Raw genomic sequence first — 71145 nt, 5'->3', positions numbered from 1 at the left:
AATTTTGTTCCGGGACCCTGGGCTCCCGAAAAACCGTGTATTATACACTTCAATTTGAGCCGTTCAGGGGGTCGTATCGGACCCGGTTTCTTTTTCTCCCGGTTTTTCAATCACGCGTCCGAGGTCATTTCAGGAGTTAATCTATTCGATTCAGCCTCAAATAACGAGCATTAAACGAGCATTAATCCATTTTCCACAATTATCCGAGGTTCGACGAATGCTGGTTTATGGCATACCGGCACCCTTAAATGTCTTTCGTTGCTACTCAAATTTTGCGTGGCCGCTTTATATGACCCGAGGAACTTTCTATCTGATTTCCGGAGAATTTTGTTCCGGGACCCTAGGCTCCCGAAAAACTGTGTATTATACACTTTAATTTGAGCCGTTCGGGAGGTCGTACTGGACACGGTTTCTTTTTGTCCCGGTTTTTCAATCACGCGTCCGAGGTCATTTCAGGAGTTAGCCTATTCGATTCAGCCTCAAATAACGAGCATTAATCCATTTTTAACGATTATCCGAGTTTCGACGAATGCTAGTTTTGTGAGAAATATCGGTATAATTCATCAAGAAAATTCGGATTATAACGAAATTATGAAATATGAAATTACGAGTCATAAACGAAATTGCATAAACAAAAGAATATATATTAGAATTAACCTCCGGTCCTAGCAATTTGGCCTAAGAACAAATATCGAGATCGATATTCTCCTAATCGTTGCACCCAAGATGCTCCGAGAAATGCCTCTTTTCTTGCTAGAAAGAGAACCCTAATTTCTAAATTATTTTTAGGGTTTTTGTGATGAGAGTTTTAGGTCAAAAATCAAGTAAGAAAATGATTCTCTTCTCTCCTCTTTTAACCGTCCAAATGGGAGAAATGAGGGGAAGATATTTTTCTCCTTTTTTTCCAAACCGTGTAACCCAAAAATAAGGAGAAAAATCTTCTTATTTTTGGTAGTTATCATATTGTATAAAATGTGTAAAATTATCAATTGTCATTTATGTCGTCATGTATTAATAAGTCCACCCACAACAGTTTGTAGTCGGTTTATTAATACCGGCCTGTCAACATTTATTATGACAATTTCGTATAATATTTTCATTAACTATAAATATCGCATATTTATAATTTGCTAATTAAATATAACCGTTTAAGTTTAATTACGAATTAACATCTTAATTTGTTTAAGCTAACATTATATACATTAATTAAATATAACAGTTTATATTCAATTTACGAATTAACAATTAATTCGTCTCAGCTAATATTATTTAATTGTATTAAATAATCGTCTCATCATCACATTGACTAACTTTTTAGTCAAATACATGGACTAACCTTTTAGTCATATAAGGCATCAATGTGATTATATTTTCATACAATCACATCTCTCAAACACATCCTTTAGGTGTGACTTTTAGGGACCAGTTGATCACCGCCATCAGTATGATAATAACGTCAAACTTCTAGCAAGCCAACCGTTATTAGTAAACGTTAATCAACTAATTAAATACTAAGTATACCATGTGAACCTATAAGAGATTTATACATGTTATCACACTAACTGTGGAGGACACTAGCTCCAACAATCTCCCACTTGTCCTCACAAGTGTATGTGCGATAACCGATTCTCATATCCTTAATTTCTCCCACTCAATGTAAAACAATTTGCAAAATCCGTATTCACAAAGGTCGTATTTTACAAGTGATCAATATCAAGAGTGGTTTTCCCGACTAGAGAGTAACTTAACTGATAAACGAATCATCATTCGAGCATGGCCATGCATTTCAGTTACAACTCCTCGAGTGGCCCTGAGAAATAACTAAACCTGATAAAGGTTGGATATTTTCTTCAACTCGAATCCTGCAGATATAAAAGCACAGTATCAAATGACCCAGTAAAAATATGCTTAGCCTCCTGTTACGGTCGACCATGAGAAAGAAACCAAAGTCACCCAAAAACTGCCTTAATCTCTAGAGACAGTCGATAGTCAAAAGAATCGACTCTAGGAACACAATGGACGTCCAATCCACGACCTGGCACCGAATGTTTTTAAACATTTAGGACTCCATTTCGTTGTCACAATGTCCTACGAGTTATCGTTATAACTCGCATCTGTGATCGATCAGTCAACCGTTTGACTTATGGCTTGTTGAACCCACCATCAATCAACTTCACAATATAATAGCCAGAGTTATCAGCTCATGTAGGCGATTACGGACCAAAACAAATATAATGTAATTCAGTTCACTTTGTGGCGTTCAATGTTGTCGTACAATCCACATGAGAAACAAAATATGAAATAATACGATGAAGTTATAAATAGCTTATGAAAAAAGAAAATGTATCGAATCCATAAGCAACTAGTACAACTCAGGAACACGTTTAATTCCCATGGAAATAACGTGCCCTTCATGCTTATCATATTTCAAGGGTTTAGTGAGAGGATCCGCGATGTTGTCCTCCGAAGCAATCTTGTCAATCACTATCTCCTCTTGCTCCACGTAATCACGGATCAGGTGAGCCTTCCGATGTACATGTCTAGACTTATTGCTAGACTTAGGCTCCTTGGCCTGGAAGATGGCACCTCTATTGTCACAATAGATGGAGATTGGGTCATTTGAACTAGGAACTATGGTTAGTCCTTGTAAGAATTGACGCATCCATATAGCTTCCTTTGCTGCTTCTGAATCGGCATAGTACTCGGATTCAGTAGTAGAATCGGCTACAACTTCCTGTTTGGAACTTTTCCAGCTGACCGCAGCACCATTAAGAGTAAAAACGAATCCAGACTGAGATTTCGAATCATCTCGATCCGTTTGGAAGCTAGCATCTGCGTAACCGATTGCACATAGCTTAGTATCTCCTCCATAAGTCAATGCCCAATCCTTAGTTCTCCGTAGGTACTTAAGGATGTTTTTAACAGCTATGCAGTGTGTTTCACCTGGATTGTTTTGGTACCGACTCGTCATACTCAATGCATATGCCACGTCTGGACGGGTGCATATCATGACATACATGATTGATCCTATGGCTGATGCATAAGGAACACGACTCATGCGTTCAACCCCTTCCGGTGTCTTGGGTGACTGAGACTTGCTCAAATGCATCCCAAAAGTTATTGGAAGTTTCCCCTTCTTGGAGTTGGTCATGCTGAACCTTTCAAGAATCTTATCTAAATAAGACTCCTGACTCAGTGATAACATCCGTCGTGATCTATCTCGGTAGATACGGATTCCTAATATGCGTTGTGCCTCACCCAGATCTTTCAACTGGAAATGGTTCTTCAACCATCCTTTTACCGAAGATAAGAGAGGAATGTCATTCCCAATCAAGAGTATGTCATCGACATACAATATCAAGAAAACAATCTTGCTCCCACTCGACTTGACATATAAGCATGGTTCCTCGACCAATCGAGTGAAACAATACTCTTTTATCACCTGGTCGAAACGATGATTCCAACTCCGAGAAGCTTGCTTAAGTCCATAAATGGAACGTTTAAGCTTGCACACTTTCTTAGGATTTTTAGGATCTATGAAACCTTCGGGTTGTACCATGTACAATTCCTCCTCCAAATAACCGTTTAAGAAGGCGGTTTTCACATCCATCTGCCAAATTTCATAGTCATGAAAAGCAAAGAATCGCTAAGATTATCCGAATGGAACGCAAAGATAACTACGGGTGCAAAGATTTTATCATAATGCAATCCGTGCACTTGAGTGAAACCTTTTGCCACTAGTCGTGCCTTATAGGTATCCGGTTGCCCTTCTGAATGCTTTATTTTGTAAAGCCATTTGCCTCAAGAGGTCGTACCTTGTTAGGTAAATCAACAAGATCCCATACGTCATTCTCATACATGGAGTCCATCTCGGATCGCATGGCTTCAAGCCATAGCTTAGAGTCGGAACAGGTCATGGCACCTTTATAGGTAGCGGGTTCATTACTCTCTAGGAGCAAAACGTCATTTTCCTCGACCATACCAATGTATCTGTCTGGAGGATTAGAGACTCTACCCGACCTCCTAGGTTCCTGAGGAATGTTAACCATATCATTAGTTGAAGGAACATCTTCCTCCATCTGTTCCTCGGTTATTGGTTCTTGAATCTCCGACAGCTCGAAGGTTCTATTACTTGACTTTTTCTCGAGAAATTCTTTCTCTAAGAACTTTGCACTCGCCGCAACAAAAACTCGATGTTCGAGAAATTCCGTTGCTACTCAAATTTTGCGTGGCCGCTTTATCTGACTCGAGGAACTTTCTATGTGATTTCCGGAGAATTTTGTTCTGGGACCTTAGGTTCCCGAAAAACCGTGTATTATACACTTCAATTTGAGCCGTTCGGGGGGTCGTATCGGACCCGGTTTCTTTTTCTCCCGGATTTTCAATCACGCGTCCGAGGTCATTTCAGGAGTTAACCTATTCGATTTAGCCTCAAATAACGAGAATTAAACGAGCGTTAATCTGTTTTTCACGATTTCCGAGATTCGACGAATGCTGGTTTATGGCATATCGGCATCCCCAAATGTATTCCATTGCTACTCAAATTTTGCGTGGCCACTCTATCTGACCCGATGAACTTTCTATGTGATTTCCGGAGAATTTTGTTCCGGGACCCTGGGCTCCCGAAAAACGATGTATTTTACATTTCAATTTGAGCCGTTCGGGAGGTCGTACCGAACCCGGTTTCTTTTTCTCCCGGTTTTTCAATCACGCGTCCGAGGTCATTTAAGGAGTTAACCTATTCGATTCAGCCTCAAATAACGAGCATTAATCCATTTTTTGCGATTATCAGAGTTTCGACGAATGCTGGTTTATGGCATACCGGCACCCCCAAATGTCTTCCGTTGCTACTCTAATTTTGCATGGCCGCTTTATCTAGCCTGAGGAACTTTATATGTGTCTTCTAGAGAATTTTGTTCCGAGACCCTGGGTTCCCGAAAAACCGTGTATTATACACTTCAATTTGAGCCGTTCGGGAGGTCGTACCGGACCCGGTTTCTTTTTCTCCTGGTTTTTCAATCACGCGTCTGAGGTCATTTCTGGAGTTAAACTATTCGATTCAGCCTCAAATAATGAGCATTAATCCATTTTTCACGATTAACCGTGGTTCGACGAATGATGGTTTATGGCATACCGGCACCCCCAAATGTCTTCCGTTGCTACTCAAATTTTGCGTGGCCGCTTTATCTAACCCGAGTAACTTTTTATGTGATTTCCGGATAATTTTGTTCCGGGTCCCTGGGCTCCCGAAAAACCGTGTATTATACACTTCAATTTGAGCCGATCGGGAGGTCGTACCGGACCTGGTTACTTTTTTTCCCGGTTTTTAAATCACGCGTCCGAGGTCATTTCAGAAGTTAACCTATTCGATTCAGCCTGAAATAACGAGCATTAAACAAGCATTAATCCATTTTCACGATTATCCGAGGTTTGACGAATGCTGGTTTATGGCATACCGGCACCCCTAAATGTCTTTCGTTGCTACTCAAATTTTGCGTGGCGGCTTTATCTGGGAACTTTTTATGTGATTTCCGGAGAATTTTGTTCCGGGGCCCTCGGATCCCGAAAAAACATGTATTATAACTCAATTTCAGCTGTTCGGGTGGTCGTACTGGACCCGGTTTTTCAATCACGCGTCCGAGGTCATTCAGAAGTTAACCTATTCGATTCAGCCTCAAATAACGAGTATTAATCCGATTTTCACGATTATCCGAGGTTCGACGAATGCTGGTTTATGGCATACCGGCACCCCTAAATGTCTTCCGTTGCTACTCAGATTTTACGTGGCCGCTTTATCTGCCGGAGAAGTTTCTATGTGATTTCCGGAGAATTTTGTTCCGGGTCCCCGGAATCCCGAAAAACCGTGTATTATACACTTCAATTTCAGCCGTTCGGAATGTCGTACCGGACCCTATTTATTTTTCTCCTTGTTTTTCAATCACGCGTTCGAGCTCATTTCAGGAATCAACCTGTTCGATTTCAGCCTCAAATAACGAGCTTTAACACATTTTTCACGAAAATCCGAGTTTCGGCGAATACTGGTTTGTGGCACACCGACACCCCTAAATGTCATCCGTTGGTGATCAAACTTTGCGTGGCCGCTTTATCTGACCCGAGGAACTTTCTATGTGATTTCCGGAGAATTTTGTTCCGGGGCCCCGGAATCACGAAAAACCGTGTATTTATATACAGTTCAATTTCAACCGTTCGGAAAGTCGTACCGGACCCTGTTTATTTTTCTCCATGTTTTTCAAACACGCGTACGAGCTCATTTCCGCAATCAACCTGTTCGATTTGTGCCTCAAATAACGAGATTTAACACATTTTTCACGATAATCCGAGTTTCGGCGAATGCTGGTTTGTGGCACACCGACACCTCCAAATGTCTTCCGTTGGTGCTCAAACTTTGCGTGGCCGCTTTATCTGACCCGAGGAACTTTCTATGTGATTTCCGGAGAATTTTGTTCCGGGACCCCGGAATTCCGAAAAACCGAATGTTATACACTTCAATTTCAGCCGTTCGGAAAGTCGTACCGGACCCTGTTTCTTTTTCTCCCTGTTTTTCAATCACGCATCCGAGCTCATTTCAGGAATCAACCTGTTCGATTTCAGCCTCAAATAACGAGCTTTAACACATTTTTCACGATAATCCGAGTTTCGGCGAATGCTGGTTTCTGGCACACCGGCACCTCCAAATGTCATTCGTTGGTGCTCAAACTTTGCATGGCCGCTTTATCTGACCCGAGGAACTTTCTATGTGATTTCCAGAGAATTTTGTTCCTGGACCACAGAATCCCAAAAAACCGTGTATTATACACTTCAATTTCAACCGTTCGGAATGTCGTACCGGATCCTGTTTCTTTTTCTCCCTGTTTTTCACCCACGCGTCCGAGCTCAATTCAGGAATCAACCTGTTCGATTTCAGCCTCAAATAACGAGCTTTAACACATTTTTCACGATAATCCGAGTTTCGGCAAATGCTGGTTTGTGGCACACCGGCACCCCCAAATCTCTTCCGTTGGTGCTCAAACTTTGCGTGGCCGCTTTATCTGACCTGAGGAACTTTCTATGTAATTTCCGGAGAATTTTGTTCCGGGACCCCGGAATTCCGAAAAACCGTGTATTATACACTTCAATTTCAGCCGTTCGGAAGGTCGTACCGGACCCTGTTTCTTTTTCTCCCTGTTTTTCAATCACGCGTCCGAGCTCATTTCAGAAATCAACCTGCTCGATTTCAGCCTCAAATAACGAGCTTTAACACATTTTTCAAAATAATCCGAGTTTCGGCGAATGATGGTTTCTGGCAAACCGGCACCTCCAAATGTCTTCCGTTGGTGCTCAAACTTTGCGTGGCCGGTTTATCTGACTCGAGTAACTTTCTATGTGATTTCCGGAGAATTTTGTTCTGGGACACCGGAATCCCGAAAAACCGTGTATTATACACTTCAATTTCAGCTATTCGGAAGGTCGTACCGGACCCTATTTCTTTTTCTTCCTATTTTTCACTCACGCATCCGAGCTCATTTCAGAAATCAACTTATTCGATTTCAGCCTCAAATAACGAGCTTTAAAACATTTTTCACGATAATCCGAGTTTCGGCGAATGCTGGTTCCTGGCACACCGGCACCCCCCAAATGTCTTCCGTTGGTGCTCAAACTTTGCGTGGCCGCTTTATTTGACCCGAGGAACTTTCTATGTGATTTCCGGAGAATTTTTTTCCGGGACCCCGGAATCCCGAAAAACCGTGTATTATACACTTCAATTTCAGCCGTTCGGAAGGTCGTACCGGACCCTGTTTCTTTTTCTCCCTGTTTTTCAATCACGCGTCCGAACTCATTTCAGAAATCAACCTGTTCGATTTCAGCCTCAAATAACGAGCTTTAACACATTTTTCACGATAATCCGAGTTTCGGCGAATGCTGGTTTCTAGCACACCGGCACCTCCAAATTTCTTCCGTTGGTGCACAAACTTTGCGTGGCCGCTTTATCTGACCCTAGGAACTTTCTATGTGATTTCCGGAGAATTTTGTTCCGGAATCCCGAAAAACCGTGTATTATACACTTCAATTTCAGCCGTTCGGAAGGTCGTACCGGACCCTGTTTTTTTTCACCCTTTTTTCAATCACGCGTCCGAGCTCATTTCAGGAATCAACCTGTTCGATTTCAGCCTCAAATAACGAGCTTTAACACATTTTTCACGATAATCCGAGTTTTGGCGAATCTTTCGGTTTTCGCACACACCTAAGCACCTCCAAATTTCTTCCGTTGGTGCACAAACTTTGCGTGGCCGCTTTATCTGACCAGAGGAACTTTCTATGTGATTTCCGGAGAATTTGTTCCAGGACACCGGAATCCCGAAAAACCGTGTATTATATACACTTCAATTTCAGCCGTTCGGAAGGTCGTACCGGACCCTGTTTCTTTTTCACCCTGTTTTTCAATCACGCGCCCGAGCTCATTTCAGGAATCAACCTGTTCGATTTCAGCCTCAAATAACGAGCATTAACACATTTTTCACGATAATCCGAGTTTCGGCGAATGCTGGTTTGTGGCACACCGGCATCCCCCAAATGTCTTCCGTTGGTGCTCAAACTTTGCGTGGCCGCTTTATTTAACCCGAGAACTTTCTATGTGATTTCCGGAGAATTTTGTTCCGGACCCCTAATCCCGAAAACCGTCTATTATACACTTCAATTTCAGCCGTTCGGAAGGTCGTACCGGACCCTATTTCTTTTTCTCCCTGTTTTTCACTCACGCATCCGAGCTCATTTCAAGAATCAACCTATTCGATTTCAGCATCAAATAACGAGCTTTAAAACATTTTTCACGATAATCCGAGTTTCGGCGAATGCTGGTTCCTGGCACACCGGCACCCCTCAAATGTCTTCCGTCGGTGCTCAAACTTTGCGTGGCCGCTTTATTTGACCCGAGGAACTTTAATTGTGATTTCCGGAGAATTTTGTTCCTGGACCCCGGAATCCAGAAAAACCGTGTATTATACACTTCAATTTCAGCCGTTCGGAAGGTCGTAAATGGACCACCTGTTTCTTTTTCACCCTGTTTTTCAATCACGCGTCCGAGCTCATTTCAGGAATCAACCTGTTCGATGTCAGCCTCAAATAACGAGCATTAACACATTTTTCACGATAATCCGAGTTTCGGCGAATGCTGGTTTGTGGCACACCGGCATCCCCCAAATGTCTTCCGTTGGTGCTCAAACTTTGCGTGGCCGCTTTATTTAACCCGAGAACTTTCTATGTGATTTCCGGAGAATTTTGTTCTAGGACCCCGGAATCCCGAAAAACCGTCTATTATACACTTCAATTTCAGCCGTTCGGAAGGTCGTACCGGACCCTATTTCTTTTTCTCCCTGTTTTTCACTCACGCATCCGAGCTCATTTTAGGAATCAACCTATTCGATTTCAGCCTCAAATAACGAGCTTTAAAACATTTTTCACGATAATCCGAGTTTCGGCGAATGCTGGTTCCTGGCACACCGGCACCCCCCAAATGTCTTCCGTTGGTGCTCAAACTTTGCGTGGCCGCTTTATTTGACCCGAGGAACTTTAATTGTGATTTCCGGAGAATTTTGTTCCTGGACCCGGAATCCAGAAAAACCGTGTATTATACACTTCAATTTCAGCCGTTCGGAAGGTCGTACCGGACCCTGTTTCTTTTTCACCCTGTTTTTCAATCACGCGTCCGAGCTCATTTCAGGAATCAACCTGTTCGATTTCAGCCTCAAATAACGAGCTTTAACACATTTTTCACGATAATCCGAGTTTCGGCGAATGCTGGTTTGTGGCACACCGGCACCCCCCAAATGTCTTTCGTTGGTGCTCAAACTTTGCGTGGCCGCTTTATTTGACCCGAGGAACTTTCTATGTGATTTCCGGAGAATTTTGTTCCGGGACCCCGGAATCCCGAAAAACCGTGTATCACTTCAATTTCAGCCGTTCGGAAGGTCGTAACGGACCCTGTTTCTTTTTCACCCTGTTTTTCAATCACGCGTCCGAGCTCATTTCAGGAATCAACCTGTTAGATTTCAGCCTCAAATAACGAGCTTCAACACATTTTTCACGATAATCCGAGTTTCGGCGAATGATGGTTTCTAGCACACCGGCACCTCCAAATGTCTTCCGTTGGTGCTCAAACTTTGCGTGGCCGGTTTATCTGACTCGAGGAACTTTCTATGTGATTTCCGAAGAATTTGTTCCGGGACCCCGGAATCCCGAAAAACCGTGTATTATACACTTCAATTTCAGCCGTTCGAAAGGTCGTACCGGACCCTGTTTCTTTTTCACCCTGTTTTTCAATCACGCGTCTGAGCTCATTTCAGGAATCAACCTGTTAGATTTCAGCCTGAAATAAAGAGCTTTAACACATTTTTCACGATAATCCGAGTTTCGACGAATGCTGGTTCCTGGCACACTAGCACCCCCAACTGTCTTCCGTTGGTGCTCAAACTCTGCGTGGCCGCTTTATCTGACCCGATGAACATTCTATGTGATTTCCGGATAATTTTGTTCCGGGACCCCGGAATCCCGAAAAACCGTGTATTATACACTTCAATTTCAGCCGTTCGGAAGGTCGTACTGGAACCTGTTTCTTTTTCACCCTGTTTTTCAATCACGCGTCCGAGCTCATTTAAGGAATCAACCTGTTCGATTTCAGCCTCAAATAACGACCTTTAACACATTTTTCACGATAATCCGAGTTTCGGCGAATGCTGGTGTGTGGCACACCGGCACCGCCAAATGTCTTCCGTTGGTGCTCAAACTTTGCGTGGCCGCTTTATCTGACACGATGAACTTTCTATCTGATTTCCGGAGAATTTTGTTCCGGGACACCGGAATCCCGAAAAACCGTGTATTATACACTTCAATTTCAGCCGTTCGGAAGGTCGTACCGGACCCTGTTTCTTTTTCTCCCTGTTTTTCAATAACGCGTCCAAACTCATTTCAGGAATTAACCCGTTCGATTCCAGCCTCAAATAACGAGCTTTAACACATTTTTCACGATAATCCGAGTTTCGGCGAATGCTGGTGTGTGGCACACCGGCACCCCCAAATGTCTTCCGTTGGTGTTCAAACTTTGCGTGGCCGCTTTATCTGACCCGAGGAACTTTCTATGTGATTTCCGGAGAATTTTGTTCCGGGACCCTGGAATCCCGAAAAATCGTGTATTATACACTTCAATTTCAGCCATTCGGAAGGTCGTACCGGACCCACTTTCTTTTTCTCCCTGTTTTTCAATAACGCGTCCGAGCTCATTTCAGGAATTAACCTGTTCGATTCCAGCCTCAAATAACGAGCTTTAACACATTTTTCACGATAATCCGAGTTTCGCGAATCGCCGGTGTGTGGCACACCGCACCCCCAAATGTCTTCCGTTGGTGCTCAAACTTTGCGTGGCCGCTTTATCCGACCCGAGGAACTTTCTATGTGATTTCCGGAGAATTTTGTTCCGGACCCCGTAATCCCGAAAAACCGTGTATATACACTTCAATTTCACCGTTCGAAAGGTCGTGCGGACTCTGTTTCTTTTTCTCCCTGTTTTTCAATCACGCTTCAACTCATTTCAAAATCAACCTGTTCGATTTCAAATAACGAGCTTTAACACATTTTTCACGATAATCCGAGTTTCGGCGAATGCTGGTTTCTGGCACAACGGCACCTCCAAATTTCTTCCGTTGGTGCTCAAACTTTGTGTGGCCGCTTTATCTGACCCTAGGAACTTTCTATGTGATTTCCGGAGAATTTTGTTCCGGGACCCCGGAATCCCGAAAAACCGTGTATTATACACTTCAATTTGAGCCGTTCGGAAAATCGTACCGGACCCCGTTTCTTTTTCACCCTGTTTTTCAATCACGCGTCCGAGCTCATTTCAGGAATCAACCTGTTCGATTCCAGCCTCAAATAACGAGCTTTAACACATTTTTCACGACAATCCGAGTTTCGGCGAATGCTGGTGTGTGGCACACCGGCACCCCCAAATGTCTTCCGTTGGTGCTCAAACTTTGTGTGGCCGCTTTATCTGAGCCGATGAACTTTCTATGTGATTTCCGGAGAATTTTGTTCCGGGACCCCGTAATCCCGAAAAACCGTGTATTATACACTTCAATTTCAGCCGTTCGGAAGGTCGTACCGGACTCTGTTTCTTTTTCTCCCTGTTTTTCAATAAAGCGTCCGAGCTCATTTCAGAAATTAACCTATTCGATTCAAACCTCAAATAACGAGCTTTAATACATTTTTCACGATAATCCGAGTTTCGGCGAATGCTGGTGTGTTGCACACTGGCACCGCCAAATGTCTTCCGTTGGTGCTCAAACTTTGTGTGGCCGCTTTATCTGACCCGAGGAACTTTCTATGTGATTTCCGGGACCTCGGAATCACGAAAAACCGTGTATTATACATTTCAATTTCAGCCGTTCGGAAGGTCGTACCGGACCCTGTTTCTTTTGATCCCTGTTTTTCAATCACGCGTCCGAACTCATTTCAGAAATCAACCTGTTTGATTTCAGCCTCAAATAACGAGCTTTAACACATTTTTCACGATAATCCGAGTTTCGGCGAATGCTGGTTTGTGGCACACCGGCACCTCCCAAATGTCTTCCGTTGGTGCTCAAACTTTGCGTGGCCGCTTTATTTGACCCGAGGAGCTTTCTATGTGATTTCCGGAGAATTTTGTTCCGGGACCCCGGAATCTCGAAAAACCGTGTATTATACACTTCAATTTCAACCGTTCGGAAGGTCGTACCGGACCCTGTTTCTTTTTCTCCCTGTTTTTCAATCACGCGTCGAGCTCATTTCAGGAATCAACATGTTCGATTTGTGCCTCAAATAACGAGCTTTAACACATTTTTCACGATAATCCGAGTTTCGGCGAATGCTGGTTCCTGGCACACTAGCACCCCCAACTGTCTTCCGTTGGTGCTCAAACTCTGCGTGGCCGCTTTATCTGACCCGAGGACCTTTCTATGTGATTTCCGGAGAATTTTGTTCCGGGACCCCGGAATCCCGAAAACCGGTATATTATACACTTCAATTTCAGCCGTTCGGAAGGTCGTACCGGACCCGGTTTCTTTTTCTCCTGGTTTTTCAATCACGCACCCGAGGTCATTTCAGGAGTTAAACTATTCGATTCAGCCTCAAATAACGAGCATTAAACGAGCATTAGTCAATTTTTCACGTTTATCCGAGGTTCGACGAATGCTGGTTTATAGCATACCGGCACCCCCAAAAGCCTTCCGTTGTTACTCAAATTTTGCGTAGCCGCTTTATCTAACCCGAGGACTTTGCGTGGCCGCTTTATCTGACCCCGGAATCCCGAAAACCGGTTTCTTTTTCTCCGGGTTTTTCAATCACGCGTCCGAGGTCATTTCAGGAGTTAACCTATTCGATTCAGCCTCAAATAACGAGCATTAATCCATTTTTCACGATTATCCGAGGTTCGACGAATGCCGGCTTATGGCATACCGGCACCCCAAAATGTCTTCCGTTGCTACTCAAATTTTGCGTGACCGCTTTATCTGACCCGAGGAACTTTGTATGTGATTTCCGGAGAATTTTGTTCCGGGGCCCTGGGCTCTCAAAAACCGTGTATTATACACTTCAATTTGAGCCGTTCGGAAGGTTGTACCGGACCCGGTTTCTTTTTCTCCCGGTTTTTAATTCACGTGTCCGAGGTCATTTCATGAGTTAACCTATTCGATTCAGCCTCAAATAACGAGCATTAAACGAGCATTAGTCCATTTTTCACGTTTATCCGAGGTTCGACGAATGCTGGTTTATAGCATACCGGCACCCCCAAAAGCCTTCCGTTGCTACTCAAATTTTGCGTGGCCGCTTTATCTAACCCGAGGACTTTCTATGTGATTTTCGGAGAATTATGTTCCGGGGCCCTCCGCTCCCGAAAAACCGTGTATTATACACTTCAATTTCAGTCGTTCGGAAGGTCGTACCGAACCCTGTTTTTTTTTTCTCCCTCTTTTTCAATCACGCGTCCGAGCTCATTTCAGGAATCAACCTGTTCGATTTCAGCCTCAAATAACGAGCTTTAACACATTTTTCACGATAAACCGAGTTTCGGCGAATGCTGGTTTCTGGCACACCGGCACCTCCAAATTTCTTCCGTTGGTGCTCAGACTTTGCGTGGCCGCTTTATCTGACCCTAGGAACTTTCTATGTGATTTCCGGAGAATTTTGTTCCGGGACCCCGGAATCCCGAAAAACCGTTTATTATACACTTCAATGTCAGCCGTTCGGAAGGTCGTACCGGACCCGGTTTTTTTTTCTTCCGGTTCTTCAATCACGCGTCTGAGGTCATTTCAGGAGTTAACCTATTCGATTCAGCCTCAAATAACGAGCATTAAACGAGCATTAATCCATTTTTCACGATTATCCGAGGTTCGACGAATGCTGGTTTATAGCATACCAACACCCTCAAATGTCTTCCGTTGCTACGCAAATTTTGCATGGCCGCTTTATCTGACCCGAGGAACTTTTTAAGTGATTTCCGGAGAATTTTTTTCCGGGGCCCTGGGCTCTCGAAAAACCGTGTATTATACACTTCAATTTGAGCCGTTCGGGAGGTAGTACCGGACCCGGTTTCTTTTTCTCCCGGTTTTTAAATCACGTGTCCGAGGTCATTTCATGAGTTAACCTATTCGATTTCAGCCTCGTATAACGAGTATTAATACATTTTTTACGATTATCCGAGGTTCGACGAATGCTGGTTTATAGCATACCGGCACCCCCAAATGTCTCCCGTTGCTACTCAAATTTTGCGTGGCAGCTTTATCTGACCCGAGGAACTTTCTATGTGATTTCCGGAGAATTTTGTTCCGGGACCATGGGCTCCCGAAAAACTGTGTATTATACACTTCAATTTGAGTCGTTCGGGAGTTTGTACCGGGCCCGGTTTTTCAATCACGCGACCGAGGTCATTTCAGAAGTTAATCTATTCGATTCAGCCTCAAATAACGAGCATTAAACGAGCATTAATCCATTTTTCACAATTAACCGTGGTTCGACGAATGATGGTTTATGGCATACCGGCACCCCCAAATGTCTTCTGTTGCTACTCAAATTTTGCGTAGCTGCTTTATCTGACCCGAGGAGCTTCTTATGTGATTTCCAGAGAATTTTGTTCCGGGGCCCCGGGCTCCCGAAAAACCGTGTATTATACACTTCAATTTGAGCCGTTCGGGAAATCGTACCGGACACGGTTTCTTTTTCTCCCGGTTTTTCAATCACGCGTCCGAGGTCATTTCATGAGTTAACCTATTCGATTCAGCCTCAAATAACGAGCATTAATCCATTTTTCACGATTATCCGAGGTTCGACGAATGCTGGTTTATGGCATACCGGCATTCCAAATGTCTTCCGTTGCTACTCAAATTTTGCGTGGCCGCTTTATCTCACCCGAGGAACTATCTATGTGATTTCCGGAGAATTTTGTTCCGGGACCCTAGGCTCCCGAAAAACCGTGTATTATACACTTCAATTTGAGCCGTTCGTGGGGTCGTATCGGACCCGGTTTCTTTTTCTCCAGGTTTTTCAATCACGAGTCCGAGGTCATTTCAGAAGTTAACCTATTCGATTCAGCCTCAAATAACGAGCATTAAACGAGCATTAATCCATTTTTCACAATTATCCGAGGTTCGACGAATGCTGGTTTATGGTATACCGTCACCCCTAAATGTCTTCCGTTGCAACTAATATTTTGCGTGGCCGCTTTATCTATACACTTCAATTTGAGCCGTTCCTGGGGTCGTCTCGGACCCGGTTTCTCTTTCTCCCGGTTTTTCAATCATGAGTCCGAGGTCATTTCAGGAGTTAACCTATTCGATTCAGCCTCAAATAACGAGCATTAAACGAGCATTAATCCATTTTTCACAATTATCCGAGGTTCGACGAATGCTGGTTTATGGTATACCGTCACCCCTAAATGTCTTCCGTTGCAACTAATATTTTGCGTGGCCGCTTTATCTGACCCGATGTACTTTCTATGTGATTTTCGGAAAATTTTGTTCCGGGGCCCCGAGCTCCCGAAAAACTGTGTATTACACACTTCAATTTGAGCCATTCGGGAGGTCGTACCGGACCCGGTTTCTTTTTCTCCTAGTTTCAATCACGCGTCCGAGGTCATTTCTGGAGTTAAATTATTCGATTCAGCCTCAAATAACGAGCATTAATCCATTTTTCACGATTAACCGTGGTTCGACGAATGATGGTTTATGGCATACCGGCACCCCCAAATGTCTTCCGTTACTACTCAAATTTTGCGTGGCCGCTTTATCTAACCCGAGTAACTTTTTATGTGATTTCCGGAGAATTTTTTTCCGGGTCACTGGGCTCCCGAAAAACCGTGTATTATACACTTCAATTTGAGCCGTTCACGGGGTCGTATCGGACCCGGTTTCTTTTTCTCACGGTTTTTCAATCACGCGTCCGAGGTCATTTCAGGTGTTAATCTATTCGATTCAGCCTCAAATAACGAGCATTAAACGAGCATTAATCCATTTTTCACAATTATCCGAGGTTCGACGAATGCTGGTTTATGGCATACCGGCACCCCTAAATGTCTTTCGTTGCTACTCAAGTTTTGCGTGGCCGTTTTATCTGCCCCGAGGTACTTTCTATGTGATTTCCGGAGAATTTTGTTCCAGGGCCCAGAGCTCCCGAAAAACTGTGTATTACACACTTCAATTTGAGCCGTTCAGGAGGTCGTACTGGACCCGGTTTATTTTTGTCCCGTTTTTTCAATCACTCGTCCGAGGTCATTTGAGGAGTTAACCTATTCGATTCAGCCTCAAATAACGAGCATTAATCCATTTTTCACGATTATCCGAGTTTCGACGAATGCTAATTTATGGCATAACGGCACCCCCAAATGTCTTCCGTTGCTACTCAAATTTTGCGTGGCCGCTTTATCTGACTCAAGGAACTTTTTATGTGATTTCCGGAGAATTTTGTTTCGGGTCCCTGGGCTCCCGAAAAACCGTGTATTATACACTTCAATTTAAGCCTTTCGGGAGGTCATACTGGACACGGTTTCTTTTTCTCCCGCTTTTTCGATCACGCGTCTGAGGTCATTTCAGAAGTTAACCTATTCGATTCAGCCCCAAATAACGAGCATTAAACAAGCATTAATCCATTTTTCACGATTATCCGAGTTTCGACGAATGCTGGTTTACGGCATACCGGCACCCCCAAATGTCTTCCGTTTCTACTCAAATTTCGCGTGGCCGCTTAATCTGACCCGATGAACTTTGTATGTGATTTCCGGAGAATTTTATTCCGGGGCCCTGGGATCCCGAAAAACCGAGGAACTTCAATTTGAGCCGTTCGGAAGGTCGTACTGGACCCGGTTTCTTTTTGTCCCGGTTTTTCAGTCACGCGTGCGAGGTCATTTCAGGAGTTAACCTATTCGATTAAGTCTGAAATAACGAGCATTAATCCGTTATTCACGATTATCCGAGTTTCGACGAATGCTGGTTTATGGCATAGCGGCACCCCCAAATGTATTCCGTTGCTACTCGAATTTCGCGTGGCCTCTTTATCTGACCCGAGGAACTTTCTATGTGATTTCCGGAGAATTTTTTTCCGGGACCCTGGGCTCCCGAAAAACCGTGTGTTATACACTTCAATTTTAGCCGTTCAGGAGGTCGTACCGGACCCGGTTTCTTTCTCTTCCGGTTTTTCAATCACGCGTCCGTGGTCATTTCAAAAGTTAACCTATTCGATTCAGCCTCAAATAACGAGCATTAATCCATTTTTCACGATTATCCGAGGTTAGACGAATGCTGGTTTATGGCATACCGGCACCCCTAAATGTCTTCCGTTGCTACTCAAATTTCGCGTGGCCGCTTTATCTGACCCAAGGAACTTTCAATGTGATTTCCGGAGAATTTTGTTCCGGGACCCTGGGCTCCCGAAAAACCGTGTATTTATACACTTCAATTTGAGCCGTTCGGGAGGTCGTACCGGACCCGGTTTCTTTTCCTCCCGGTTTTTCAATCACGCGTCCAAGGTCATTTCAGGAGTTAACCTATTCGATTCAACCTCAAATAACGAGCATTAATCCATTTTCACGATTATCCGAGGTTAGACGAATGCTGGTTTATGGCATACCGGCACCCCTAAATGTCTTCCGTTGCTACTCAAATTTTGCGTGGCCGCTTTATCTGACCCGAGGTACTTTCTATTTGATTTCCGGAGAATTTTGTTTCGGGGCGCTGGGCTCCTGAAAAACCGTGTATTATACACTTCAATTTGAGCCGTTCGGGAGGTCGTATCGGACCCGTTATCTTTTTCTCCCGGTTTTTCAATCACACGTCTGAGGTTATTTCAGGAGTTAACCTATTCGATTCAGCCTCAAATAACGAGCATTAATCCATTTTTCACGATTATCCGAGGTTCGATGAATGCTGGTTTATAGCATACCGGCACCCCTAAATGTCTTCCGTTGCTACTCAAAATTTTGCGTGGCCGCTTTATCTGGCCCGAGTAACTTTCTATGTGATTTCCGGAGAATTTTGTTCCGGACCCTGGGCTCCCGAAAAACCGTGTATTATACACTTCAATTTGAGCCGTTCGGGAGGTCGTACTAGACCCGGTTTCTTTTTCTCCCGGTTTTTGAAACACACGTCCGAGGTCATTTCAGGAGTTAAACTAATTGATTCACCCTCAAATAACGAACATTAAACAAGCATTAATCCATTATTCACGATTATCCGAGGTTCGACGAATGCTGGTTTATGGCATACCGGCACCCCCAAATGTCTTCCGTTGCTACTCAAATTTTGCGTGGCCGTTTTATCTGACCCGAGGAATTTCTACGTGATTTCCGGGGAATTTTATTCCGGGACCCTGGGCTCCCGAAAAACCGTGTATTATACACTTCAATTTGAGCCGTTCAGGAGGTCGTACCCGACCCGGTTTCTTTTTCTCCCGGTTTTTCAATCACGCGTCCGAGGTCATTTCAGGAGTTAACCAATTCGATTCAGCCTCAAATAACGAGCATTAATCAATTTTTTACGATTATCCGAGGTTCGACGAATGCTGGTTTTTGGCATACCGGCACCCCCAAATGTCTTCCGTTGCTAATGAAATTTTGCGTGGCCGCTTTATCTGACCCGAGGAACTTTCTATGTGATTTCCGGGGAATTTTGTTCCGGGACCCTCGGCTCCCGAAAAACCGTGTATTATACACTTCAATTGGAGCCGTTCGGGAGGTCGTACCGGACCCGGTTTCTTTTTCTCCTGGTTTTTCAATCACGCGTCCGAGGTTATTTTAGGAATTAACCTATTCGATTCAGCCTTAAATAACGTGCATTAAACGAGCATTAATCCATTTTTCACGATTATCCGAGGTTCGACGAATGCTGGTTTATGTCATACCGGCACCCCCAAATGTCTTCCGTTGCTACTAAAATTTTGCTTGGCCGCTTTATCTGACCCGAGGAACTTTCTATGTGATTTCCGAAGAATTTTGTTCCGGGACCCTGGGCTCCCGAAAAACCGTGTATTATACACTTCAATTTGAGCCGTTCGGGAGGTCGTACCGGACCCGGTTTCTTTTTCTCCCGGTTTTTCAATCACGCGTTCGAGGTCATTGTTTCAGGAATTAACCTATTCGATTCAACCTCAAATAACGAGCATTAAACGAGCATTAATCCATTTTTCACGATTAACCGAGGTTTGACGAATGCTGGTTTATGGCATACCGGCACCCCTAAATGTCTTCTGTTGCTACTCAAATTTTGCCTGGCCTCTTTATCTGACCTGAGGAACTTTCTATGTGATTTCCGGAGAATTTTGTTCCGGGACTCTGAATTTTGATGAAGACGCTTTAAAAAGAAGACAACTTTTATTTGCCTTTGATTTTGGACCCATCCACATGTCACCATCTTAGCTTGGTACTCGACCATCCAGTTTTTTTGAGGTACTGGAGAGAATATGTACTTGTCTTTCATGTTGGGTTGATAATTAAACAATGCCGAAGTTAGGAAGTAATCTCAGATACATGAAAAACAAACATCACCGGGTAGAGTCTACCAAACGGTTCAAATATAGGTGTATAATACACAGTTTTCCGGGTTCCAGAGTCCCGGACAAAAATTTCCGTAAATCACACGGAAGTTTTCTCATGCAAGATAAAGCGGCCTCAAAATTTGAGGAGCAACAAAGGACATTTGAGCCTGCCGGTGTGCGATAGACCAATCTCGGGCGAAAATCAGATACCCGTTAACAATGATACTTGTATTTAAAGTTTGAAGTGAATAAGGTAACTCCTGAAGCGACCTTGGACACATAGTAAAAATCGGGAGAAAAAAAAATGACTTCTTACAGGCTCCCAAACAACTACCAATTTCAGTTAGGAGGTGGATAATAAATTTAGTTTCCTTATCGGGTAACAAAGGGTTTCTTTCCTTAAAATCAATTATTTATTTATATATTATTTATAATATAGGAAGGTATTAATAGGATGACAAAAATTGCATTTAAAAGATAGATATATAGAGAAATACACAAATTCTCATGTGAGACAGATGAATATTTGTCACAAGCTTATAATAGGTTAAAAAAATCCACATGTATAGATAGAGATAAGTCATTTATGAGTTAGGAAACTTTAAGGGGGTGTTTGGTTCAAACACAAAAGGTATGAGGTATGAGTTTGGAATTAGCCAAACCCATACCAAGTGTTTGTTTGTCAAATATAAGGGTTTCATACCCATACCTCAAACCCATGAGGTATGGGTTTTTCATACCCAAGGAGGGGGTGGGTATGAGAATGATACCTATGGGTATGAAATGAAAACAAACAAAAATGTGAAAATAAAAATTATGGCAATATTGTAAATGTACTTTTATATAATTATTTGATTAAATCTTTATTTTCATGATTTTACAATATTAAAAAAATATTATTTAAAATATTATATTTTACATATTTTAGCTTTAATTGAGTTTCAAACCCATACCACTCGTAATTGAAACAAACGCATGGAATGAGGAATGGAGTTCCAACCCGATACCACCCAGGTATGATTCCTAATTTCAAACCCATACCCATGCGCGAAACAAACGCCCCCTAAGTATTCTAATTTTTATCTTATCTACTTATATGATGATATTTAACCAGTTAATATACTCATTATAAGGGTGACTTGAGAAAATATAATAGGAGAAGATGACGACAAGTGCTCCGTATCACATAATAAACCATTGGGTTTTTACTTAGGATTTTTGCTGTTAAAAGCCTGTTTTTTGTGTAAGCTTGAATTCCGGGTGACCCTTTTTCTCCTTTCTTTCCCCCTTTTCTTCATATCATATACTCTTCCCTTTTTTTAAAAAAAAAAAACAAAAAGAAAACAAGAGAAAAGAAACAATAATGAGAGTGAGGCATAAAAAGACACAAGCAAGAGAATTTGTAGTTTCAGTTTTTCAAATATTATTATTATTATTATTATTTACTTAGTGAAAGGTGACATCTTTTCTTGTTTTCTTTTTAGTAGAGAGAGATAATTACGGAGTATATCATTATGGAAAATAACAATAACAATAATAACATTAATATTAATGTTAATAGTTCAGATATGATGTTAGAAAATAATAATGGATTATTTCCTATGATGATGATGGTTCCATCATCACTATCATCTCATCAGCAACAACATTATCAAAACCATAATTCACATCATCAACACCACCACCATCATCATCATCATCCCAATAACAGCAAGAAGCTATGTTGTTCTTCAGCTTCTTGTTCTTCTACTGCCGCCGCTGCGGCCGCTGCGGCGGCAGGTGGATGTTATGATCATGTCATGGAAATGGAGAATAACATTAATATTAATACTAATAGTAATAGTAATAATAATAATAATAGTAACAATATTAAGGCTCAAATTATGGCTCACCCTCACTACCCTCGTCTTATATCTGCCTTTGTTAACTGTCAGAAGGTTTATATTTATCTCTTTTTATTGTTTATACATAGTGATTAGTGTGTGTATATAGTTGTTGTAATTATAATATTAGATAATACCCCTGCCCCGCTCATTTGTTGTTCTTTTTTATTTTTGGCTGTCTCAAATAATTGTTGTTCTTTCTATTTTAGTATTGTATTTGATGAGCAATTTGATCTTTTATACTGAATTTGGTTCACCTGTCATCTTATAATTAGCTTTCTTCCCTTTTCTGGTTTTTGTGCCAAAACCAAAGAACAATAATTGACCGGGACGGAGGGAGTAGATTATTATGAGATCTTCTCCTACAAGTATGTATTCGCTCTTACCGTCTCAGTCATTTCTTTTCCTTGTAAGCAGTATTTTAATCAAAGATAAACAAATGATTGAGATGGAATGAAGACATGGTTATGTACACACTTTCCTTATAAGGAGTATGTTCTTTCATATTTTGTGAATTTCATGTCATTTTAACAAGATCTGAACTGATATATGATAAATACCCCATTTTAGTAATTTTAATCTAATATAATGTTCCATTTCTCTTGAAAAAATTGATAAGAAAAATCCAAAACACCCTCTTGTGTAATTTTGCTTGTTTTTGTGTAAAAAAACATTTATCATAAAGAATAATAAGTGTACACAAGCTATAATTTCATGAAATTTTCTATTTTTAAATTACTAATGTAAACCCTTGTTGTGTATTAAAAAAAAGGTGGGAGCGCCGCCGGAAGTGGTGGCAAGATTAGAAGAAGCAGAAGCAATGGCAATGAATCAAGGCGGTGGCGGTGGCGGTGGCGGAGGATATATAGGAGAAGATCCAGGGTTAGATCAATTTATGGAGGCATATAGTGAAATGCTTACTAAATATGAGCAAGAATTAAGCAAGCCTTTTAAAGAAGCCATGCTTTTTCTTTCTAAAATTGATTGCCAATTCAAAGCCCTAACCCTCTCTTCTTCTTCTTTAGACTCTCCTTCTTCTGGTAATTCCTTGTGGTTCTTTTAATTATTTTATTCAATGTGTGTTTAATGTTTGCTTTTGAATATTAGTGGTGTTTTAAACTTGATCTTATAATACTATCACACACACAAGTTAATAGTACAGATTAAGACGATCTCACACCGTGAAACTCTGAGACGGTCTTTTTGGGTAAAAAAATCATTCATTTATTGTTGTTAATACTATTATTATAATGAAAGTATGAATCTTTACATTGTTTTGGAGAGTATTATATTTGCATGTGCATGTTTCCAAGGTTAAGATCTTGGAACTTTAACAAAACCCTGTGTCTTTCCTTTTGGACTGTCCATTCTTTTTGCATAATTGGTTCCTTGTTTATTTTATTTGTTCTTGGAAGTAGGGTTTTGCAGCTAGTTTATGCTCAACTTAGATTATTCTTTGCTTTAAATATTCTTCTCTTTTTCAATAAGGCCTATGATTAATACTTCCCTAGATATAGATAGAGTTATCTTACCGTCTCAAGTCTTAACCTTGAAACGGTGTCAAATGAGATTTAAATTTATACCCGGGATGCTCAAGTTTCTAGTTTTCTACTACTTATGCTTGAATTATTTCACTGAAGGAATCTTTATTGCAATTAGGTTTTTTAAGTCGGCGTTTAAGGATCGAGTAATGATTTCCTTGGTATTTTTGTTTGTAATACGTATTGTAGAGGCGAAAAGAGATGCTATTAACTTTGTTAATTGATGACTTTGCGGCCTGTTTGTTGTATGAGAATGAGGTGAAGCTTTCAATCTAGTTATTGTTGTCTACAATCATTTGTTTGCAAATCATTTTGCAAGGATAATAGTCACATTCACTTTCAAATCTTTAATTTCATCTGATTTTGAATAAGGTATCCTAGGGCACCAGTTCTTCATCATGGTAAAAAGTAGTTTAATTTCGAATGATTAATAATATGTACTTGAATCTTGATAATAGCGGCCATTGGAGCTTAGCGGTTATCTACCATGGTCGTTGTTGTCCTTGTTAGTAGCTTGATAATAGTACGAGTAGTATTTAATAGAATCTTAGCGATTACTCTATGATCGTATTGCTTATTGATGTTTATCAGTTTTAATTTAGTGTTCCGCCGCTTTATTAGTCATATGATCGAGATTAGAGAAACTCGTGTCCTCAAATTCAGAAGGTATAACCATGTCTAGCATAGTTAAATGGAACAGAATTACTTAACTTTCTCTCATATGCTCGCATTAGAAATTCAAGTAAAATAAACGGACCAAAGGGTTTATTTTTCCGTTTTTCAATAAGATGTGAAATAATGTTTTGCTGGTTATCTCGCCACTTAGAAAAACGATCGATGTAGGCCTAAGGTTGTTCATGAGTCAAATATGATGGATATATGTCTATGATAAATGCGACCGAGTAGTAAATTTTGCGGAAATTGATTTGGAAGGGAGCATTATAGAGTTTGATCTACTAAGAATCTTAGGTATACTGTTTTAAAGTAGTAAAGGTTTCTCAATTATACCAAATCAATGTGTAACATTATTCATTCATTCATTCAACTTTGTTATATTTGTCCCTAGTAACATGAAATATGAGCTGGGAATCTTAGGTATACATAAAATCTTGCAACAAAGTCTTTCTTCATGCATTCAAGCTGGTTTTATTGTCTCAATTTTATGTCACTTCTTTCACAACTCATGTGTGGGACATGCAATAAAGAACACCTATAAGTCTATAAATCTTACCACATGCTAGCTAGATCTCCCTTGTGTTACGAAATTCGCTCCATCGCTACTGAATTGTACGTGAACATCGGTATTACGTATATGTAAGTGTATGACCTAGTTGTATCTAGCAAACTACTCCTTATGAATTTGGCGACCTTGGATCACCCATGTCGAAATATAGAAAATTTTGATCTCAATCCGACTCCATGCTATTATGCTAAATTTTATGTCACTATACTAAGAAAGGTAAGAACTTTGTATGTCCGATTTATGGATTTACCAACCCGTGACAAAAATGTTTGTATTAATGTCTTTTGTTGTTATTTCGGTGATAGAACGATTTGTGTGATACATTACTTTGTTTGGCATTAGTGTTACCATTTGACATAACCTATTCTTGGTTAAGTAGTTTAAAGTTAGTTTGTTTCAAAATGTCATGTTGTCGAATTTCACTTTTTCTTTTCTATTTTTTCCGCATTTTTTAGGTGTGCGTTCACTCATGGACGGTTCTAAAGGATGATTCATGTCTGCCAACCCCAAATCATTTTGGGATTAAGGCTCTGATGTTTTTGTTGTTGTCATGTCGAATATGGTCGCAAGTTCATTTTTTGTAAATGATTGCATTATGATGTATCTAAATTTGGAAACTATTTGATGCAAGATCTCGTACCAGGAGCTCATGATGATGCAGGTACTGGTAGGAACGGATCATCTGAAGACGAGATTGACGTGAACAATAACTTCATTGATCCTTCGGCAGAAGACAGGGAACTGAAAGGCCAGCTGCTCCGTAAGTACAGTGGATATTTGGGAAGTCTAAGGCAGGAATTCTTGAAGAAGAGGAAGAAGGGCAAACTTCCTAAAGAAGCAAGGCAACAACTGCTTGATTGGTGGACCCGTCACTATAAATGGCCATACCCTTCGGTAAGTCGATCCCCCCTCTACCTTCCTTTTAATCCCTTTTCCTCGAAAATGTTATCTAAGCTAGCTATAACTGGTAAAGTCCCGGAGTGATTATTCGTTATAGTCATGACTCGTGACCTAGCCCAAAAATCAAGTTTACGTGTAATTATTAATAGTTGCCGTGTTGTTAATAATCATGTGGTAATCGAGTCATTATTATGCGGTTCCATCATTAGTCACCTGATGTCGTTCCACAATGAGTGGTGGTCAGTAATTGAACTTTATTTGGGGTCCGATGTTTGATTCCATGTCAAACTTCAACCCCTCATTGTTTTTCTTGTATGTTATTTTCGACGTGATGTAATTTGCATTTAGTTTAGGTGACCAATCACCTCAAGAAAACACACAAAAACTACTAGATTTCTTGAATTATTAGCGTAGTTGGGTCATTGATTAATGTAAATTGTAATTAACGATCATTCATGTCAGCCGACCCCAAATCATTTTGGGATTAAGGCTCTGATGTTGTTGTTGTTGTTCTATGCAAATTTCCCTTGCCCTATGCTTGACATTTCTAAGATCTATCTTTGTGGATGCGATCTTACTCATGTGTTGTATATCGGCTGATGGTATGACAGGAATCACAGAAGGTAGCACTAGCGGAGGAGACAGGGTTGGACCAGAAGCAAATAAACAACTGGTTTATTAACCAGAGAAAAAGGCATTGGAAACCATCTGAGGACATGCAATTCGTGGTGATGGATGCTGCGGCTGCTCATTCTCACGGTCATCCACACTATACTTACATGGACCCTGCTACCTTAGCTAATCATTTTCCGATGGATGTGTCCTCTACGCTTATGTAAGTACGGCATAACAATGGCCGTTTTTATCATCAGTTAAGAGAAATGTTATGCCGCCTTGTTTATGGGCTTATGGATGGATGGGTACGTCGTAATTATATTAAATTGTAACTAAGCTTTATTACAATGGTTCTAAACTCCCTAGATAATATACCCGGATCCTATATATGGCTTAATTATCTTGTATAATGGCTGTCGTTTATTTTCCGTCTCCCAAGTATATTCAGAACTCGCGCTTGTGACTTGGTTCAACTAGTTAGGATTATAAGGGATTGTTGGATGATATTTTTTTTGGCTTGGTTAGTTGGTTCGAATTCTGCTTAATATTAAAATTTGCGGAAAGAAATACGTCCTCTAGCAGTTTTTACCATGCGATTTATGAGAGCATGCTGCATGCCTCAAATGTCGACTTTTTTAGAAGAGTCGTCGTCAACAAAATTACTTTGCGATCTTAGTTGACTAGCTTGTTTTTGTAACTTTTGGGGTATTTTAAGTTACCCTTTTTCAATCTGACAAAAATTACTTTGCGAGTTTGTATCGGCAGCCTTTCCAACTTTGTTTTAAATTTTCTATCATTCATTTTCTTCTCCTTTCTCTTTTCTCCTTCTCGTGGCTTAGGTTTTCATGGGCGGTATAGCCACCCTTATTTTGAGAGTTCGCTAAATCCCGCCCTTGCGATCCACCAATCTACCTCTTATGACAATGAAGAGAGCCTAAAAGAAAAATTGAAAGAAGGGCTTAGTAACTTTTCAATATTAATGAGGTTCGAAAGGTGGAACAAACACTTTCTACTCCGTATTACTCTTTAACTTTATCGGACATAAAATTGAAAGAAGAAAAGCACATCTATGTTGATTTCACTCAATATTATCAATACATCGAGCTTATATTTAATTTAGTTGTAAAAATGAAGAAAACCTCGTACATTTCTGTTAAACTATTTATGCTTTTTGTAAATCAAAGTGAGAATCGATAAAAAATATCAATAACATGAGTTAATCTTACAGTCGACTAGGGTCTTTGACACTTTGTATCCTTAATAGTTAATACACAAGTGAACATAAATAAATTCTTAAAAAGTAAGTAACACTCAAGAAAGCCTCCGTACAAGTCTTAAACACGATGCGGAAATGGGTGCATCATAAAGAAAATGAATATAATATTCACAATATCAAAGACACAATCACACAAATACGAAAATAAATCTAAAGCGTAACACGGTGAATCATAAATGTGTGAATTAAAACTTTCAAAAAAATAAATGTGTGAATTAGAGAATAACCAATTTTGTGCTTGTTTTATTGGAGAGGTGGTTTGTAGATTGTAAGCCGCTTGTAATATTGGACTTCTGGTAATATAATTGATACATTTCCTTTCTCATAGCAAATCATAATTTGTGTTTGTAACATCTGGATTCGGTTCAAGCTCCTGTCTTTAAACAACTAGCCACTACCTCTTCGCCCTCATTTTTCTTGGTCTTATTTTGGTTTCCTTGCTATATTGAAAGTCTTCACTTTCGTTTAAGTTCACATCCGCGAGAATGCTACAAGTTATTTGATAAACCAAAAAAAAATTATAATCAAAACCATTCATAAGTCATAGCATAACAAGGTAAACCATAAACGGGTGAATTTTTATAAAACCAAAAAAGTTCTATTCAAAATAACTTATGTATACGATCTTTTGTAAAATCTTGTAAATCACCGTATTCCATACAAGTATACGACGGTCTTGCACAAAAACTCGTGGTCGGAGTAATCTTCACTAAAAACTTCAGTCAAGTAAAAAAAAACACCCTTCCAAGTTCTCTCTCTTTTTTCATTTGAAAACACCCACAAAATCTAGGGTTTGCGTTTCTATCCCCAAATCTATACTTCTCTTCCAATTTAATCCCTAATTTATGCTCAAAGATTCAATCTTTCTCCCTCAAACCCTTCATATTTCTGCTCTATTCCTTCATCAATGGCGAAAACTCGACCTGGAAGTAAGCGTGACCTTGACTCATACACCATTAAAGGCACCAACAAAGTCGTCCGAGGTAATTTCCAATTTTCATCTTCTTACCTCATTGTTTGGTAATTCAACTTTCTGGGTTTTTACCTTACGGTTGATCTGATTCAAAAGTTTCTTGCTTTTTTTACATTACTGTTAGTAATTGCAGTAAATTTTCAGGTGAAAATTGAGTTTTTTAGTTATTTTGTTGCACATTTTGTGATTAAAGTTCTTATCTTTACTGTGAGAAGATTAAAGGAATTGATGGGTTTGTTTGAAGTATAGAATTCAATGGTGGAGCTAGGGAGGGGCTAGCAGGGGCGCTCGTCTCTGCTGGAAAATGAAAATATCGAAATGTTTAGTTAAATTTTCGAGTTTTTTTTCCAGTTTCCCTATGGCATTACTCGTTTGTCACTGCTGAAATTTTGCATGCCCCTTACTGCAAATCCTGGCTCTGCCACTGTTAGAAATGAGCGTTCTTGATTGTTTGTTTGTTTAATGAAAATGCTGGATTAGTTGATTGAAAGATGTACTCATTCTTTGAAATGGGATGGTTTTTTAGTTGGAGATTGTGTTTTACTGAGGCCATCAGACGTTGGAAAGCCGCCTTATGTAGCACGTGTTGAGACGATTGAGGCGGATAACAGAAACAACATTAAGGTGAGAGTGAGGTGGTATTATAGGCCTGAGGAATCAATGGGAGGAAGAAGGCAGTTCCATGGAGCGAAAGAGTTGTTCTTATCTGACCATTATGATGTACAAAGTGCGCATACAATCGAAGGGAAATGTATTGTTCATTCCTTCAAGAACTATACTAAGCTCGAGAATGTTGGCACCGATGATTATTTCTGTAGATTTGAATATAAGGCTGCCACCGGGGCTTTTACTCCTGACAGAGTTGCTGTGTGAGTTTCGAAACATAATTAGGGCCTCTTGTGATTTTTTTTGGGTTGTGTTTTATGTTTTCCTTATTTAGGTTCTGATTAGAGTTCATTTTGTAGATATTGCAAATGTGAAATGCCGTATAATCCTGATGATCTCATGGTGCAGTGCGAAGGTTGCAAAGACTGGTAATGTCTTTATGTTGATTCGGTATAACCTTTTTGAGTTGAGAGTAGATTTACCTTTTACGTAATATATGGAGAATCTACTAAGTCTTTGTCTAATAAGATTTCGTGGTTGTAAGTTTTACTCCGTAACTAGTATAAATAAGTGGTTGATTAATGAGATTCAATAGCATGACAACATTTAATACGACAGCAACTTTGTGGGATCTATTCCTCCCTCCTAAATTCTGAACTTTTTGTTTAGTGGCATTCGGATATATCAAATCAAAGCAGGTAGACCCCGACTTGATCCTATAAGGCCTATCCAGCCACTGGAATACTAGTTTTTGTCTGTATTGTTTGTAAAATGGGAAAAAAATGTTGTATGAATGACTAATTTTGGAAAAGAGGATGTCTACGTGGGCATCCAAACAGGTCTGGGAAACGAGGATTGTGAGGGTAGTCCAGGTTGCAGGCTGGCATTGAGAGCTGTTGGGCATTTTACTTTTCCTTGTAGTACACCCCTGGACAAGCCTTTTGAAAGATGAGAACTAGGGCTTGGACACTTTGAACTTGACCATTTTCATACTCAAATTGTGAAATAGATTGAACGGATTCTTTACTAAGATTATTATTCATGTAGGTTCCATCCGTCTTGCATGGGAATGAGTATTGAAGAAGCAAAGAAGTTGGATCACTTCCTATGCTCTGATTGTGTTGCTGAAGATGAACCTAAAAGAGGGAGCAATTCCTTTTCTGTAGTATCACAGCTGGCTGAGGGCAAGGTTAATTTTCTTGTTTATTCTGATAGGTGTTTCTGTGAATGGTATTGATTTTTGATGCTTTACATTTATTTTCCTGGATCACGGCCCGATCTTGGGAAAAGCTGCCTAAAACTACTGCAGTGGCTCCTCCTCAGAGATGGTGTGAAACCCGGCACTTAGTTACTGGAGCCAATGCAGTTTCTCGACAAGCTGACTTGACTTTCTTGCACCCCTGCATTTAATTAACGAACTCTTTGTTTATTTATGTATTCATCTTGTACAGTCGTTAGTTTCTTACATAACCCTTATGCTTTGTAGACGAGATATATTTTATGGTTCTGACTTTCGTGGTAATCTCATATCTGTAAGGTATATCACAAAGTTGTTAATTTGTTATACAGTCAACATTTCTAATAATCTGATACGTGTGTTCAAGTAAAAAGATTTGAATTTTTTGTCCATTTGATTTTATTTTATTCATGACTACAATGTCTGCTTTACCATCGTGACTACTGACTAAGCATGCTACCGTCATCAATGCTAATGTTTTATAACTCTGTTGTGTTGTTGATTGATCGGCACCGATTCATAAGCAGCTTTGGTTCTAATTTACTGGCCACTCTTTCTTACTCAACTAGTTCAGTCTCCATAAATCTACATTTCCATAGAACTAGGATGGTCCGTGTACGCCCTACAATAGCCGTACTTAATTATTTGTGTTTTAATTATGCCAGAAAATAAAAAAATTTGTTCTTTGCTCTTGACAAACAGAATTTTATTGCTGTAAAACATCTCTTAATTATCATGAAAATATCTCAGACTTGCTCTGTTTAACACAGATAATTCCAACACACAAAATCTCATTTGTGACGGCACATATCCGTCAATCCGTCACTCTTGAGTGACGGATACCATTTTACCTCACAAAGTACCCACTTTTTCTCTCTCTGCAACACTATTCATGTGGTCCCCTTTCTCCACTAACCCATTTTGTTACCATTTTCACTCACAAAATATCCGCCACAAATGGTAACCCGTCACAAGGGAGACCAATTGATTCCAACATTACCCCTGTACTGTCTCGCATGTTGTTGGGTACAAAGGGAGGAGGTCAGGTGTACGTTACGTTGCCCCTGTGATTAACACATGATGATTAGCAAGCCTAATCCTGTGTCATGGGACTAGTTATACCAAACTTAGGGCATGCTCTAGTGTACTATGAATGTGAATCTTGAATATTTTTCTGCATTGTACTAGCATTCGAGCGTGTTTAACGGGATTTGCTTAATTATTTTTTGCAGACTGAGAATAAGCGAAGGAAGAGATGAGAGTTAGATCCAAACCTGGAGATTGTGTAAGCAATGCCCTTGCAATGTTTGGAATCGTGTAGTAAACTAAGGCCATGCTTGTGCTCAAAACAATGGGAGTGTAATATCTGTGTGTTTTCCCCCCGCGGCATAAGCATTATGACTTATTTGTAGTGTAAAACCTGTGCAGAAAGATGTTTCCAACTTTAGTCGGGGCGATTTCTTCAATTACCGCCTACATTCTTAAGCAGCCGCTTGTACATGCTCTATTTAGCTAGAAATTACTGTAATTTTTATCCTCTGGTCTCACTGGGTTTTCTTTGCTATGACCTTTTGAAGTTTCCTGGATGATATGCCTGTCAAAAGATGCCCATTTTGTTGATTTTGAGAATCGAACATCATACTAGTGATTGCCTATTGGGATATTCTAAATTGTTTGAGAACTACCGAAAACATCCCTTATACGAATGGGAAAATAGGGTTTTTAGTACGCTGTGTTGGTTTCATTAGACGCTGCTGCCTGCTCAACCAGCTGCTCGCCTAGTACTGATATTGCCATGTCGGGTTGAAAACGGATTTGAGTCATTACCATAAAGAGAGGATCTATTATCTTATTGAACAAATATGCATAATGAGTTAAAAGTTATCAATATCAACTAATAGCCAACTTAGGATAACTTTTATGTCACATTTAATTAAGCTGTATAATACTCCAACAGTCCAACTGTTACGATCATTTGTTAACGTTTGATTAAAATATCACTCAAATAATATAATAGTAAACAAATGACTTATAACAAATATTGAACTATTGCACGGATTTCAACCTCATTGGTCATTTTAGTTGACAAATATTGTTATTTCCTTCGTCTCGGTCATTTGTAATCCATGCAACAATTCATAAATGTTTTTCACTAAAACTTGGGAGAGACGGTCTCTCACTAAGTTATTGAGAGACCAATATTTCGTACCCTTTTATTTGTATTTCGTACCCCTTTTATTGTTAATCGTGACATAGTAATTTCGTACTTATTTACATAATAAATGTACCCATTTTATCATTAATCATGATTTGTACCTATTTTATTACCTTTAATACCACTTTTTCTTAAAATTGTACAATAATCTCTCAATAAAGCTTATTAAGAGATCGTCTCTTAGGAGTCCTACCCAATGTTTTTAGCACTAGAGATCTCATAAGTACTCATATTTGGCATGATTAACTAAACTAAAAAGGGAAGAAACGGCTACACAATTTAATCCCATAAAAGCTAATCCCTCACATTATAATTGTGATATAGTTTAGCCAGTTACAATTTATACAATTACATTTGTCACAAATATTTATTAATAAATACATTTTTGTCCTCAATTTTTCTTGTTATATGATGAACAAAATGTGGCGTTACTCTATGTTATTTCTTAGCATTTCCATGTCTCTTATTTCTTTACTCTTGTTGCTATTCATACCATGTCTCTTTTGGCCATGTCTAGCTAATAATCAAGACAGATCTCTATACATTGTTCTTATTCACGGCGACTCCCTCGCTTTTCGTTCTCGTCCACCTTATTCTCAAGGACCGAGAATCCATCTTGCAACGAATTCTAATTTTCTAAACAAAAAAGGGTAAAGTTGCGTACATTTAATTTCCTCATTTTGTTATTTTATTTTTATGTTCCGAGTACTAATTTGTAACAATGGACGTAAATATTTGTGCATGGAACGTAGCAACGCGTACGATATCCATGCAAAAGTGTTGGAGTCGTTTCACAGCCAACTATTGAAGGACACTCTTGACGGAGGTAGCTACACCAAGATCCATAGTTTCACCCACCTTGCTAACGGCTTCACCATCCACACCACTCCCTCTCAAGTAATAATCCCCTTTTCGCAAACATAAAATTATTTTCGGAAAATTCACGTTGTGTGGAAGATATAAATTAATTTTCTTCCCTCAATTAGTCCCATTTCCTATATTTTTGAGATAACTTTAAAAAAGTGTAAGCGTCAATGGAGAAAGTATATCGAAATTAATTTAAATTTTTCTTTATATTAGAAATTTTCATATATATAAAAAAAAAAGGTGCTTCTAGTTTAAAAAAACGACTTAATTGTGCCAAAAGGGGACTTTTTGTATTAGATTGGTGGAAACGTATAATAAAGCTTGGAAAAGATGATATAAAGATGTGAGTTTTGGAAAAATTTGAACAAAATGTGTACCTTTTTCTAAATTAATTTTTATAAAAACTGGAGCACAAATTAAAAAATAAGATCGTTGTACAGTGTAAAACGGCCCTTTTATTAGTTACTTGTTATGTTATTAATAAATGAGTATTTTTATATATATATATATAAGAAAATCATATACACGTTAAAAAGAAATTAATTACAAAAATTAATTATCGTAAAAATGAGTTTGCATATAATATACGGAGTAATTACAAAAATTAATTATCGTAAAAATGAGTTTGCATATAATATACGGAGTAATTATTTTCTAATCATTCGATAATCATTTTTTTTTTGCTTATGAAATAAATAGGCAGAAAAGTTAAGAAGACACCCAAGAGTGAAGTTAGTCCAAAGAGACAGGGGAACAAAACTGATGACAACATACACACCAGACTTCTTAAAATTGCCTCAAAATGTATGGAAACAAGAACAAGGAAGTAATACTCATGCTGGTGAAGGAATGGTTATAGGGTTTATCGACTCCGGCATCGACCCTTTTCATCCAAGTTTTGCTAATATTGATCTTGTAACAAATAACCCTAGTAATAATAATAATAATAATAATAATAATAATGTATCTTCTTCGAGTACGCGCCGGTTTTGTGGAGCATGTGAGACGGGACCTCGCTTTCCGGCGAGTTCCTGTAATGGGAAGATAGTTTCAGCTAGGTTCTTTGCTGCTGGAGCTCAGGCTATTGCCACTCTTAATGCTTCTGTTGACTTTTTATCTCCCTTCGACGCTGTTGGTCACGGCAGGTAATCATTTTACAATAGAATGTAACCTTTATATGATAAATAAGATTTTATTTATGTATGGTTACTTTTTTTTTTTATCAAAAAATGGTCACATTTCTTACGTTATCATTGGTGACCCATCATAAGAGAAACCAGCTGATCATAATAAGACGAAATCTTTAAAGTTACGTACCAAACTTGCATGTTTTGAGTAATTTGTATGTTTTTGTGCTTTAGTCATGTAGCATCAACTGCTGCTGGAAATATGGGAGTACCGGTGGTGGTAGATGGTTTCTTCTATGGCAAAGCCAGTGGAATGGCTCCACGTGCCCGGTAAGGCCGAAACTCGTACCATGTATTTGACTTTTGTGCCCAAACTATCTCATATATATATATATATATATATATATATATATATATATATATATATATGATCAATTTCTCTTGCTAAAAATATGAATTTGCAAGCAGAATTGCTGTTTATAAGGCAATATATCCAACAGTCGGAACTCTCACAGATTTGCTCGCTGCAATTGATCAAGTAAGCATTCTAACCATATAAGACGACGTTTAATACGAGTACATTTGCTCGCTGCAACTGAATTAAAGCCGAAATTTGATTGCACCGATATCAGGCAGTGAAAGATGGAGTGGACGTCCTGACCTTGTCGCTAGAGCCAGATGAACCACCAGAAGACACAATCACATTCCTTGATGTTTTCGAGATATTCACGTTACTAGCAAGGAGGGCAGGAATTTTTGTGGTTCAAGCAGCAGGAAATAAAGGACCAGGACCGAGTAGCGTGGTGTCATTCAGCCCATGGGCTGTTGGTGTCGCGGCTTGTAGCACTGACAGGAGTTATTCAGCGACTCTCTTTCTTGGTGATGGTCAGAAGATTGGAGGAATCGGGATGTCAGGCAAGTCCCAAACAAAATAACCCGGAACATGATCTTAAATTAATGGTCGGTCTTATTTGAAAACTCGGTGTATGCAGGGCCAACCTTTGGGAATGGGTTACTGAAATATAAGTTGGTGCTTGCCAAAGATGCTGTTCGGGTTAATGGTTCATTCCCGAGAACTCCGGCATACACAGAGGAATGTCAATACCCTGAAGCACTTGATCCAGTTGTAGTGACAGGCAGTGTCGTGATCTGTAATTTCTCAACTGGATTTTACAACCAGACTTCCTCAATTACTTCCATCATCGACACTGCAAAAGCCTTGGGATTTATGGGGTTCATCCTTGTTGCAAATCCAGTATATGGTGATTTCATCGCGGAACCAGTCCCTTTTCTGGTGCCCGGGATTCTCATTCCCAAAATTATTGATGCAAAGGTAGTAGTAATTTACGCTGTGACTTCTGTTACATTAAAACGGACAGGGAAATGATGTTTTCTTTTGATAGATCATATCTCAATATTACGAAAATCAAACTCGGAGAACTGAACAAGGATGTGTAATAAGATATGCCGGAAAAGCCTCGATTGGTGAAGGAAGAGTGGCTTCTTTTGACAGACAGTTACCTGCAGTAAGCAGATTCTCTTCCAGAGGCCCTGATATCATTGACAGCCACAGAAATCTTGCAGATATTCTCAAGCCTGATTTCGCAGCTCCCGGACAACAGATCTGGGCCGCTTGGAGCCCTCTCAGTGTCTTGGAGCCTATATTTGAAGGCAAGTTTAAACAGGTTAATTATTTCCATCATTATTTCGCTTTGATACCATTTTTTAATCCTCTCCTTTTCGACTCAGTATGTGGTGGTTTACTAATGACAGGAAATAATTTCGCTTTGATGTCTGGGACTAGTATGGCAGTGCCTCATATTGCAGGAATAGCTGCAATGATCAAGCAATACAACCCATCATGGACACCGTCTATGATTGCATCGGCAATTTCTACTACCGCCACAAAGTACAACAGTAATGGAGAAATTATACCAGCTGAAAGATATGATCTTGGCAGTTCCGATCCTTCCACTCCCTTTGATATAGGCGCTGGTCTGGTAAATGCAGCAAGAGCGCTAGATCCCGGTCTAGTATTTATACCAGTTGAAGGAGAATATGTTGCATTCCTGTGCTCTCTGCCTAATGTTGACCGAGAAAAAGTTGAAGCCGCAACAGGTGGGTCCTGTGACCATCCACTAAGGCATCCAGCAGACTTGAACCTACCATCAGTGACAATATCGTCTCTCGTTGGATCTCAAGTAGTTCAGCGGAATGTAATCAACGTAGGAAGCAAGAAAGAGACATACATATGCGCTGTGCTTCCACCAAAAGGCGTATCAGTTGAAGTTAAACCAGCATGGTTCACCATTGCTCCAAATGGGACTCAAGATCTGAAAATCACGCTGAATGTTAGTCGACCAATGAAAGATTTCAGCTTTGGAGAGATTGTTCTAACAGGAAGTTTGGATCACATTGCGAGGATGCCCTTGTCAGTCAGGCCTACTTCAATTTCGTAAGGAATTTAACTTCCAATGGAACATTTTTGAAGCATTGTAATCTGCAGGAAAAAAAAAAACATTGATGTAACTACAGAAGTAAAATGAATTTGTTGCCAATGTTGGAGCTCAATCGTATCTGAATCCAAATAAACATAAACTTTTACCACATCCAAACACAAAAGAGAAACCACGGTGTTACCAAATACTGTATCATAGACGACCACACTACCAGAAGATAATATTTTTACGAAAAGAACAGAGAAAAAGCGATTTTCAACCAAATATCTAAACTCTACACAGAGGATAGGAATTGTTTCGCAACCCCATTTACAGAAAACACTTCATCGATTATTGCTATCACAAAATGAGGCGCTCAATATGACATAACAGTTGTACATGATACACAATGGTCGTATTTGAGTTTTTGGTAACAAGATTTATGCCGAAGAAGCACAAAGATATTTGATAGAAGGGTACTGAAATTGTTACAGTTATCTTTTATACTGCACATTTGAAGTTTTGCTACGGATTATTCTCGTTCAATGTCGATCCTGAAATACTGAATCTCTGAAGTTGTATATTTGAAGAAACGTTTTCATTACACTGCAAAGAAAATAAAACATGTATGCTGCACATTTTTGTTACAAGTTTATCGAAATTAATTACAGAATTCTTCGACTTTGATCGTGTTCAACTCTCCAGCTCAACCTCTTCCCCCAAGCAATATCAACAGAAGCCGAACGTCCACCTTGGTAGTGAATATGGGACTTCACACAAAATTTGGGCTCATTAAAGTTAATTCATTACACTTAAATGGAGATGTCAATTGTGTCATGATCTGGAGTCTTGTACCCAAACCCGGAATCATCACTGGATCTCCTTTTTGAACCACCCGCCCTTTGTACTAACCGGACTAGTGCTTGAACTACTTCCGACATTGGTGGTCTGAATTCTGGCTCCGGCTATTAAGATAAGTGGAAGACTTAAGATCAGATTAATGTTATGAAAATAGCATGACAAAAGAACAAGGATTGGCAGGTCAATGTTAGAAACTGCAAAAACTCGGTAGATGTCTTTGAATACGTAATATAACCAGTACGTCAATCCACGATAACAGAACGACTTCTTTTCCGCTTTTGATTATGACGTGATGCAAGCAGGTAAAAGTCTCAGACATCCAAAATCATGCTTTCTTTTTCTAGTTGAGATTTCTTATCTCCTGATTCTGATACTATAGAGCCTGTGTGTCAAAAATGGATGTTAAAGTAATTACCTGAACACAGAGGGCAATGACGTCAGCAAATCGAGACAACGACTTAGCAGGATACATTCCATTTAGAGTAGGATCAACCATTTTAGATAGAGCATCTATATCGTGTAGTTGGGGTGTAGCCCATCTAACAAGAGATTGTTCGGACCTTGGTCTTGAACTGAAAGAATAAACACTTGTCAGGATTCAGGAAAGAATAAACCGCTTACCACGATACCAACCAATAATCATATGGCAATAAGCTAAAATGGAAGGAGGTCATACCTATCTAAAGGCTTACGCCCACTCAAAAGCTCCAACATCACCACCCCAAAGCTGTAGACGTCACTTTTCGTGGTGTAAATCCCTGACAAAGCAAACTCTGGAGCACTGTACCCAAATGAACCTACCATTTGAGTAGACACCTGTATGTAACATATACCAGCCGAAAAATTACATGACCTGTCACATTGTACCGGAAATTTACATCTACCCTACAATGTTTAAAATATTCAAATGAATTTTATGCAACTTGTCATGTTCAAATGGTCAACACTAGACCTGGCATACGTGTCAATGGGACCGTGTTATCCTGAATTGGCTCATTTAGAATTCTGGTATGCTTTGGGTTATTCTTTTCGGTCGTGCGGTTTTATCAGATCTAGTTAGCCCTATTCAGAAAAGATGATACCCTGACACATCATCTGTCTCGCTGAAGCATGATATAGACAGGTCCATTCAAATCATTGGCAATATTAATTCATCAGAGCTAAAAGAATAAGCGAATGAGTTGACACTGGAAGCCTCAAACTTTTAAGATGACGTCTTTGTTTTAACCAACAATGGAAACATTTTGACTTTGTTTGAACGGCCCAGGAAAGAAAATGTAGTGAATCCAAATGAACAGTAGCTATTTTACCTGTCGCTCAGTATTTGGCGTCAAAGCGGCCAGTCCACAATCTGAGAGGTGAGGGTTGAATTCTTCATCAAGTAAAATATTAGCCGATTTGAAATTCCGATGTACAACTGATGGCAAGCAGACTTCATGCAAGTACCTGAAAACAAACTAGGACTTCAGACGAAAATCACTAGTAAAATTAGGTTTAAGATGGAAAAAGCTAAACTCGTAATTTCTTACTCCAGTGCTCGGGCTGTTCCAAGTGCTACTCGAACTCGAGAGTTCCATGACAATTTCTTGCTTCCGTCTTCAGTGTAATGTAGTATATCATGCAGACTGCCATTTCCGATGTACTCGTACACCAAAAGACGCTGTCCGTGCTCTGTACAGTATCCGGCTAATGACACAATGTTTGGGTGCCTAAGGCGTGACATGTTTGACACAGCTTCAAGGAAATTATCCTCCTCTTGCAATGATAGTGCTGAATTATCAATCTTTTTAATAGCTAAAACCTGTACCAGCAGCACACCATCTATGCCACATCAATAACGAATCAAGTAATATTTAGGATCATAGAATCCACATTATAGTGGCAGGATAGAAAAAAGAAACTGCGTTGACTTACCTTGCCATTGGAAAACTCCGCTTTATAAACCCGGCCAAGTGAACCTTCACCCACAATGTTTTCTTGACTAAAGCTGTTTGTTGCAGTCTGAAGCGAAGCAACTGTATAAGAAGTAGCAGTGATAGGGGACTTCAGTCGTTTCAAAGACCCATTTTTCCCATAAACCTTGTCAACCGGTACATTTTCAGGAGGAGGGGTCTTTACATCAACAATTGTAGGCATGCCTACCACTCTTTGTTCTTGTACCTCAGTGTTAACTGCAAAATCAGAAATAGAAAGCACAAGCCGATAAACTCTCTGAAGTATAGCACCGATCATATAATGTATATGTGCTGGTCAACTGAGGTTAAATTTTTACTAGTATCAAGTTTGATTTATCGTAAGATCTTAAGTATTGTCATATTAATTATTAAAAGAAAATTCTGACTATTCTATCATTTGTATGTGCTCAGAAAATGTGTTGCCATCAATTTTGACCACTGAAGTCACTTAAGGCCAGTATATGAGGCCATGAGGGAGGGAAGGAGGGTGAGAGTAGATTGTTAGAGAACTAATGAAGAAATTAGACATTACACAGTCATTTTACCTTTTTCGCGACCATTTGAGACACTTCCGGCAGACATCCGGCCATTACTAGGCTTAGTTTTCCATTTGCGTTTGCAGAACAAAAGAGCGAGCAGTCCAAATACAAGCAAGAATGCAACACTAAGCACTACCCCAAGAAGAGTTCCAACAGATTTTGAATTTTTCTTTCCATGTGATGTTTCCTTCTCAGAGCCTTGGGGTGAGTGAGCAGAACCTGCTGATCTACTATGATTCCGCTTGGCAGGTGTTCCGGGAGGAGGAGGAATAAAGGGTGGTGGTGGTGGAGCCGGGCCATTATCAAATGAATTACCATTGTAACTGTTAAAAGAAGAGAAAATAAATAAGAAAATTTTCCCAAGTACCAAGAAGAGATCCTTAACCCCAAAATGATTTGGGGTTGGCTACCATGAACCGCCATTAAAATCGCCAATGACATGTAAAGTACAGATAAGACAAGGTAAAACGGGGAAAGAAAAGGGGAAGGAAAACATGCTAATTGGTCCATATACAAATACACCTAAAAGTCCTAAAAATGTGGAAAACTGTTGGCAAATATCAAAATAGAGCAAGAGCTATTGCTTACACAAAATTTGGGAGGGTCAGGAGTTCCTGAGGTATCCAACCGCTAAATTGGTTATTTGCAACATTTCTGTATACCAAGGTCAACATCCAGTTAAGCACTAACTGACAGAAGTATCTCATGCACAAGTCACAAAGCAAAGCAATTACGCACTTACAGATTATCTAAAGGCAGGTTAACGAGGGGGGTGAGTGTACCAGTTAGCTGATTGTTTTGAACCTGTCTGCAATATATAAAGGAACTATGAGATTATCGGTCAAAAGATGTCTTCATAATGTAAATGGCTAATAATGATCAGCACTCATAATCACTCACAGTGTCGAAAGGTTGGACAAGGAGCTTAAGGAACTGGGAAGATCTCCGGAAAAATTGTTGTACGAGAGATCTCTGCATGACATGACAGCCACAGGTAATGTTTTCGGAACCCAAAATTTTTAAATACCACATCCTCTATTCATTTATATTTGCTGTATTTTCCTTTTTGGACATTAATATCAATTCACTGCATTTCTGTTTTCGGTGACAAAAACCCACAAAAATACTCTCATGTGACTGCGTGGGTGCGGGCCTCTATCGAATTATTTTCATTTTTCTGAACTCTGATCCAAAAGCAAATGTAGGTGAATTGACTGAATTCAAGTCAATGGAAGGAGTAATAGAAATGGCAACAGATACAGCATTCCTCTAAACAGTCTTGCCACAAATTTACAGGAAAGTGTCAATAAGTTGACTTACATGGTCCCGAGGGCAGTATGATTAGAAAATACATCTGCAATTTGCTGTGTGAGAGAATTACCACTCACATTTCTGCAAGTAAAATAGGATGCGCATTTGTAAGAGAATCACAATATGACCGGTTGAACAGGTACATAAAAGAAGCTAAACAACAACTTACAAATAAGTAAGTGAAACCATGTTTGAAATCGAGTAAGGTAGGTTGCCACTAAGATTATTCCGTGCAAGATTTCTGCAACCACAAGAAAATATAGAATGCATTACGGCATTACGCAATGAAGTGAAAACAACAAATCCTCTCTCTGAGGCATCAAACCACTTTGGACAACTAAACCTTACAGTGTTGTTAGATTGGGCGGCATTTGAAACGGTATGGTGTCATGAATTTTGTTATTACTCAAATCCCTGTTGACAGAATTGAAAGTCAAGACTCGTCAACTAAACTATAAAATAAACAAAAGCGCTTTCTGCAATTCAAAAGCAACGCAATGTGGCAGTAAAAGCTTCTCACAACGTCTTCAGCGACATAAGGTTTGAAAGCAGATATCCCATGGACCCGTTAAGCCCTAATCCAGAAATTTCCCTGTCAAGGCGAAAAAACAGAAAGAAACTGAACAAAGAAAGGTATGTAAAAATAGTACTCCATACTCCGTACTAAAGGGTGAAGGGATGTTAGTGTTGTAATTTTGGTTACAGTTTCCTTGGCTTTAAGGCCTAACAAAATACTTTATCAAAAGAAGTACAGAAAAAGAAGCTCCTTGAACTAAAACTTACAAGGAAACGACAGCAGAACCGTCACACTTAACTCCCATCCAAGACTCTCCACATGGATCACCGCCACTAGATTTCCACCCCGTCAGCTGAGGGGGATTATTAAGTGCACCATACAGAACTTGAAGAGATTGTGCTGCAAAATATACAACACCCCTACTAAATAAATATCCACAGTTCTGTTTTCAAGTCTGCCATTATCTATGAACAAGCACAAGTAGCAACTCGACATATGGACAAGGCCACGGACACGTGAACATGTTTTTTTCTTAGATACCCAAATCCAAGTAACATCTGATACGAACATTACGTTTTAAAGAAACTACAAAAACAATTTAGAGCAGAATACAGCAGGCATCCTTAAAACATAAAAGGGTCCCCAGCAATGTGCTTCCAAAATGAAGCATGTACTAAAACAAGGTCCCCAGGAGTTATCTTCCTTCTCTTTTGGTCACATTATCAGCATAATTACAGAAACTCAAACCCTAGAACACCAAACAAAATTGCTAACCTCCCAGAAATTATGGTCCCACTTAGTAAAAAGAATGTCAGATACTTCCTCTCCTTCAAAGTAATCCCTTTTCCCCTGATCACATCTTCATTTTCCTCTCATTTTCCACCTTTCTCAACTAAACATGGACCATTAACAAAAACACCCAAAAGACTACTTTAACAACAAACACCAGCAACATTACCCCAACGCCTCAGCAAATTGCGGTGTAGGGAGGTCAGATGTACACAGCCTTACCCTTGACCTCAAAGCGACTACTTTTAACATAAAAACTTCACCCAATGATTCAAGAACTCTAATTTTACTTTACAGCACACACACCATTAAATCAATCATGCACAATTGCACACCTTCTACCCACATTAATTTTACTTTACAGCACACTCCATTAAATGATCTGAGAATGCCAGAAAGATTGAAACTTTATCTTCAACAAAATACTCCCTTTCCTTCTTAAACCAAACTAAACCTCAGTAAAACTGGAAATGCAAGAAAAATGGGAGCTTTAACATGAATTAGCCAACCTTCTCTAACAACATTACTCCCCCGTCTTAATCATTTATTTACCTTTGATTAAAATACCCGTTACAAGGGATAAAAAAACGTGAACAAATGATTGAGACGGAGAAAGTATTTTTCATTAATTAAAGACTAAAATTACACTTTGACCATTTATTTTGCCGACATTATTTCATTATTAACAAAACAAACATAAAGATTGAAACTTTAGCCTATAACAAGACTATAAACAAATAAAACATCATATTAAAACAGAAAAAAGAAAGAAAAATAAGAAAATTACCATCATTTGCATCAGTGTTAGCTTGAACAAGAGAAAATGGGATCAAAGAAACAACAACTAAAAAGAAAAAGAAAAAAGAAGGGAAAAAATGAAAAAATGAAGAATGAAGAAAGACCATATGATTCTTCATTGCCATTGTTGAGCTTTGATAAAACACAGAAACTACAAAAAATTAAAGGGTATTTTGAGAAATTGTTACATATAGAGAATTATGAAGAAAGAGACATGAACAAAAAGTGATGATAATAATGGATGAAAAAAGAGGGTGTGAGATTCGAAGCTTTGGTGTGAGTAAATGAAGAGGAGATGGGTAGGAAAGCAGCAGAGACTAGAGTGTGTAAAAAACACAGCAGGTGGGGGATGTATATTCTCGTAAACAAATTCTTATTTAAGACGGATATATCCGTCTCAAACTTAAGACGCTAATTAATAAATTAATCGGAGATACTAGGAGTATAGTTGATTTAGGTTGCTTTAATTTGAGGTTGTTACTCCGTATTTGTTAATGGAGAGTATTGTTTTGTTAGTTTAATAATGTGGGGTAATTGGGTTTTTAATATTGGATTAAATTTGTCGGTGAAAAAATTGAAGAAAAGCGCATCAAAATCAGGAGAATTTATGGAGCAATTATAGAGGGAGTCTTGACTAGACTGTGTCAGTGTAACTGTGTAAGTGAGATTGCTAGTAGGGTTGGACACTTGGACTAAACAACTCAATTGTAGGTTTCTAGTACAACAAATCTAATCTAAATTTGTATGTGGCTCGGGTCGGTTATGTATTGTGTTAAATCGAGCAATGTCATATTTGAATCGGATTGCGTGTGTAATATCCGAGTTCAGGTAATGTTGGGTCATTATCGGGATGGATAAAGTTGGGTTCAGTTCAGATTTAGATTAAGTTATAAAGATAATATTTCTCATCTTATATCTCAAATTTGGATCATAGTTCCATATTAAAATTTAAAACCATAGATACATTCCGAGTACTCTGTATATATGTATTAGGTCGTAACAATTAACAAAAAATGTTTTTGATTTTATTTGGGTTATTATTATTAAACTAAATTTGTTATCAAGTCACGACCATCTCGAGTTTTGGTCGTATAGGATCGGGTTAAACCAATTCCGATCCATCAAATGTTTATGTTTTGTTGGATTTGGTTTCGGATACAAGCTTTCGCCAGCTACATGCTTCCAGGATCACAACTATCTGATTTGCTTCCTTGTGAGTGTTCATTTTAATGTTTTAACAGACCATCCTACTTGTAATCGTCACAAGCTTGTGACGTCTCATAGCTTCTCTCCCACTTGCTCTCCCATTTGATTTTTGTAAGAGATTATAAATTTGTGACGAAATAGTGCCGTCACAAATAAAAATTTGTATGTTTTAACTTTTAAATGCTTGGCAAGTCATCTTATGGTCCAAATTTGTGATAGAGTAGAACAAAGTCGATGTTATTGTGGTCAAATAGCCTGCAATTTACGCACGGATCAAATTGTTGGAAATTTAAGTTCTTAGACAAAACTCAAAAAGGAAAAAGTCCATGCTAGATAGTGACATAAACTTACTACCATGCCCACTTTTAATTTAAATCTTTGCTACTCTTGGCACTTTTACAAGTGACACTTTTACTTAGTAGGATATTTGACTTGGGTAACATTTTCGGTGACCTTGATATTTTATGTAAATTCTTACTATATAAGATGGTATATCATATGATAAAGTTGTCTTAATTAGTAACAATAAAATATTTGTATTATCATTAATTGATACTTCCTCCATTCAACTCCACACTACCATATTAGTTTTTGCACACTATTCACAAATAAACCTTCAATTGTAATTTTCTCTCAATACATAAGTGAAAATATATTCAACTGAAATCTTGTTTGATTCGTCTTTACGAGTACATTAAAAATATCTAACTTTTATAATTTTTGCAAATACGTAACTAACGATATTTACGGCGTAAAACACGCGTTGACAAACGTGAAAAAATAAAGTGGTAGAGTGGAATTGAATGGAGAAAGTATGTAATATTTGGATCTGTTATATCAGCAAAATGGAAATTGTCATCTTTAACAAGACGGCACGAATGTTTTCAATTTAAGTCGAGTTTTAGAATATCACTCTACTGTTTAACCTCATTATTTAACGTAATCATTTGATTGAGATGGTTTTTACTCTGGAGTATGAAAAAGTGCGAACATTTTATATATTTTTTTTCGTAAACAATGTTACTAAAAAGCCTATGATTTAATTTGTTTATAATAATTACCTTTAGAATGTGTGTATATATTACACATGTGAGTATGTGACATGTTTATGCTCGTGATCAATTAGAGCTTCCACTCAATTTCTTACACTCGATGAGATTCTAACTTTTTTGCCATTTTTTGTGGATCATGATAATAAGGAATTCAGTGGGAGTCTTTATTATTTGATGTAAATTGTCGACAATTATGTTTGATTACTTTATGTCAACATCCTCGTAAATCTTTTATTTCTTCATGCATGCTAATGCGTGCGATACACCATGCATGAATTGCATTATTTTTGTACAAAGTACTTTGTATAACCGACGAATTATAAAATAAACGAGTAAATAATTTACTAAATGTGATTCTTAACTTAATTTTCCCTCCAAAATCATATGCTGTTTCTGTTTGACTTTATGTGATTTACTAGGTGCCACTTTAATATACTAATACCGGATTTTTGATAATAATCTAATTAGGGAAATATTGTTGAGAATATTTCATGATAAATTAGAGTTGAAACTCATATTTACCATAATTAGTGTAATTGATGGGGCATATTCTGCACCCGCTGACCGAGTCAACATATTGAGCAAGGTCAAAGCTAAAAGACAGCAAGTCCACATATTAACAGCCTAACCGACGCAGCCTGTCGGCCTGTCACTTGGGTCTCGGCTCGACAACTATCCGGCCGAGAGACATATCCGTGTACTCACATCCAGTCCCCTCGGCATGGAGTCAACCAGGCCTGCCGGCATGCCATGGCACTACAAGAATTTCGTTCTCGGGCTACCAAAGTAGGCGACGGAAAAGACTGGTCGCGTATTTGGCGTCTGAAAAAAAAAGCGGGCGACTGAGTTGCGTCGCCAATTTGGCGACTGCATTGGCGACTGCATAATTAAGAATAGCGACCGATTGGCGTCGCTAATTTGGCGACCACAGTAGCATCCGTCGCCAGTTTCCGTCGCCCTCCCAAATCAGTTTATACCCAGCTTTCCTTCCTCTCTCTCTTACTTTACCAAATCATAAAAAAAAAAAAAAAAAAAAGAAGAAGCCGCAAGACCCGACGCCGCTGCACCAACATCCACCGCCTCTGCCCTCAACGCCACCACCCCCTTCAACGCCACCCCACCACCCCGAGTTCACCCCGGCGACCACTAAGACCCCACCACCGACACACTTATTTCATTTGAAGGTATGTATTTTTGTTTATAATTTCAATTTCTTAGATTAATTTTAGTTTTGTTTTGTTTAATTTGTCATTTTAATTAGTTTATTTAGTATATTAGTGTTCTTAGTATGTTAATTTTAAGGTAGTTTTAGTTTGGTTAGTATAAATTAATTATAGTTTAGTTAGTATTAGTGTTGTTAGTATATGTTAATTGTAGTTAGTTTTTGATTTGTTTGTTGAATTTGTTCTTATAGTTAGTTATTTGGATGTTGTTATGATATTAATTAGTTAGGGTTTGTATAAATTGATAATTAGGGTGAATAGGAATTGGGGATTTTTGTGAATTTGGTAATATTATTTGAATTAGGGTTGTAATTGACAATGTATTAGTGATTTTGATGATGTTAGTATACTTAATTGACAAAAGTTAGTCTAATGTTAGTGATGGGGCATATTCTGCACCGCTGACCAGGTCAACATATTGAGCAAGGTCAAAGGTATCCACAGCAAAGTCAACGACTTAGACAGTCTAGCCGATGGAGCCCCATCGGCTGTCACCCCTGGTCTCGGCCGGACAACCCGCCAGGGCACATATCCGCGTACTCATATCCAAGACCCTCGGCGAGCCTACCACAGGTCCACCGGCCGAGGGTACAACGGTCTTTCCACCTGATAGCCACTTGGCCACTTGGCCACTACGTGACAAAAGGTGAATGCCTATAAATACTCCTCAACCTTCAATGAGGAAAGGATCCACAAATTGACCTAATAACCACTATTCATCTGGTAATATCTTCCTTATCTCTCCAGTATACACTCTTAGCCAAGTTACAACAACTTCTCTCTAAGTTTACTGACTTGAGCGTCGGAGTGAGTACGCTCGGTCAAAGCCGAGCCCTCAGTTTGTTCATCGTTTCAGGAGACCGCAAGGAGGATTCAAGCAAGGACATCATTCTACGAGCCACGAGTGGTAACAAACATCTGCTCTGGAATTATACCCGGAACAATTGGCGCCGTCTGTGGGGAAAGATACTAGAAGCTAGTCACATTCATTCCCAAACAACAAAAACAAAAACACAAAAAAAAACCCACCCCAAGAGCTAAGAAGATGTCGAAACAACAAGAGGTATTCGTGAGTGACGAAACCGAACCACACCAAGATGATACTTTTCACAATTCTGGAGTAGTGCAACCCTCCACCGGCGGAGTAGTCCAACCGGAATTGAATGCCGATAATCTGGACACACCGCCGCCACAACCAGTCACCATCATGGGACAGGTAGTTGACGTAGCAAAACTGAAGACACTCCTGGACCTAATGGGAGTACACCACTCACACAGCACGCACGCACGAGCGGCGGAAGCCGTCCCGGAGACCGGGGCCGGAACGTGACTCCAAGAAACTTGAACGAGCACCGGGAGAAGCGGACCTTATCAAGACGCCTGAAGAGCCCAAGGTGGATGTGGTGGACCTAAGCCCTTCTCGCACCCATGAGAGGACAGCGCGTCGCAAAAGACCAACGAGGCACACCCCGGAGGAAATCGGAGAAGCCCGACTCAGGAGAGTCGGAGAAGAAGCCCGAGTCGGAGAAGGAGTCCTTCCCGCTACGAGGAGAGAAGCCGGACTAGGAATGCGAGGAGTCGGTCGCCGCGTGTCATTCGACACGTGGTTAAACAGCCCCTCAGTGATTATGTCCTGACACCGCCGTGCCGCCAAGTCAAGGCGCGCGTTGACGTCAAAGGAGATAGCGACCCAACCGACCACGCCGAGGCTTTCGAGTCTTACATGTCGGTATGGGAACGACCGATGAAGTCCGTGCCGAGTCTTCCCGACAACTCGCACGGGATGGCTCGACTGGTACAAGGGGGTTCCCGACGGCTCGATATACTGCTTCGCCGACCTAAGGGACGCCTTCGTAGACCAATACTCCTGCAACAAAAGAACGGCCGTGGAGACGTCGGACCTCCTAACTATCAAACAGGAGGAGGCCGAGTCCCTACGAAGCTATGTGAAGAGGTTCGACGGCAAGGTTCAGCAGATTCGGGAGATCAACCCCGAACTGGCGGCTTTCGCACTAATGAAGGGCCTCCCGAAGGGAAATTTAAAAGACGAGCTCATCAAGCACGGGGGCCTGGGCCTAAACGCCGCTAGAAAGATGGCCGACCAGGCCATCAAGGTGGAAGATTACCACAAGACCTGGGTAGGCCCCAGCGAGGCCGAGCCCTCAGAGAGGAAAAGCCGCCGGGATATCAACCCGGATGAGAAACTCCGCGACAATAACAGGTCACGGTCCGATGAGATGCGCCGTGACAATAACAGGTCACGGTCTGATAGATCCGCCAAGAAACAGGACTCGACGGGCGCCGGGGGGAGTTCGGGGATGTTTTACCAAAGGCATTACCATGACAAAACCCCTCTGGTCGCATCGGCCGCCGAGGTCTTCGCCCTGAGCAGAAGCGAGGGCCAGAAGTGGGAACGGCCTCCCAAGCCAAAAGGAGACGGTGACTCAAGCCAGTACTGCGAGTACCACGGTAGCACCGGCCACCTCATCGACAACTAACTGGCATCCAAGAATGCCATCGAAGAGCTAATCCGGAAGGGAAGCCTCGACAAGTATGTGGCCAAAGGCCGAAGACGACGCCACGGCGGCTCGACAAGAAATCCGTTTTTCAACGGATAGGAGTGATCAATGTGGTCATCGGGGAAACGAACGGCGGGTCACTCATGGGCACAAACGGCACCTAAACGAGCATGTATCGGGCCATCAACTTTGTGCCCAACACGGCGACCGCCCCCGACATTCCCGATATGACTATTGGGAGGAGGGACTACGAGGGAGTCATCGCCCCTCACAGCGACCCACTCGTAGTCAACTTGGACATATCCAACCACCTGGTGAAGAGGTGCCTGATTGACACAGGCGCCTACACAAACATCATGTTCAGGGAGTGCTTCCTTAGCCTCGGCCTGAAAGTGAAGGACTTGAGCCCCTGTACCAATCCACTGTACAGCTTCTCCGGGGCTGGCCTGGTACCCCTGGGCTCAATCAAATTGCCAGTGATGCTCGGCGAGCGGAGTGCGGCTAAGAATGTCCTAGCTGAGTTCGTCGTCATTGACGGCTCATCCGCCTACAACGTCCTCATAGGCCGAGTCACTCTGAGTGAGGCCGACGCAGTAATGTCCATCCGGGCCCTGACACTGATGTATATCTCGGACCGGGGGGAAGCGCATAAACTCGTCTCCAAGGACGAGAAGGACGAGGCGGTCAACGTTCAGGTATCTGCCAGAGGATGCAACATGCAATCCCTCAAAGTGGCAAAGCAATCCGAGAGGGGGAAAAGCTCATCCTTACAGCAGGAGGGCGACCTCATGGACGCGACCGACGGTGACGACAGGAAGGAGCGCCACCGAAAAAGCATTAGGGAACTAATTGACCTTGTGTAGCGGCGGAGGTGTCCAAAATGGCTGTGGACACCCCGACGCATATTTTTCTATATATCTAATGTAAAAATCGACCAAGTCTCCCAACAAAACGTTCTTTTTCCCATAATCACTAGAAAGAGGCCGACGCCGTCTCATACTGTCGATTCGACAAGAGCGGCAGTCGTTATGAAGAAAAAGAGGCCGACGCCGTCTCATACCGTCGATTCGACAAGAGCGGCGATCGTTATGAAGAAAGAGGCCGACGCCGTCTCATACCGTCGATTCGACAAGAGCGGCGTCGTTATGAAGAAAGAGGCCGACGTCGTCTCATACTTTTGTCGATTCGACAAGAGCGGCGATCGTTATGAAGAAAGAGGCCGACGCCGTCTCATCTGTCGATTCGACAAGAGCGGCGATCGTTATGAAGAAAGAGGCCGACGCCGTCTCATCTTTGTCGATTCGACAAGAGCGGCAGTCGTTATGAAGAAAGAGGCCGACGCCGTCTCACACTGTCAATTGGACAAGAGCGATGGTCTCCATGAAGAAATGTAGCGCTGTGGCAGTCACCCCAAATAGTAGACGCTTCGGCAGTCACTTAAAGTGGTAGACGCCGCGTAACACGCTATCCGACGCCACTCACACCGTCATAGACAAGAGCGGTGGTCTCCATGAAGAAATGTAGCGCTGTGCGCTCACCCCAAATAGTAGACGCTTCAGCGATCACTTAAAGTGGTAGACGCCGCGTAACACGCTATCCGGACGCCGACTCATCTTGTCGTACCGACAAGAGCGGCGCTCCCCATCGAAAGCGATCTTGCGACGATCGCGGCCAAAGACGGTTGATAAACAAATCAAAATGCCTTAAAAGCGTTAAAAACAGTTGAGATACACACTCTAAACTGCCTCGGCCAAACCGAAGCGGAAACAAAAAGAGACGCTCAATTAAATAACGTAAAAGGGGAACTCAGACAAAAACAAGAGAAGACCTCGGCCACGCCGAAGGCAAAGGAAACGAACTCTTATTAATAATAACAGTTTACAGGCGAAAAGAATGGAGATGACGGCCGTCCCCATTGGGATAAGCCAAAACACAACCTACCAAAGTTATACAAAATACAAGGAAAGAAAAGCTACAATTACAAATATCATTTAAAGCGCCAAAAGATGGCGGGGAGGAAGGGATTAATGATCGGCCCCCAAGCAGCTGAAACAGATCTGCTGTAAACTTGTTCTCATCAAGCAGCACATGATGGTGTGTGAGGAGCTGAAGCAGATCTGCTGTGAACTTGTTCTCATCAAGCAGCACATGATGGTGTGTGAGGAGCTGAAGCAGATCTGCTGTGAACTTGTTCTCATCAAGCAACCTATGTCTAATGCTGCTTACCATCAGTAGCGGTAGCCGCATCTTCTTCAATAGGCAACCCAGCAGCTTTCCTAGCAGCCTCAGCCTTGGCCTCGGCGTCGTCAGCCGCCCTCATTCTCTCAGCTTCCTCCTTGGCCGCCTTAGCCTTCTCAGCAAGAGCAGCTTTCTCCGCGGCCGCCTCCTTCTCCATCTTCGCTCTCACAGCCTCCTTGGCCCTCTCCGCCACGGCTTTCTCCTTAGCCTCGAGCTTATCATCAAGCAGCTCGTCATATTTGCCCCACGGAAAGGAACCATCAAGAGGGAAAAGCTCCCCGATCACTTCCCTAGCAGCTCCTTCGGCCAAGTCCCTAATTCAGCGCAGATTGGGGAGCATGACGGTTTGGAGCATCTCAATGTCCTCCTCCTTCGCTTGATGATGGCCTCTTTGCCCCGAATCACCTCCGCCCGGGCCTTAAACAGGCCCTTGGATTCATTCCTCTCTTTGGAGATAGAGGTCGGCACGCCCCCGAACAACTTTACACTTCTCCAAAGAAACTTCGCGACTTAGGGTGCCGCGGCCTCGGCCTTGGCTCTCTCGGCAAGGACCTCCTTTTCGCGTCCTCCCTGAGCTTTCTCTCAGCCAAGAGTGCCTGCTCAGCATCTCCCCTAAGCTTCCGCTCTTTGAGGAGATCCAGCTTGGCCGACACGGCCACCTGCTTAGTGGCATTACGCTCATAAACAGCTCGAGCCACGGCCTTCTCCTGCTCCATAAGACGAGCACCGGTAACCACATTCCACCTTGCCAGCTCCCTAATTAGCTTCGTGCCTTCCTCTATAAGCTGGGAGACGGAAGCCTTCTGGGATGAAGGGGCGGTGGTAACAATTTGACCACCAGCCTGCGGCTGGGAAGAGGAAGCATTCTGGGATGAAGGGTTGACGGTGGCGCCTTGATCACCAACCTGCGTAGAGGACCCCTCCACCTGCTGCCCAACGAGAACAAAAGCCGACTGCGGTTGGTCTACAAAAATTTAATAAAAACATCAGTATCAACACGTATCGACATATCAGAAAGCCTGGCTAAATTTGAGCCACAGGATAGGTAGGTACCATGCTTGGCCTTCTTGGCCGGAGGAGGCACTTCCTTGCCAACGGTAGAGGCTGTCTCCTTCCTCTTTCGGATAAGGGGAGATTCCTCCGCATCGGAGTCCCCCTCAGAAGGAATATCAACAACCTCCACCGTCTCCTTTTTAGGTGGGGGGTGGGAGTTGGACCCGGCGTCGACGCCCTCGCCGCCGAAGACTTTGTTCTCCGCGTCCGACGCACCACGCCACTGACAACCTTCGCCTGAGCCTCCTCCACGCTCAAGCCCTTCAGCCGCTGCTCCATAAGATCACTCGGCGACGCCCTACGGTCATGGGCTAGAGCCTTGGGATGCAAGTTAGCAACGGTTCCATCTTTGTGCAGCCCCATTCTCCGAAGAATATCCTCAGACAAGTCCGTTCCAAAGTGGTCTGCGAAAGAAACAAAGCAAGAGTTAAAATAAGGAAAACGAATCGAAATTCGAGGAACAAGAGCATTAAGAGCGGCGATGGGCCTCACACCGACCCCACTCACCCCGTGCTAGGGCCGGTATAAGGCCGACATGGCAGAGTGGCTCATCCTGAAGGATGATCTGCGTCGGGGGAATCCATCTTTTCGGCACCCCACTCTTGTCCACCTCAAAGAGCCTCATTGCCAGCCTCTCATCCTCCTTGAGATAGACACTGCTGGCATCCATTTTGAGCTTCTTCCGGGAAACCCATCTGTCGTGCTCCGCCTGAGTCTCACACCGCAAGTTAACTCGGTGCTGGAAAGAGCAGGGCAGCGGATAGTCATCCGGCACCTTAACATACACCCACCGGCCTTGCCAGTCCTTACAAGAAGAAAGCTTGTCAACAGAGACATAACCCGGCTCCATTTGCACACTGTGCCATCCGACGCGGCCAGAGAATGGTTTGAGACAATGAAGCCGGCGGAATAAATTCACCGTTGGGGCCTCTCCCTTGAAGAGACAGAGCCAGACAAAGCCGATTATGGTCCTCATAGCCAACGGGTGCAGTTGGGCAACGGCAACGTTCATGGCTCTAATAATGGCCATAACGTACCCATTCAGCGGAAACCGGAGCCCATACTCCAAATGCCGCATATACACGCCGGTGTGGCCCGGTGGAGGGCAACAAACGGCCTGACCCTCCTCAGGGATAACAATTTTGTATCCCCTACCGAAGAAAAAGTGTCCCTCGAAAAATTTGTCGCCCGAACAACTGGCGAGCTTATGAGTCCAAGCACGGTCGAGACGGACCTTACAGGCGTCGCCGTGATCCAGGACGTACTGCCTCCCTTCATTAGGACGAGGCCTTTCCACTTCATCACCGAAATCATCACCAAAATCACCATAGGAATCAGAGTCCTCCCATTCCTCAAGAATTTGAGGATCAACTTCAGGAGAGGGAGACCTAGGGCCCCCCGACGCGGGTTTACTGGGTCCAGCATCAACAGAAGACATGTTCGCAACAATTACTAACGAAATAAAAGAAAATTTATTTGATTACCTTGAAGAAATGCACTCGCCGGATCAAAAACTCTGAAGATTAGAGGAAATGAAAACCCTTGAAAGTTTAGAGAGATGAAGATCTTGGAGAAAAATTTGAGAAAATGAATTTGGTGGCCAAAATCACGGAATAACTGCCTTATTTATAGGAAAAAGCCCACAAAGAAGGACCAATCAGGGCACAGCCCATGAAGCGTCAACCAATCAACGAACAGACACGCGTCAGACATGCAACCACGGAATGTCAATCGTTGCAACAGTTAAATGTCAATCAATGCTACAGTGACCAAGCGTATTCAACACGCCCATTCACATCTCTTCGCTGTTCATCTCCCTCAACAAATTCCTAGGTACTGCTCTCCCGCCGGCCACATGATCGACCAAGCCAAGAAGCACCGGGGGGCAATCAAAAATAACTTAAGCACTCTCACCGGTCTCGGCCGTCACGTTCTTTCCCACATCGGATACCCTTTACGCATCCATGTGGAGGGGGGATATGGTACGGCCTAACAAGAACCACGCCGATGCATCAGAAGGAGCCGATGCAGAAAATTTTTGCAAAAATACTTACGCAGAATATACGCTCAACATACATCGGAGCCCATACCACGGCATAGACTACGCTGGGGGCAAATTGATAGGGCATATTCTGCACCGCTGACCAGGTCAACATATTGAGTAAGGTCAAAGGTATCCACAGCAAAGTCAACGACTTAGACAGTCTAGCCGATGGAGCCCCATCTACCGGCTGTCACTGGTCTCGGCCGGACAACCCGCACAAATGGGGCACATATCCGCGTACTCATATCCAAGACCCTCGGCGAGCCTACCACAGGTCCACCGGCCGAGGGTACAACGGTCTTTCCACCTGATAGCCACTTGGCCACTTGGCCACTACGTGACAAAAGGTGAATGCCTATAAATACTCCTCAACCTTCAATGAGGAAATGATCCACAAATTGACCTAATAACCACTATTCATCTGGTAATATCTTCCTTATCTCTCCAGTATACACTCTTAGCCAAGTTACAACAACTTCTCTCTAAGTTTACTGACTTGAGCGTCGGAGTGAGTACGCTCGGTCAAAGCCGAGCCCTCAGTTTGTTCATCGTTTCAGGAGACCGCAAGGAGGATTCAAGCAAGGACATCATTCTACGAGCCACGAGTGGTAACAAACATCTGCTCTGGAATTATACCCGGAACAGTTAGTATTGGTGAATTTACCAAATTAGTATAATGTTAGTATAATTTTGTATTTAATTATGTTTGTTGAAGGTGTTAAATTAGTATATATAATGTTAGTATGATATTACTTTAGTAAATTGCTAGTCTTGTTAAAAACTAAGAAGTGTAATGTTGTATGAGTTATATTGTTAAAAATTGTTGTTTGAAATATTTTTTAGATTAAAATGAAGAGATCGGAACGCAAATGGATGTACGAAGATAGGGTAGATAAGAGGAAACGTCCTTTGGTAGATTTGTAAAGGGGTTCTTGAGTTTATTGAGTTTGCTAAACAACAAGATGGATATGATTTGGTAGAAAATAAACTTAGGTGTCCTTGTAGTAAATGTAAAAACTTGAAATATTTTCATTACATTCAAGTAGAAGAACATCTTTATACAAATGGATTTTCTCCAAATTATTATAATTGGATTTGTCATGGAGAACCATATTCTCCAATTACCGAGCAACCTCAAACCGAACAAAATGATAACCCATATAGAAATATGGTAGTCGATGCTTTGGAGTTTAATACTTTTAATAATGACAAACACGAGCCTATCATTGAACAAGAACCAAACCCACAAGCAAAATCCTTTTTTGAAATGTTAAAGGCTTCAGAAAAACCTTTATATGAAGGGAGTAGAATGACATTGTTACAAGCCGCCTCTAGGATAGTAACCTTAAAATGTGAGTTTAATATGCCATTTAATGCCGTTGATGCTATTGCGTCTTTGCTTGAGGACGCTATCCCCGACAATAACGTCATGACCCGAAGTTTCTATAATACCAAAAAAGTAGTTAAAGGCCTTGAGCTTCCGCATCAAAAGATTGATGCATGTCCTGAAGGATGTATGCTTTTTTGGGGAGATGATGCTTTGCTTGACAAGTGTAAGAAATGTCAAAGGGGTAGATATGAGACAAGTGAGGGAGATATTGTTTTGAAGGGAAAAGGCAAGAAGGGTAATAAGACGGGTCAAAAGAGTAAGAAACCAATATCACAAAACCAATTAATTTATTTTCCTCTTGCTCCAAGACTTCAAAGAATGTATGCAACAAAAAACATTGCTGAACAAATGAGATGGCACAAAAAAAATCCTCGTACACCGGGGAAGATGTGTCATCCGAGTGATGGAGAGGAATGGAAGCGTTTTGATAAGATGTACCCTGATTTTGCCGAGGAACCTCGCAATGTTCGACTTGGCCTATGTACGGATGGCTTTGCCCCTTTCACCCAATTTGGTAAACCTTACTCCTGTTGGTCCGTGATGATCACGCCATACAACTTACCACCTTGGTTATGTTTGAAAAGGCAGTTTATCTTCTTGTCGCTAATTATTCCCGGGCCTAGTAACCCAAAAGCCAATTTGGATGTTTATTTACAACCATTGATAGAGGAGTTGAAACATTTGTGGGAAGTTGGTGTGGAAACATATGATGTGTCCTTGAAGCAAAATTTTCAACTAAGAGCGTCACTTTTATGGACCATAAATGATTTTCCCGCCTACGGTATGCTATCTGGATGGTCTACTGCAGGACAAAAGGCATGCCCTTGTTGCATGGATAAGAGCAAAGCATTTTGGCTTCCTAATTCTAAAAAAATAAGTTGGTTTGATTGTCATAGAACCTTCTTATCGGATAGAGATCTTAATAGAAGGAACAAAAAAGCTTTTATTAAAGGTAAGGAGGTGCTTGATGATGCTCCGGATCGGCTACCAGGGGATGAGTTATGGGAGTTGATACGTGATTTGCCATCTACTGTTGATGGTACTGAAGAAGAGTTTAAAGAGTTGAAGAAAAAGAAGAGCGGTTGGTTTAAAAGAAGCATTTTCGGGACCTTCCGTATTGGAATATATTGTTACTCGAGCACAACTTGGATGTAATGCACATAGAGAAGAATTTCTTTGAGCAACTCATTCATACGATTATGGATGTAGAAGGTAAATCCAAGGATACTATTGCTTCAAGAAAAGAGTTGAAGAGATTTTGTGATCGTCCCAAACTACACATTCGTAAGGATGGGTCTAAGCCAAAAGCTATTTTTACTCTTGATAAAGCTCAAAGGAAGGCATTGTGTCAATGGTTAGGAAAGTTGAAATTTCCTGATCGATATGCATCTGATTTCAAACGTTGTGTTGATCTTAAGAAACTGAAGTTGCAAGGGTTGAAAAGCCACGATTGTCATGTTTTCATGGAGCGCTTATTACCCGTTGCATTGAAACATCTCCTCCCAACTACCGTGTGGAATGCAGTTACCGAGATTAGTCAATTTTTCCGAGATTTATGCTCTTCAACCATATCGGTTGATGACATGATTCGACTTGAAGAGCAAATTCCAATTATCTTATGTAAACTTGAGATGATCTTCCCTCCTTCATTCTTTAATTCCATGGAGCATTTACCGGTCCATTTGCCTTATGAAGCAAAAGTTGGTGGACCCGTCCAATATAGGTGGATGTATCCATTTGAAAGGTATGTAATAATAATTTACTAGTATTTCAATTATAAATATTATCCATTTATGTATTTTATTCTAATAATAAAGAAATAACTACATTTTAATTTACATGTATAGGTTTCTTAATCATTTGAAGAAAAAAATTGGTAATAAGGCTCGGGTTGAAGGTTCTATATGCAATGCGTATTTAACGAAAGAGATTGCAAATTTTTGCTCTCTTTACTTTGAAAAACATATAGAAACCAAAGCAAAGAACTTAAATATTGATAAAGCCGATGAAGTGGACACAAGTGTACCCGAGTTTTTCCAAACTCATGATGATGAAGGGTGTTCATCAAGTGGGGAGACAAGATATTTGGATGACAAAGAATATAATCGTGCTCACCTTTACGTTCTTTCTAATTGTGAAATCTTAGAGCCTTATGAAACACAATTTGTGAACGATTTCATTAAAGAACATCCTAATGTGAGCAAGAATGATGTTTGGAATAAGCATGAGGATCAATTTCCATCATGGTTTCGGAAACATGTCATTGAATGCAATATCCAAGATGATTTGGTAAGGAGTTTAGCCTTAGGTCCTTCACGAAAGGTTAAAACTTGGAATCGGTATTCAGTTAATGGATTCAATTTCCATACATTCAATTACGGGAAGAGGAAGGTTAGATGCAATTATATGGTTACAATTTCCTCCCTTGATGACAATGAATATTACGGCATATTAGAGGATATCCTTGAGTTGTGCTATAATGGGCGTGGACGTGCTTATAAAACAGTCTTATTCAAGTGTGAATGGAAAGATAATTCCATAGCGGGAATGAGAGTCCATGATCGTTACAAACTCGTAGAAGTTAATCATACCCGAACATACATGACTTATGACCCATTTATACTCGCACATCAAGCTCATCAAGTGTATTTTGCTTCTTATCCAAGCACGAGTAATGATAAACATCAAAAGCAATGGTGGACGATCTTTAAGACAAAGGCTAGATCAAAATTTGATACAACATTTTTTCAAGAAGAAATTGTATCAAAATCAGCTTTATCTCCAATTGATGATGAAATCATTCATGAGAATGAGAAAGAAGCAGGAGGGGAGGAGTTGGAAGAAGAGGAAGAAGATAATGTAGAGGGGACAGATGATCACATGGAGGAGGAGGAGGAGGAGGAAAAGGAGGAGGAGGAGGAGGAGGAGGAAGAGGAGGAGGAGGGTGAGGGTGAGGGTGAGGGTGACGATGATGACGATGAGGATGATGATGAGGAGGATGATGATGATGAGGATGACAATGAGGATTAGGATAATGAGGTTTTTACATCTTTTTGTTATCAATTTATTTATTATTGTGTTTCCTAGCCATTTTTTATGTTATATATATATGTTATATCCATTTCGTTTTATTTAATTTTAATTAACACTTTCTAACAATTTTATTTGTTCAATTTGTAGTATAATGGCACGTGGTCGTGGTGGTAGACAGCGAGGCGGAGGTAGTGGGGGCCGTAGTACGCAGGAGGAGGAGGAGGAGACCACTGAGGTCGAGCAGTCCTTAGAGGATGACACTGACGAGGAGGAGGAGGTCGAGCATGGGATCCCTGTCACATACACCGAGGATAACAAGATCATTATTGACATTAGGGGTCTTTGGTAAGAAATTCTCTTTATTTATTTTTTTATTAGTAGTTGATTTATTTTTAATATGAATATTTTTAATTCGTATTTAACATGTATAATTTCAGGTTTAATTCCAAGTATGTAGTTCGAGTCACCGCTAGCACTCAAAGAAAAGATGACCAGGGGTATTACTTGTTGGTCGATCAAGCGAAGAAGAGAAGGAGGGATGGTTCAATAACTTCCGGGTATATATATTTTTAAATAATTTTCGTAAATGTATTCTAATTAATTAGTGATTTGTGTTTTCTAACGATTTTTTTTACGTCTAGCAAAACTTTCATTGGCCTAAGGAACAAGAGCGTTCTGTTTGGGAGAGATACAATTACATCGGCAAAAAGAGGCTAAGAGATAACATGTATAAGGTTTCTAAGAGGAAGAAACCCCCTCAGTTTATGGAAGGTATTTAGTTACTTTTGGTGGTTGTATTTAATTAGTTAAATTATCGTCATTTGTTATCTATTTAATTAAATACTAATATTTGGCATTTTTTTTTATAGGAACCGCATATAAAGAACTGATGGAGAAGAGAGATACCCCCGAATTTAAGGAGAAGTCGGCTCGAGCAGCGATCAATAAAAGGGGAGGGAAGAAGGATGCCCACATTGATGCTACGCATTACGGAGGTTCTCAATCATTCTATGACCGAGCAATGTCAAATGTACGTCGTATATTTAATTTTATATATAAGTTAGATTATGTTTGAGATTATATTTAAAGTATTAAGTAGTCTTTATAATTTAACCTTTGTTTTTCATTTTCGGAAGGCGGCCAAGAATAAGGGTAAGATGCCTACGGTTCCGGAGCTTTTCTATGAGACGCATACGAAAGAAGGAGCTAAGGGGAAAAGGGTGTGGAATTCGAAGAAGAACGCCAATTTATATGTAAGTATATAATACAATTCCTTTCAAATGTTTTGATTACATATATATTGTTATACAAATATAACATATAATCATTAACGCTTTAATTTTTTAGGCTAAATTTCGACTTCGGAAAGAGAGGAATCCCGACATCTCCGATAATGAGCTTTGGCTTGATTTAGTGGATGGCTTCAATAAGGGGGGGTGTATGGGCCGGAACGGCAAGAGAACTCTTCTACGACCGACCTACTTCGGTAACCCCTCAAAGCCAAACATATATGCCGAGTATCGTGTCTCAACTTCAAACTACACTTGAGACCGAAAGAGAAGAAAGGAAGGCGGAAAGGGAAGCAAGGGAAGCAAGGGAGGCCGCAAGGGATGAAGAGTTGAAGAGAATGAAGGAGCAAATGGAGTTGATGACCACTTATTTCTCGTCTTGCAACCCGGGATGGCGTCCACAAAATTAAGACCCTAAAGATCCTTCCTGGAGGAGTGGTAGTGGAGCGGGATCTCGCTGCGTGTCCTTGACTCAGTTGTTGGTTGTTTATCCTTTTACTTGTCGGATGTTTTAGTTAGACGCATGAGACTTTTTTATCCTTTGTTTAGTTAGACTTGGACACGAACCATCTTGTTGCGTTGGTTGTAATAACTTGAATTCGGATTTCATTTGTATGAAATGTGACGTTGGCCATCATGTGCGTTGTGTATGCTGCTGGATTGTAATTTTAATTGCAGGTTCAAATTGTAGCAATTTGGCTCGAGCTAAATGAAAATCATAGGTCCACCATTTACCAAAATGGCGACTGAAAACTGGAAATTTGCGACCGAAATCAGTCGCCATTTTGGCGACTACGGGCATCTGTCGCCAATTTGGCGACCAATATGGCGACTACCCCGTCGCAAACCTCCTGACTATTTTCTGAAATTTATACACGATAGCGACCAAATTGGCGACTGAATCAACAGGCGTCGCCAATTTGGCGACTGAAATGGCGACTGAAAGCCGTCTCTAATTGGCGACTGACCACAAACCGTCGCCATTTTTGCGACCAACAATAGTCGCCATTTCCGTCGCTATTTTGGCGACTATTCCCTCATCCGTCGCCATTTTAGCGACTGAAATCCGTCGCCCGAGTGATTTTAGGCGACTAACAGTTGCGACCAGCACTTGGCGACTGATTGTAGTCGCCCGAGTACTTTTAGCGACTATTTTCTGTCGCGTAAGTCAGTCGCCCGAGAGCAAATTTCTTGTAGTGTGGGTCCCTCGGCCGAGGGTAAGATAGTCTTTCCACCTGCGCTGCCACTTGGCCACTTGGTCACTACGTGACAAAAGGTGAAAGTCTATAAATACTCCACTTCTCTCATTGAGAAAAGGATCCGAAAACCATCTAATAATCTCACAATCCAATAATCTGGTATAAACTCCCTTATCTCTCTACAATATACTTTGTCAAGTAACATACAACTTATATCTCTAAGTTTACTGACTTGAGCGTCGGAGTGAGTACGCTTGGCCCCAAGCCGAGTCCTCAGTTTGTTAATCTTTACAGGAAAGAGTGAAAGGAAGAGACGAGCAACGACATCATTCAACAAGCTTACGTGGTCACAATAACTGCTCCGAAATTACACCCGGAACAGTAATAATCTTGAAAATCTTTCCCTACTTAGCTTATTATCATGTGCCCTAAGGCACATGTTAGAAAAACCCTTTACTCCCTCTTATTCTGAATAAGTGTCCCATTTGGACAATAGCACGAAAATTAAGGAATATAGTTAAAATAATGAAAATTATTGTATAGGGGTAAGAATATATGAGTTAAATAATGAAAAGTATTGAATATGATGGGTTATGGGTGAATAGGGTGGTAAATAAAGAAAAGAGCTAAGGGTAGGAAAGTAAAAAACCATGTCCAAATATGGCAAATGAGACAGTTATGTGAATAGACGGAAATGGCATATGAGACAGTTATTTAGAATAGGAGGGAGTACATTTTTGTGAGACTTATTTTCGTTAGAAATGCAAATATCTTTGCATCATGTATCTTTTTAGTTATTTATTGTCAGGATTTACAAATTTTGACTTTAAAAAATCAAATGGGAACATCACAACATTACGGAGGAAGTACTATCATAACTTCATAAGTAAACATCAAATAAACCATATAGTATAAAAAAACTTTTATAATCAGGAATTTTGTTATTTACTTATTTACTAATCTCAAAATGTAATTAATTTCAAAAATAAAAAGGACATGCTAAAAATAGAAGGTGACAAAAGAGAGCAGGTTACAATGAGCCAATAAGTTCAGATTAGATTAAACAAAATTAGTACATGAACGAATGAAAGAATAATAGGCCTCTACTCCTTAGTCGAACAATTGTTTAAGTAATTAGCCATGTTAAACTAAATTGATTGATTATAAATTAATTGGTAGATTACCTACTTTGTTATGCAACAATTATTGCATAAGACGATTTTACAGTGACGGTCTCATTATATAGAGCTTGTGTTTGTTATGTCAAATGTGGGTCCTAACTCTAGTTTGCATGGCCCATTTACGGAAATTATTAATGTACTAAGTTGAATTAAGTGTACTAAATACTTTATGACATTAATGAATAATGAGTCAGGTCATTGTATATACGACTTTTCACGTCATACTAATGAGAAATTATCAAATGAGATGTTAAATCATTTTATAATGCTTGTACTAACCTAAGGTCTAGTGTCATCGCTAATGTATACCTAAGGAACATAAGTTATTATAAAGTTATTGTACACTTATACTTTACAAAATACGGAGTAATATATAATCTTTTTGAGATGGCATACACTAAGGAGTCGTTTGGTTCGCAACGGGAAAATATAATGCCCGGGAAGTTCTAATTACTATGCTATTCTAATTCATGTGAATTTGAAAAAGTTGTTTGGTTGCATGTGGGAACTCCAATTCCATAGGAACTTCCACTTACCTAGGGGGGGCTAGGTAAGCAACTTCCTCCATTATGGAATAATTAGAGTTCCTAGGAAGTTCCAATTCACATGAATTGGGGCAACCAAACAACTAGTTATTATCACACTTCCCATGAATTACAATTCATGTGTTTTTGATGGGCAACCAAACAAGTCCTAAAAGATATTACTCCTTTACAAATAGTCGAGCACAATATCCTATATTTGAATTACTACTTGTAAACTGAAAAAAATCAATATATACCTACCTCTCTTGTGAATTATATCAGTTTTTCTATATTAATTTTTATGTCTAAAGTGACATACAGTGTATAATTATGACTCGAAATTAAAGATTTAAAGTTATACCTTTATGCAAGCGAAAAAGAAAAATATAATCGTATAAGAATATGAATACAAGAAATATTATGCTTCATGCATTATTATATACTCTTATTATACATGTGTATATACTTATTTTCTATTCACAAGGCAAAAGAGGAAAAAGTTTTTTGTCGGCAGAGACTATCAAAGAGATTTGAATAAAGAAAAACTTTAAATCCTTTGACAAAACTCCCTATGCATGAACCAAATTAAAAGTTCACATGAAACTAGAGTGGTTTAGTGATGCGATAGGTTTTTCCAATTTTCCTTCACTTGCTTTGCTTTATTTAAAGAAAAACTGGCTAACGCGGAAGGGGTATTCAAACCCGTTACATATTACTATATTGTCATGATACCTCAATTTTGTCCATTAGATCAAGATATATTCGGTATATAAAACGGTTTTACATCAGTGCAAATATAAAAAATATAATGGTTTTTTTTTTATTAATTCAAACTAAGGATCTTAATTACGTAAGTACTCCATACCTTTTATTATTGTAAGATGAATTGTGAAATTTCAAAGACGTTTCAAATCGAGTCAACTATAAGCCTATATAACTAATCGCCAAGATTGGAACCTTGATTTTAAATACATACTTAATCTTATACACTTGTAGATTCTATCACATTTTAGAAGACGTCAATATCATTTGGACTTAACAGTTGAGAAAAGTATTTTCGCATGTATTCTTTTCCAAGTTATGTAGACCAAATTAAACAACACAAGTTTACAAATATGAAAAACATGCATGCATAAATTGCATATATACGAGTGTATATGAACTTCTTTTTTTTCCTTAGTGCATTCATTTTCATCTCAATTATTCGTTACCTTTTATTAAAAAATAGTCAATGATCATCACAAAGAATATAAACAATAAACAAATGTCGAGATAAAGATAGTATATAATTGAAACGTTTTCTAGTGCATTCATTAGAACAGTGCTCGTTTAACCGTTCTCTTTGATCAATGTTGTAGTAGTGATTCCGCCCTTGATTGAATGCATCTACGCAACGTATATTATCATTGTTTGTTTAGCTTAGTTTTATCACTTGATAAAAATTACGTTCTTCCGACATAGCATAATGTTTTTCTTTTCAACAATCCACACGTACATGCCCCTTTTTTCCTTTATTACTTAGCTTGTCAATATGTTTTAAAAAATATACGAGTAGAACATAATAAAAAAAAAAAGTCAATTTATTGGAATAAAAGTGCGTAATTGTATGGTTAATCTACTGAATTTTTTTCTTAAATGGGGTTTAAATCCGAAATATTTACAAAAATGGGGCTCTTTTCAAAGTATTTACAAGGAATGGGTCGACGTCATCACAAGGTACGGAATTTTATTTTTTAAAATAAAACTTAACCTCTCGCTGTGTGAGACAGCGAGAAGATGTCATTGCGTTAGCTCCTCAACATGCTTCATTGGTTGTCTTCGTTCTCTTTACTCCGACAACCAAAACACGAACTATCACAACCATTCTATTCATCTCATTTCCATTACCAAATATACCCATTTATTTGAGTGATTAACCTCGTAGATTGCAAAGTAAATAGTCTGCAAAGTTGCCGCTCACAAAACTATTTTTACGTTTTCGGTTTCGCTAATAAGTGTCGCACATAATGTAAGATGGCTAACTTTTGGACATTTGAGGTATTATTTTATGTGGTCTTGTTAATCATCAATAATCATAATAAGTTATGATGATGGTAGTAGCAAGCTCAATCATTCTTATGCCCTTCTCGAAACAAAGGGGCTGTATGTACTCCCTTTGTTAATGATTATAGATGAACTCAAAAGTCAGAAGCACTTCCTGTACACGATTGACAACTCTGATTCATTTTACGATGAATTTGCTATCCACTAGAGTTTAGAAAACAAACACAATTGACATAAGAAAAGGAGAAGATGAGTTATTAACGAGACAATCCCAGCCAGTCGTGAAACCGAAAACGCAAAAACAATTTTGTGAGCGGTGATTTTTCGGGCTATTTACTTTGAAAACTACTAAGCTAATCACTCAAACAAAGGGGTATATTTTATAAGGGAAGTGAGATGAAGAGAATGGTGGTGTTAGTTCGTGTTTTGGTGGTCGGAGTAAGGAGAACGAAGACGACCAATGAGCATGTATGGTATCAAAGGCAATAACATCTACTCGCTGTCTCACACAGCGAGAGGTGAAGTTTATTAAAAAAAATTAAATTTTATATGTTGTGATGACATGGACCCATTCCTTGTAAATACTTTGAAAAGAGCCCCACTTTTGTAAATATTTCGGATTTCAACCCCATTTAAGAAAAAAATTCTAATCTACTAGTAATAAAAGTTACTCCCTCCATTCAACTCCACTTTACATGTTTACTTTATCACGTTTGCCAACGCGACTTTTAAGCGGTAAATATCTTTAGCTACGTATTTGCAAAAATTATAAAAGTTAGATATTTTTAATGTACTCTTAAAGACGAATTAAATAAGATCCCACATGAATATATTTTAACTTATGTATCGAGAGAAAATTGAAGTTGAATGTCCGCTTGTGAATAGTGTGCAAAAGAGAAACATGCAAAGTGGAGTTGAATGGAGGGAGTAAGTTTTTTGAGAAGAGCATGACAGGTCTGAAGTGGCCGCTTCGGCAAGCTTGGATTGAGATGCCAGCTTTGATAAGAGCCACATTATGAACCCTAGGCTTGGGCTAAATGTTGCAAATGTCTGGACAATATAAGAGGGGAATTAATTATATGAAACCGCATCATTCCATATTCCAAAATGATTTGGGATCGTCTAACATAAATCCACATTTGAAATCATAATTTAGAGTGTAAAATAATTAAAAGCAACACAATGTATCAAAACGAAAGGAAAATACAATATGAATATTCCATGCCTAATAGACTTCGAGCCTGTCACCCTTGGGTGGTTTACCTGGTATACGTGGTTTGCAGGCTATCACGTACACCCGCGGGTTTACCCAGTGCGCACCGAAGGTAGCGACTACGGGTTCCCTCGTTACCAAAAAAAAAAAAAAAGTACACTCGGACTTGCGTTGATTTGTGGCATACTGGCATATCCTTCTTAACCAATTCAAGCACACGTTTCATAAGAAATTTTGCCCAGATTAACCCCTGCCAGTCCTGGCTGCCAAATTTGAGAAAAATATTCAAATAAAGATAAACGAGGTTAACGGGTTTAAACAACAAGAGAAAGGATTATAATTAACGGACATGGACGATAAAAAATGACAGAGCGACTTATTACGCACCCTCGAATCAAAGTAGGAGAGATCAATGCACAAGGAATGTATGGTCTTTGGGCCCAATACCAACACACGTAACATGAGTGCATGACTCATTGAAGACGACAACAACAACAACAACAGCAACAACAACAACAACAACAACAACAACAACAACAGAGCCTTAGTCCCAAAATGATTTGGGGTCGGCTGACATGAATCATCCTTTGGAACAGTCCATGGGTGAACGCACATCTCAAAATGCGAATAGAAAAGGGAAAATGAAAAACAAAAGGGAGAACGAAAATGTAATGGAACTCCTCAGTGAAGAACTCCTCAAAAATATTTTTACCTGAGTTGATGATATCGAGAAAAACAATACACATGTTGCATCACATTCAGACGTTGGCGGATCATCCCACAAGACTACCTAAAAAGTTTAAGAAAAAGGAAATTATGACACTTCTAAATTGTGGATACAGAAATAACAGTTGCGGACTTACTGTATCTCTCTTTTTTTTTCAGTGAAGGAGTCGACCTACACAGGTCGGAGGATCGCTTTATATATGCGCTTAAAACTACTCCATTCATCTCATTCGTTTGTTTACCTTTATTTTTTCATTGAGAGGGGTTTTAATCAAAGGTAAACAAATAATTGAGACGGAGAAAATATTAACTAAGTAAAAATTTACCAATTTTGATTAGACATTAAGTTATTAAATTCGAAACTGTCAATAACGAAATTTTGTATTGCTTTAAACAAGTTTAAGATTGATTAAAATATATTCAAGTTTTATTAAAATATGCTTCACGTTTCACAGGATCACATAAGACTTGACAAGCTTCACCAAGTTCCTGAAAATAAGATAAAGTAGAAACACATTTCCAGGAGTATAATAGCGCCTAAACAACGTGGTAATTAACAAAACCAGAATCCATATACGATTATATCGGATTGTGGACCTCCGGGGTTCTTACCAGGATGAACAGTTGTTGCCTGAGGAGAAACACAAATATGGATGAATTTGAACATCAAGTTAACATGAGTTATCAGTATCCTCCGGCAAAAATAACGAGCTTGCAGCATTTATGGATTTGGAGTTTGGACAAAACGAAGTTAAGATTACGTAACCTAACAAAAACCACCAATATTTCTCGTAATCAGCTGGGGATGCCAAAATAGGCAATATAGTATTGCAGACAGTGGCTCTTCAAGAGCAACCAACCCACAACATTAATGAAACAACACAATAACCAACCTTGAATATACTATTAAACAAGGTAAATAAGGAACGTGCCATGACTGTTCGCCTATTGATAAACAGAATAAGTACTTCCAAGTTTCAAAATTTATTAAAGTAAGATTGGGCTTTGATAAGTGCATATTTTAATTATACATTTTAACTCCTTTTATTAGTTTGATTTTACATATTATTTAGCACTTATCAAAGTGTTTTTAAGCTAATATTGTGTTTCTAGTGCAATTGTGTGTTCAAGTGTGTTTTGTAGAAAAATAAGCTAAATGAGCTAAAGTACTATAAAATGTGCCAACACTAGAAGCAAGGCTAAGTATGAGAACAAGATTGGACTAAGTGTTGGAAGTGCATGGACTTGCATCTCCAAATGTGGTGGATTAATTTGAGAAATGCACAACACAAGTCAAGAAATGAGTTCCAAGTATAAAATCAAGTGTTAAAGCCCAAGTAGAAGAAGATGGGAGAATGTCTTTGATGTTCATCTAAAGATGCTCTTTGGATACTAATTGTGCAATTAAGAAGGAGTTGATGACCAACATGGGATTCTCTAGGCAATTACTCAAGTAATTAAGAGAAAATATTTGGGGTTGACCCCTTGTATTTGCTCTAAGTTTCACCCCTTATTTCCTATATAAATGGTGTAGACTTCAACATCTAGACACCATTTACATACACAATTTCTCATAATTCTCTCTAAGTTTAGTAGTTAGTTTAGTTTAGTTATTAGTTTAGTTTAGTTTAGTTTAGTTTAGATTTACTTTATGTTATAAACATTTCAATACAATTTCCATTCAAGTTATATTCCAAAGCTTTATTTCAAGTTATTTCATTACAAGCATTGTTCTTCCATTTCTAGTTCATTTCCATATTGCAAGGTAATTTCTAATTCATATTTTTCATTATGTTTTCATTTATCATTAGTTTAATTTATATTTCCACCATGTTAGAGTAGTTTCTTTTCTCTAGGGAATGAAGGGCGCCATGCATAAAAAGTATTTGTAAAATGTTAAATTAAGTTGATATAATATTGTCTAATTGTTTCTATCACATGTTTGCACCTTAATGTTTAATCTTTGTTTAAAGGCCTTATTCATTGATTAAGTTTGTTCATTCGTTCTAAAGTTGAGAGGCACGGAATTGAATTAGACTAAGCATGTGTAGTAGGACGACCTAGTCATGGACGAGAGTTTCTCTAGGACCCGGTCTATAGTTGACACTAATATCGTAAGGTGGGTGCCTCTAAGCCTAAACAATTAACGATTTATCAACTCCTATGTTTAATGTGAACATTTACATAATTAGCTGTTGGAGTATGTGTCCTCGACAATAATGCGATCACATGTTTAAATCTCATATTAAGAATACATAAGGGAATGTAACATTTTATTGTCAACTGATCCACATTAATCGGTAATGATTGGCTGACTAGAGTTTGACATTACTGTCGTGTGACGGTGGTGATCAGTTGATCCCTTAAAGTCATACCTCTAGGGAAACATTCTTAATTGACTAATTAATTAATTGTATGATGATACAAGTTAATTAATTCCTTAAAATTGAACAAATGATTTTGTGAGTAATTATACGTATCTTATTGCAATTCGATTATATAAGATTCGTTCTAAATAATTAAATTGTTTTATTACTTAAGGTTTATTTATTGTTTATGGAACAATTGAAATTAGAATGAATTGATTGTTATAAATACAAGTAGTTGTGATTTATAATTATATGACCCATTTTAAGTAATAGTAATTGTGAATTACTAGTTAATTTTACCGATAATTTTAGTAGATATGGGCATATTTACTTAATCAAATATAAAGTAAAGCATTTGAGAAATTTAAGGAATTTCTAAATAATGTAGAGAACCAATTGAACAAAGTACTAAAAGCATTACGATCCGATCGTAGTGGCAAAGATCTAAGTAATAAATTTGATTTATTAAAGATGGATTATGACCTAGTGTCACTACCCATAAGATCAAACTAATATGAGTCAGTTTGAGTTGTTGAACTCAATTTTGGGAATTCACAATCCAAAACGGTCACGTAATTCTAAACGGATGGTCAACCAGGAAATACCTGAAATAGAGAGTCTATTTAACAAATCACATGGATCAGACACGCATATGACATGAATCAAGCTGTCATGATAGAGATGGCCTTTTGTGAGCTAATGCGTAGTCTAGAAAAACTTCTAATACTCCACCATATATATGTTTGTAACTCACAAAAGTTATCTCTTTAGAAGATAGATGTATTTCTAAGAGATAGAGTGGGAGTAGATTGGATCGTTACAAACATGTCTTATAGTGTTACTTTGTGAAAGTAATGGAAATATAATCTATAAAGATAGAGTGGGAGTATAGTTCAGTGGGAGTTTAGCACACATGTCTTGTTGTTAAAATGTTGCTTTGCGAAAGTATGGAATTATGACCTTATTCCAAATCGACCTTGTTACATACGAGCCGTAGCACTACAATCCGAAAATTGTTACTCAATAGTATATTTACTTTAAGGGGAGGGTCCCTTTAAGGTAAATAGAATTTTAGAGTACTCAAATGCATAAGATTGACATGAAGATGTTGA

The 71145-nt window shown here is 39.9% G+C and overlaps 6 protein-coding genes across 7 annotated transcripts; 5 read left to right on the top strand and 1 right to left on the bottom strand.

The window, feature by feature from the left end:
- Positions 1-21253: 21253 nt before the first annotated feature.
- LOC141593103 (homeobox protein knotted-1-like LET6) lies at positions 21254-26650 on the top strand. 2 transcript variants are annotated; one of them, XM_074414055.1, is made up of 4 exons: positions 21254-21977; positions 22696-22963; positions 25351-25601; positions 26219-26650. In XM_074414055.1, exons 1-4 carry the CDS (start codon positions 21555-21557, stop codon positions 26444-26446), a joined length of 1170 nt encoding a protein of 389 aa, XP_074270156.1. In that variant the 5' UTR covers positions 21254-21554; the 3' UTR covers positions 26447-26650. The 2 variants fall into 2 exon arrangements, with proteins under 2 accessions (XP_074270156.1, XP_074270155.1); XM_074414054.1 differs by having other exon boundaries at positions 21257-21977; positions 25339-25601.
- A 1556-nt stretch (positions 26651-28206) lies between these two features.
- LOC141593101 (chromatin remodeling protein EBS-like) lies at positions 28207-31901 on the top strand. Its single transcript, XM_074414053.1, has 5 exons — positions 28207-28481; positions 28998-29340; positions 29437-29505; positions 30125-30266; positions 31547-31901. The coding sequence occupies exons 1-5, from the start codon at positions 28406-28408 to the stop codon at positions 31571-31573; spliced, it is 657 nt and encodes a 218-aa protein (XP_074270154.1). The 5' UTR covers positions 28207-28405; the 3' UTR covers positions 31574-31901.
- A 1369-nt stretch (positions 31902-33270) lies between these two features.
- LOC141590804 (subtilisin-like protease SBT2.4) lies at positions 33271-36982 on the top strand. Its single transcript, XM_074411362.1, has 8 exons — positions 33271-33426; positions 34096-34541; positions 34758-34853; positions 34992-35061; positions 35156-35438; positions 35516-35856; positions 35927-36194; positions 36297-36982. The coding sequence occupies exons 1-8, from the start codon at positions 33271-33273 to the stop codon at positions 36980-36982; spliced, it is 2346 nt and encodes a 781-aa protein (XP_074267463.1).
- A 541-nt stretch (positions 36983-37523) lies between these two features.
- Positions 37524-44032, bottom strand: LOC141593100 (protein STRUBBELIG-RECEPTOR FAMILY 8-like). Its single transcript, XM_074414052.1, has 16 exons — positions 43721-44032; positions 42411-42543; positions 42148-42219; positions 41976-42041; positions 41797-41868; positions 41637-41708; positions 41217-41288; positions 41059-41124; positions 40905-40970; positions 40323-40639; positions 39737-39993; positions 39352-39623; positions 39133-39268; positions 38499-38638; positions 38238-38394; positions 37524-37926 (listed from the first exon to the last, which is right to left on the bottom strand). Exons 1-16 carry the CDS (start codon positions 43854-43856, stop codon positions 37774-37776), a joined length of 2187 nt encoding a protein of 728 aa, XP_074270153.1. The 5' UTR covers positions 43857-44032; the 3' UTR covers positions 37524-37773.
- A 12856-nt stretch (positions 44033-56888) lies between these two features.
- Positions 56889-58998, top strand: LOC141590803 (uncharacterized). The gene is made up of 4 exons (XM_074411361.1): positions 56889-57495; positions 57666-58030; positions 58323-58847; positions 58963-58998. The coding sequence occupies exons 1-4, from the start codon at positions 56889-56891 to the stop codon at positions 58996-58998; spliced, it is 1533 nt and encodes a 510-aa protein (XP_074267462.1).
- Positions 58999-60135: 1137 nt separating this feature from the next.
- Positions 60136-61491, top strand: LOC141590802 (uncharacterized). Its single transcript, XM_074411360.1, has 5 exons — positions 60136-60260; positions 60359-60519; positions 60626-60742; positions 60837-60927; positions 61457-61491. Exons 1-5 carry the CDS (start codon positions 60215-60217, stop codon positions 61489-61491), a joined length of 450 nt encoding a protein of 149 aa, XP_074267461.1. The 5' UTR covers positions 60136-60214.
- The last annotated feature ends 9654 nt before the right edge of the window (positions 61492-71145 follow it).

Source organism: Silene latifolia, chromosome 7 (genome assembly GCF_048544455.1).
Source record: "Silene latifolia isolate original U9 population chromosome 7, ASM4854445v1, whole genome shotgun sequence".
Classification (NCBI taxonomy): domain Eukaryota; kingdom Viridiplantae; phylum Streptophyta; class Magnoliopsida; order Caryophyllales; family Caryophyllaceae; genus Silene; species Silene latifolia.
The sequence above is the reverse complement of the archived record's forward strand: the minus strand, read 5'-3'. Positions and strand labels throughout refer to the sequence as shown.

Coding starts and splice junctions, on each gene's coding strand:
- LOC141593103 (XM_074414054.1), top strand. CDS start 21,555: ATGGAAAATAACAATAACAATAATAACATTAATATTAATGTTAATAGT. Junction 21,978..22,695: donor CCTTTGTTAACTGTCAGAAG/GTTTATATTTAT, acceptor ATTAAAAAAAAG/GTGGGAGCGCCGCCGGAAGT. Junction 25,602..26,218: donor ATAAATGGCCATACCCTTCG/GTAAGTCGATCC, acceptor ATGGTATGACAG/GAATCACAGAAGGTAGCACT.
- LOC141593101 (XM_074414053.1), top strand. CDS start 28,406: ATGGCGAAAACTCGACCTGGAAGTAAGCGTGACCTTGACTCATACACC. Junction 29,341..29,436: donor ACTCCTGACAGAGTTGCTGT/GTGAGTTTCGAA, acceptor TTCATTTTGTAG/ATATTGCAAATGTGAAATGC. Junction 29,506..30,124: donor TGCGAAGGTTGCAAAGACTG/GTAATGTCTTTA, acceptor TTATTCATGTAG/GTTCCATCCGTCTTGCATGG.
- LOC141590804 (XM_074411362.1), top strand. CDS start 33,271: ATGGAACGTAGCAACGCGTACGATATCCATGCAAAAGTGTTGGAGTCG. Junction 34,542..34,757: donor GACGCTGTTGGTCACGGCAG/GTAATCATTTTA, acceptor TTTGTGCTTTAG/TCATGTAGCATCAACTGCTG. Junction 35,062..35,155: donor TGCTCGCTGCAATTGATCAA/GTAAGCATTCTA, acceptor CACCGATATCAG/GCAGTGAAAGATGGAGTGGA.
- LOC141593100 (XM_074414052.1), bottom strand. CDS start 43,856: ATGGCAATGAAGAATCATATGGTCTTTCTTCATTCTTCATTTTTTCAT. Junction 42,544..43,720: donor TAACACTGATGCAAATGATG/GTAATTTTCTTA, acceptor TATATTTTGCAG/CACAATCTCTTCAAGTTCTG. Junction 38,639..39,132: donor CGCCAAATACTGAGCGACAG/GTAAAATAGCTA, acceptor TGTTACATACAG/GTGTCTACTCAAATGGTAGG.
- LOC141590803 (XM_074411361.1), top strand. CDS start 56,889: ATGTACCCTGATTTTGCCGAGGAACCTCGCAATGTTCGACTTGGCCTA. Junction 58,031..58,322: donor TATGCTCTTCAACCATATCG/GTTGATGACATG, acceptor AATCATTTGAAG/AAAAAAATTGGTAATAAGGC. Junction 58,848..58,962: donor TCAATTACGGGAAGAGGAAG/GTTAGATGCAAT, acceptor CTTATAAAACAG/TCTTATTCAAGTGTGAATGG.
- LOC141590802 (XM_074411360.1), top strand. CDS start 60,215: ATGTATAAGGTTTCTAAGAGGAAGAAACCCCCTCAGTTTATGGAAG. Junction 60,520..60,625: donor ATGACCGAGCAATGTCAAAT/GTACGTCGTATA, acceptor CATTTTCGGAAG/GCGGCCAAGAATAAGGGTAA. Junction 60,743..60,836: donor AGAAGAACGCCAATTTATAT/GTAAGTATATAA, acceptor TTAATTTTTTAG/GCTAAATTTCGACTTCGGAA.